We start from the raw sequence: 72,089 nt of genomic DNA, 5'->3' as shown, positions 1-72,089 counted from the left end.
TTCCACCTGCAGCACCATTTTTGCACATGAGGAAAATTGTACCTGAAGGTCTGGGTAGCCTCCTCGATTACTACCCAGACCTAGTCGTTTCCCGCCATCTTGGAGGATGACGGACAGGAGGGGCAGTCCTTCTTCCAATGTCCAGATTTCCCACAATAGAAACACAACTGCTTTTCCCGGCGGCGTCTTCTTTCCTTTCCCTCACAGGTGACAGCGCTCACCTCCATAGCCATAGGAAGAGTCTGGGTCTCATCTCCACTGAAGAATAAGCGCATTTCCGTTTCATAATGCCTCTAGCCCGCAGCCTGCGATCCATGCGAACCGCTTGGATCATGGCATCCTCCAGGGAGTCAGGCGGAGGATGAAGTGCCAAAGCATCCTTCAGACGTTCACACAGGCCTCTGTGGAACAGCCCCCGCAGGGCAGCGTCACTCCAGGAAATTTCCGCTGCCCAACGTCTGAATTCAGTACAGAACCATTCGGCCGAGTGCTCCCCCTGACAGACACTCATCACTTTGTCCTCAGCCAACCGCACTCTATCAGGCTCATCATAAATAAGCCCTAAGGCTTCAAAAAATGCATCCACAGACATTCTCTCAGGGGCAGAAGAGGAAAGCGAGAATGCCCAGGCTTGTGGGGACCCCCTAAGCAGGGACATCACCACCCCCACCCTCTGTTTCTCATCCCCAGAGGAGCAGGGTCTCAAAGAAAAAAAAAGCTTACAGCCCTCCTTAAATGCCCTGAAATCATCCTTGTTACCAGAAAATATATCTGGCAATTTAACCGGGGATTCAGGTGGGACTAAAATGACATCTCTATTCCCCACCTGCTGGAAGCCAGCGGAAAGTACCCCCTGAACTGAGTCCTCCACCCGCCGTTGGGACTGGGCCAGAGCTTGGTGTTCCAAACTAAGCTTCTGCAGTGACTGAGTCAAGCTTTTCACCTGCTCAGATATGGCACACATTGGGTCCATGCTGCAGAAGTGAGGAGAGAAAAAAAAATTGTAGGCCAGTTATAATGTCAGAGACACCGCACTGAACTTGCTCACTGAGCCAGTGCGCGTGCCCCGAGTAAGCGAAAGCGTGCTCAAGGCTACCTGGAGCGGGCAGCAACCGAATAGATGTGTACTTCAGAGCTGCAGGGCCTGAAGCACGTGACTGCTAGAGGCGTGGCCTAAACTCCACAGAGCTAGGAGCTGCAAGACAATTCCTAGCAGAGTAACTGTGAGACAAAGTTACCAAGGGGCATAGACAGTGAGAATAGTCAGGACGTAGCCAATGAGTCACACACAGAGATAGCTGCAAGGTACCAGAGGGGCGAGCAGAGAGTAGTCAGATCACAGGCAATGAGTCATACACAGATAGTTGCAAGGTACAAGAGGGGCGAGCAGAGAGTAGTCAGGTCACAGGCAATGGGTCATACACAGATAATAACGCAGTACAAAATCAACAGGCAAACTCACAACGGGAAACAGAGGCGGGTCAGAACCATATAAACAAGCTATAGCAATAAACAGGCACACGGGGGTCAGCACACTAGGCCAAAGGCAAAAGTATAACTGGCAGGGATTGAAGCTACCCAGAGGTTTATGAAGCTCTCCCAGAACCAGAAAGAGGCCACAATCATTAACCCCAAGTGTGCAGGTCAAAACCTGCACAGAGCTCCAGACATTAACCCCCGGTGTGCAGCTCAAAAACCTGCATTGGGATCGTGACATGCACTATGGTGAAGGATCCAGTTATGGTGATGAATCCGGGTGGAGGAGAAGATGCACACAGGTGATGGGCTCTGTTGCTAGGAGCGTACGCAACGGAGCAAAGCTAAGTGGTGTTTCCCCTGTTTTGTCATCTTTCCTCATGTGTGTTTTAGTGCAGTGGTGAGATTAGTTTCCGCACCGACCAATTCCCTAGTGAGGGTTTAGGTCAGGACGAGCTAGGGTTTTTAGGTTCCTGTTGCGCGCCTGATGTGGAACCAGCATAGGGAACGTTAGGAGTGCAGGGACACTGGCTCAGGGGAGCTCAGGAGGTCTCCACTTCCCTATTCCCTATCGCAGGGCCCACCATTGTTAATGTTAACCAGGTTCCCCTTATTGTTTATATTCGCCTTACTGGAGGCGGGGTTTCCAGACTTGTATATACGTGTAATGTCTAAATTCGCCAGTTGGAGGCGGTGTATCCAGCTGCACGTGTTTATTATTTACATTCGCCCCACTGGAGGCGGTGTATCCAGGGTCACGTGCGTCACATGGGTTCGCCTTGCGGTACTCGCTACGTCCAGACACACGTGACCGTGACAAATACCACATACAAGGAACAAATACCACCACACCATGGCAGGACAACATAATACCACCACTTAGTGCCTAAATACTACAATACTGAGATCTGTACTTAGTATGCAATGTTAGTGTACAGGTAATATAGTGATCACTGGTGATATTGTACACAGGACCGCTGTATATAGTATACAGTGTATAGTGTTAGTGTACAGGTAACACACTGACTCACCAGTGACGTCTCTATGTGCACCGCTTCCAGAACACATTAATTAATTTTTTCCCAATTTCTAAACTACTATTTTCAAGAAAAATAAAAATGGTCCGATTTCCGGACCGAAAAAACGGACAAGTGTCATGTGAGTGTAATGCGATTTCCCTGCGATTTTTCCACGGAACATCCGTATGACATGCGTATGCAATTCGTTTGCAATGCGATTTTAACATGAGGTTTTACATAGAGAAGTTCTCTCCATGTAAAACTCATGCTAAAATAGCATTATAAAAAACTGTGCACATCGTTTTAAAACAAAATAATCTTCAAAACATACATATATATGTGTGTCTGTATATAGATAGATATAGAAAAAGCCTGCAGACGCGAGTACAGTAAAGAGTAGAATAGATACAGTGGGGAAAAAAAGTATTTAGTCAGTCAGCAATAGTGCAAGTTCCACCACTTAAAAAGATGAGAGGCGTCTGTAATTTACATCATAGGTAGACCTCAACTATGGGAGACAAACTGAGAAAAAAAAATCCAGAAAATCACATTGTCTGTTTTTTTTTCATTTTATTTGCATATTATGGTGGAAAATAAGTATTTGGTCAGAAACAAGCAATCAAGATTTCTGGCTCTCACAGACCTGTAACTTCTTCTTTAAGAGTCTCCTCTTTCCTCCACTCATTACCTGTAGTAATGACACCTGTTTAAACTTGTTATCAGTATAAAAAGACACCTGTGCACACCCTCAAACAGTCTGACTCCAAACTCCACTATGGTGAAGACCAAAGAGCTGTCAAAGGACACCAGAAACAAAATTGTAGCCCTGCAACAGGCTGGGAAGACTGAATCTGCAATAGCCAACCAGCTTGGAGTGAAGAAATCAACTGTGGGAGCAATAATTAGAAAATGGAACACATACAAGACCACTGATAATCTCCCTCGATCTGGTGCTCCACGCAAAATCCCACCCCGTGGGGTCAGAATGATCACAAGAGCGGTGAGCAAAAATCCCAGAACCACGCGGGGGGACCTAGTGAATGAACTGCAGAGAGCTGGGACCAATGTAACAAGGCCTACTATAAGTAACACACTACGCCACCATGGACTCAGATCCTGCAGTGCCAGACGTGTCCCACTGCTTAAGCCTGTACATGTCCAGGCCCGTCTGAAGTTTGCTAGAGAGCATTTGGATGATCCAGAGGAGTTTTGGGAGAATGTCCTATGGTCTGATGAAACCAAACTGGAACTGTTTGGTAGAAACACAACTTGTCGTGTTTGGAGGAAAAAGAATACTGAGTTGCATCCATCAAACACCATACCTACTGTAAAGCATGGTGGTGGAAACATCATGCTTTGGGGCTGTTTCTCTGCAAAGGGGCCAGGACGACTGATCCGGGTACATGAAAGAATGAATGGGGCCATGTATCGTGAGATTTTGAGCGCAAACCTCCTTCCATCAGCAAGGGCATTGAAGATGAAACGTGGCTGGGTCTTTCAACATGACAATGATCCAAAGCACACCGCCAGGGCAACGAAGGAGTGGCTTCGTAAGAAGCATTTCAAGGTCCTGGAGTGGCCTAGCCAGTCTCCAGATCTCAACCCTATAGAAAACCTTTGGAGGGAGTTGAAAGTCCGTGTTGCCAAGAGAAAAGCCAAAAACATCACTGCTCTAGAGGAGATCTGCATGGAGGAATGGGCCAACATACCAACAACAGTGTGTGGCAACCTTGTGAAGACTTACAGAAAACGTTTGACCTCTGTCATTGCCAACAAAGGATATATCACAAAGTATTGAGATGAAATTTTGTTTCTGACCAAATACTTATTTTCCACCATAATATGCAAATAAAATGAAAAAAAAAAACAGACAATGTGATTTTCTGGATTTTTTTTTCTCAGTTTGTCTCCCATAGTTGAGGTCTACCTATGATGTAAATTACAGACGCCTCTCATCTTTTTAAGTGGTGGAACTTGCACTATTGCTGACTGACTAAATACTTTTTTTCCCCACTGTATATATACGTAGAATAGGTGTTTGTATGTGTTTATATATATATATATTCCACAACACATATATAAATACTAGATGGTGGCCCGATTCTAATGCATCGGGTATTCTAGAATATGTATGTAGTTTATTTATGACGTTTTAATAAGAATGCAATAATGCACCCCCCAATCCTGATATGCATGGCCCTCTCACCCCTTTGTCTCCTGGTATGCCTGGTCCTCTCACTCCCCAATCCTGATATGCATGGCCCTCTCACCCCTTTGTCTCCTGGTATGCATGGTCCTCTCACCCCCCAATCCTGATATGCATGGTGCCCCTCCCTCCTATCCTGGTATGCATGGTCCTCTCACCCCTCTTTCCTGGTAAGCATGGTCCCCTCACCCCCCTTTCCTGGTATGCATAGTCCCCCTCACCCCCCTTTCCTGGTATGCATGGTTCCACCACCACCCTTTCGTGGTATGCATGGTCCCCTCACCCCCCTTTCCTGGTATGCATGGTCCCGTCACCCCAGTTTCCTGGTATGCATGGTCCTCCTCCCCCCCATTGCTGGTATGCATGGTCCCCCTCCCCCCCATTGTTGGTATGCATGGTCCCCCTCACCCCCCTTTGCTGGTGTGTATGGTCACCCTCACCCCCCTTTCCTGGTATGCATGGTGCCCCTCCCCCCATTGCTGATATGCATGATCCCCCTCACCCCCCCATTGCTGGTATGCATGGTCCCCCTCACCCCCCTTTGCTGGTATGTATGGTCACCCTCACCCTCCTTTCCTGGTATGCATGGTCCCCCTCCCCCCCATTGCTGATATGCATCATCCCCCTCACCCCCCCATTGCTGGTATGCATGGTCCCCCTCACCCCCCTTTGCTGGTAGGTATGGTCACCCTCACCCTCCTTTCCTGGTATGCATGGTCTCCCTCACCCCCCTTTGCTGGTATGCATGGTCCCCCTCACCCCCCTTTCCTGGTATGCGGGGTCTCTGTTAAAAAAAAAAGTTATATACTCACCTTCCGACAGCCTCCGATCTTCTTTCCACGCGCCTGGCCTCGCGGTCCCAGCAATGCATTGCGCGAAACTCCGCTGATGTCGCGCTCTCGCGTGACGTGATCTTCGGTCTAAGGCGCAAGGCATTACTGGGACCGAGAGGCCGAGCCCGTGGAAAGATCGGAGGCCGTCGGAAGGTGAGAATAACATTTTTTTAATTTTAATTCTCTTTTTTATATATCAAGGCCTGCCGCACCATTGAGCGCTGCGCCCGCCGCGACCAATCAGCAGCAGGCGCAGCTTACCGTTACAAACAGCTGCGCCTGTCGCTGATTGGTCGCGGCCGCCAGACCACGACCAATCAGCGACCCGCGATTTCGGTTACAAACAGACATGATAAGACGATTATATATAGATACTGTATATGAGAGAGAGATAGTAGAATAGGTGTTAATTCATTTGTCGGCTTTTGTAATATAATTCCAAAAGCCGACAGGTTATGACACATGGTTTACACACAGTAAACCGTTGCATATCCGTTAGATTTATATATGTCCCTCACTAATAATGTTAGTAGTGTATGTGTGTAAAATGTTGGAGCTGTAGGTCTTAAATTAAAAGATTTACAGAAAAAAATTGCGTGGGCTCCCGCGCAATTTTCTCCGCCAGAGAGGGCAAGCCAGTGACTGAGGGCAGAAATTAATAGGTAAGTTAAGGAGAAAGGTTTCCTCCTACGCCTCACTGGGGGACATAGGACCATCGGTGTTATGCTGCTGCCACTAGGAGGACACTAAGTAAAACACAGAAAACTTAACTCCTCCTCTGCAGTATAAACCCACCCACTGGCTGAGATTGAACCAGTTCTTGCTTAGTGTCTGTAGGAGGCACTTGGGTCTGGCTTCAGACCCCAACATTTTATTTTCCTTTTTAAATTTTGCTGTAAATTTTTATTTTTTAATTAACGGAGTGAAGGGGGCGACGGTTCCTTTCAACGGCCCGCTCTCCCCCGAACCAACAACAGGCGAGAACACGGAGTTTACCTCCTCGTACCCTCTCCTGCAACAAACGGGTCATGCCTGGGCTCACTTAGGGGCAACGGTTCCTGCACAGTCCCGATTTCCCCACATCAGCAAGAGGCGAACGGTGGCTCACCTTCGTGTTTCCTACCCCGGAGCCAGGTATATAGCCGAACAAGGCCCCCATGTAATGGTGTCCTGCAGATTCACCACCTCATAGATCAGAGAATACAGGCGGCAACCTCTCCATCCCCCTATCTAAAGGGAGGATCGATTGAGGACTATATCTTTAATGGCAGCGCAGCTCTGGCTCTGCTACATCACCTCCGTGAGTATGACAGGGGGAGCGTTGATCTCAGGAGGCAGGTCACCGCGAAGACATGTCCACGCACAAGAGGCAGTGGGTCCTGGTCCCTGGGGAAAGGGAGCGATGATCCGGTGCCCAGCAGCGCTTATTCTGGTGTCCGGCTGCGGCCCGCCCTCAGCCGGCGCGCATTGCTGGCTGCCGTCAGAAATTTAGCTCCCGACTTCTAGCCGGGCTAGGCCGCAGTTGCGTAGCTCCGCCCACCGTGAGTGTGCCCGCCCACGATCCTGGCCCTTCCCGCCCTGCACGAGAAGCGCTTGCCTAGTCTCGGGGGCCATGTTTTTTTACACTCAGCCTGATGGCTGAGGCGGGCATTAATTGGCAGCGCTGATGGTAGCGCTGGAAGGAGCAAGCAAGTTTGGGCAAGGATCGCGAAGTGTTCTCATCTCCCCTGGGGACAGAAGAACAGGCCCTGGGTAAGCTGTACTGTGCCTCAGCAGGTGACATTAACCCCTTCTCTGCAAGTGCTATGCACTTTCTCTGCAATCTGCAGCACGTATCCTGCCTATAGCCTCTATGTTTACACTATGACTCAAGACCAAAGACACAGTGTTTTCACTACAGCCTTGCCCCGGGCTCCCAATACTCCATTATACATGGATTGTGATACGGAATCTGCCCAAAGGCCACCCACCGCCGCCATGTTTCTGTTTCGGCGTCTGCTAGCTCCATCTCTCGTCTCCCTCTCCTGACGTTAGCAGTGAGTATCACTCTGAATACGAGTCTGACATGTCATTAGCAAATGATCCCCCAAATTGTCAAGAGACGCTGGATTCTCTTATAGGGTCGGTCAATAAGACACTGAGGGTGGACGATGATAATATTTTCGCTCCGGAACACGGAGTGTCCTTTAGAAGACTACACGTGTTCACAAGTATTTGCCAATCATACTGAGTTTAAGGACATTGTCTGGCTAGGGACCGGCAAGATTCGCAGGTCAACAGCCTGTTGAGTCTAAATAGCCTTTTTGTTCAGATCTAATGTAGGATTGGCTACAGTCCCCTTCGGTGACCCCCTGTATCGTGTCTGGCATCCAAAACGCTCCTACCCTTTTCTGACGGTTTCCTCAGTCAGAAACCGCACTGACTGTCAAATTGGCTACCTTGCTCGCTCAGTTTTGAGGCTCCCAGAGTGCTGCTCTTTCCATCTTTGGCCGCGACGTGGGTGGCTAAGGCTTTGGTCGCTTGGGCAGAGGTGTTGACCAGGCCGGACAACTATTCAGGATAGCAATCTTTCCCTGGAAGCAGCAACTTTGCTAGTCAGATAGCTCAGGCCGGGGACTTCGTTGTTAACGCTTCTTTAGAGGCGGCCAATTGCTCTGCATAGGCAGCTAAAGATGCAGCCTCCATCAGAAGGGCCCTATGGCTCCGAGATTGGCGAGCAGATTCCGCTTACAAGTGATCATTAACCTCTCTGCCCTACCAGATTGGTCACTTATTTGGAGAGAAACCGGACCAGCTCATATCTTACTCTACCAGAGGGAACAGTTAATCCCTTCCTCAACAAAGGCCGCATAGCCGTTTCGGAATCAACAATTCCCGTCGGTCCTCTACAACCTTCTCTTCTGAATCCGGACGGTCCCCGCGTAGAGACAGAGGTTCCCAGGTCTCATACAGCCCTAACCGCACCTGGAAATCTAGGCCAAGGACGTCTGGGACTAAGGGAGCCAAATCCCTTAAATCATCTACACAATGACTCGTTGCGGAGTCCCTCATGCCTACTCTCGGTCGTCCACGATGAGTGGGTCAGACAGCTGGGTTCCTCCAGATACAGACTAGAGCCTTCTTCCTCTTCCCCGACAGCAGGCCATACTGGGCCTAATGCTGTTAGACACGTTTTGTCTAGGTACGGCGCTAATGCTCTTAGTCACGCTTTGTGTAGATACGGCGCTTCAGAATGGAATCTCTCCGCCGTCTCTATAAAAAAAGGGGAGTTTTTTTCCGGCGTCCATCAGCATCAAGGATGTTTATCTTCACATCCCAATCTTTCCTCCCCATCAACAGTTTCCTATGCTTCGCAGTTCGTGGGGAACATTTCCAGTTCGTTGCTTTGCCCTTCGGCCTCGGCACCGCCACCAGAGTCTTCACCAGGGCCATGGCTGATGTCATAGCCATTCTTCACGCTGGGGGAGTGGTGGTACTTTCGCATCTGGACGCCCATTGATCAAGGGCCTGTCCCTTCCAGCCTGTGAGGGGTCCGTAAGTATCATGGTGGATACACCTTCTCGCCTGGGCTGAGAAAAATAAACATTAACAGTCTTCTCCAGTACTGGCTCCTTCTTGGAAATGGCCAAGGACACTTACCGCGGATTGGTCATTCTCCCCCCAGAAAAGGCCTTGGCCTTGCAACATGGAGCACGGATTATTTCCCGTTCATTTCCTCTCTCCATATGGTTCTTCATGGGGATTCGCGGAAAAATGGTAGCGGTGATGGAAGTGGTTCCGTTCGCACGGTCCCATCCCCGTCCTTTGCAACATACACTGTTGCTGGCTTGGGACAGGAACCCGTTCTCGACCATTGGTTCCGTCTGTCTCTGCGGGTCAGTCAGACCCTCAGGAGGTGGACGCTGAAGTCCTCTTTGAACCAAAGAAAGTCCTTTCTCCCAGTGTGTTGGTTGGTGGACCATCGACACCTGTCTTTTTGGCCAGGGTGCAGTTTTTTCGCCACCACATGGCACAGGGGCATTGGTCCATTCGGGTATCGCGTCTCTCCATCAATAGTTTGCAGTTACGGGCGACCAGGCTGGCTGGCCTACTCAGTTTTCATCATCTCCTCGCAGGTCACCCTATCAGGATCCAATCCAATAACGCCATGGCTGTGGTGTATATCAACCGTCAGGGGTGTACCCGCAGATAGTTGACCAGGCACGAAGTGAGTCACATCCTCCGTTGGGCCGAGAGCAACCATTCGGCCATCTTCGCAACTTACATCCCGGGCTTAGTGAATTGGCCGGCGGACCAGACCGCATATCAAATATAAGGGTTGGGGGTCACTTGGGTAATAGTGATCACAAAATAATGAGTTTTCATGTATCCTTTAATAAGATGTGTAGTAGAGGGGTTACAAGGACACTAAACTCCAGGAAAGCAAATTTCCAACGGATGAGAGATGATCTTGGTGCAATTAATTGGGACGATATCCTGAGACATAAAAATACACAAAGAAAATGGGAGACATTTATTAGCATCCTGAATAGGACCTGTGCACAATATATACCGTATGGGAATAAACATGCGAGAAATAGGAGGAGACCACTATGGTTAACTGGAGCTGTAAGGGGAGCAATAAGTGACAAATAAAGCATTTAGAAAATCAAAGCAAGTAGGTAGTGATGAGGCATTAAATAAATACAGAAAATTAAATAAATTCTGTAAAAAAGCAAATCAAAATAGCAAAGATTGAGACAGGGAGACTCATTGCCAGAAAAAGTAAAACTATTTCCAAAATATTCTGTAACTACATAAATAGTAAGAAGCTAAAAAATGATAGTGTTGGTCCCCTTAAAAATAGTCTGGGTGAAATGGTGGAGGAGGATGAGGAAAAAGCCAATATGCTAAATGACTTTTTTTCAACAGTATTTACACAAGAAAATCCCATGATGGATAACATGATCAGGGATAAAAATTCTCCATTAAATGTCACCTGCTTAACCCAGCAGGAAGTACGGCGGCGTCTAAAAATCACTAAAATTGACAAATCCCAGGGCCCAGATGGGATACACCCCCCGAGCACTGCAGGAATTAAGCACAGTCATAGATAGACCTTTATTTTTAATCTTTAAAGATTCCATAATAATAGGGTCTGTACCACAGGACTGGCGTATAGCAAATGTGGTGCCAATATTCAAAAAGGGACAAAAACTGAACTTGGAAATTATAGGCCAGTAAGTTTAACCTCAACTGTGGGTAAAATCCTGGAGGGTTTTCTAAGACAATATCAACATGGGTTTACAAGGGACCGTTCCTCTCAGACTTATCTGATAAACTTTTATGAAGAGGTAAGTTCCGGACTGGACCAAGAGAATGCAGTGGGCGTGTTGTACATGGACTTTTCAAAAGCTTTTAAAACGGTGCCACACAAAAGGTTGATACATAAAATGAGAACAATGGGGATAGAGGAAAATATGTGTAAGAGGGTTAAGAACTGGCTCAGGGATAGGAAACAAAGGGTGGTTATTAATGGAGCACACTCGGACTGGGTCATGGTTAGCAGTGGGGTACCACAGGGGTCAGTATTGGGCCCGCTTCTTTTTAACATTTATTAATGACCTTGTAGGGGGCATAGAGAGTAGAATTTCAATATTTGCAGATGACACTAAACTCTGCAGGGTAATCAATACAGAGGAGGACAATTTTATATTACAGGAGGATTTATGTAAACTAGAAGCTTGGGCTGATAAATGGCAAATGAGCTTTAATGGGGAAAAATGTAAGGTCATGCACTTGGGTAGAACGAACAAGATGTATAATTATGTGCTTAATAGTAAAACACTGGGCAAAACTGTAATGTAAAATGTCTGTAAGGTATGACTTCTAGAATCTTCCTGTTATGATCTGACAGTTTTAAATTGCACTGGGTGAACTTTTTTTACTTTGGAAAGTTCCAAGGTGTCTTGACTGTCCCCGGTGGTGGGTAGGTGTATTGCACTTTAGGTTTTTGTGCACTTAATTAGGGATCAGGTGTGACACCCTATAAAGGTGTGCTAGGGGTGTGCAATCACGGCCTGTGATATTGTGAGTTTGTTTTCACTCTGAGTTGTTGGAGAGCCTGGTGGAAGGATGGAGCGGGATAGGAGTCCTGCGCAGTCAGCCAGAGAGGATGAGTGCCAGCTAATGGTGTCTGCAGGAAGGACTGGCATGGCTTGGTGGAGTCGCAGTTTGTTGTGTCGGCGGGAAGTGCGGGCATGGCTTGGAGGAGTGGCGACTTGGAAGAGAGTTGCACTCAGCATGCTCTACTTGGTTGCTGAGAACTGGACTCGAACATGCTTGGATTCTTGGCAGAGGCTGGACTCATCTTGGGACTCTGTGTACTGGACTGCTGCAAGTGGTGATGGACTCCCAGGCTGCACGATGGTGATGGATCCAGTTATGTGATGGATCAGGGTGGAGGAGAAGATGCACACAGGTGGTGGCTCTGTTGCTAGGAGCGCACGCAACAGAGCAAAGATAAGTTGTGTTTCCCCTGTATTGTCTCTTTCCTCATGTGTGTTGTTAGTGCAGTGGTGGGATTAGTCTCCGCACCGACCTATTCCCTAGTGAGGGTTTAGGCTCAGGGCGAGCAAGGGCGTTAAGGTACGCGTGCGGCGACAGGTGCGGAGCCTGTTTAGGGAATGTGAGGAGTGCAGGGACACTTGCTCAGGGGAGTTTAGGAGGTCTCCACGTCCCCCATTCCCTATCGCAGAGCCCACCATTGTTATAGTTTCCCAGGTTCCCCCTTTATTATTTAAATGCGCCTTACTGGAGGCGGTGTTTCCAGAGATGTATTTATAACGTGTAATACCTAAATTCGCCAGGTGGAGGCAGCGTATCCACCTGCACGTTCTATTATTTAAATTCGCCCCACTGGAGGCGGTGTATCCAGGGTCACGTGTGTTATGGGTTCGCCTTGCGGCATCATCTGCGACCTGACACACGTGAACATGACACTTCCCTTCCTCCACACACAGCTATCTGCCTGCAGCTGTGAAACCTGAAACTTCAGTGTAGAATTCTTCTCTCCCCCTTTTTCCTCCCCCTCCCTGCACAGCTAAGTGAAAGGATGTCTTTTGTTCTCAAACATGCGGCTTGAATTCAGCTATGGGAAGTATTAAAACAAGTCATATCGCGAAAACCATACACCGCAGAGATATAATGATTCACTATATAAACCGGACTGAGACCGGGATTAAGACACGCCCCCTGAGGAAGCAACATCCTGAGTACGCGAAACGCATGTCGGGGTTTTTGACCGGGGTCAGAACGGGACTATTGAACACATATGGGTAACTATCTTTTTCCCTTACCATGTTTAATATGATATAAATGACGCGGTATGGTGTTTACTATGTGGTAATCATGGCATTTGATGTTTATTCACTGAATTTCACCTTATTGTCGTGCACATGTTTTGGAAAGACATGAGATTTGCAATGAGCGATATTATTGTTTGTGCATGTGTCATAATTTTATCCAGTCCTGTATCTTGTGGTCAATTTTTTGACCCATGGATTTAGTCACATTAAAAATAAACCCAAGTAACTTATATGACATATAAATTATGTAATTTTTGTACAACATTTGGCAATGAATAAAATTTAACCCCTTAAGCCCCAAGGGTGGTTTGCACGTTCATGACCAGGCCAATTTTTACAATTCTGACCACTGTCCCTTTATGAGGTTATAACTCTGAAACGCTTCCATGGATCCCAGTGATTCTGACATGTTTTCTCAGGACATATTGTACTTCATGTTAGTGGTAAAATTTAATTCATATAACTTGCATTTATTTGTGAAAAAAACGGAAATTTGGCGAAAATGTTGAAAATTTTGCAATTTTCCAAATTTGAATTTTTGTGCCCTTAAATTACAGAAATACGGCACACAAAAAAACTTAATAAATAACATTTCCCACATGTTTACTTTACATCAGCACAAAATTGGAACCAAAATTTTTTTTGTTAGGAAGTTATAAGGGTTAAAAATTGACCAGCGATTTCTCATTTTTGCAACACCATTTTATTTTTATGGGCCACATCACATTTGAAGCCACTTTGAGGGGTCTATATGATAGAAAATACCCAAAAGTGACACCATTCTAAAAACTGCACCCCTTAAGGTGCTCAAAACCACATTCAAGAAGTTTATTAACCCTTCAGGTGCGTCACAGGAATTTTTTGAATATTTAAAAAAAATTAACATTTAACTTTTTTTTCACAAAAAAAATACTTCAGTTTCAATTTTTTTTATTTTACCAAGGGTAACAGGAAAAATTGGACTGCAAAAGTTATTGTGCAATTTGTCCTGAGTACGCTGATATCTGATATGTGGGGGGTAACCACTGTTTCGGCACATGGCAGACCTCAGAAGGGAAGGAGCGCCGTTTGACTTTTTCAATGCAAAATTGGCTGGAATTCAGATCGGACGCCATGTCACGTTTGGAGAGTCCCTGATGTACCTAAACAGTGGAAACGCCCCACAAGTGACCCCATTTTAGAAACTAGGACCCCCAAGGAACTTATCTAGATGTGTGGTGAGAACTTTGAACCCCCAAGGGCTTCACAGAAGTTTATAACATACAGCCGTACAATTAAAAAATCATATTTTTTCCACAAAAATGATCTTTTCACCCTCAATTCTTATTTTTCCAAGGGTAACAGGACCCTAAAAGATATTGTGCAATTTGTCCTGAGTATGCTGATACCCCACATGTGGGGGTAAACCACTATTTGGGCGCATGGCAGAGCTTGGAAGGGAAGCAGCGCCATTTGACGTTTTTGGCTGGAATTGAGATCGGACACCATGTCGCGTTTGGAAAGCCCCTGATGTACCAAAACAGTGGAAACCCCCACAAATGACACCATTTTGGAAACTAGACCCCCCAAGGAACTTATCTAGATGTGTGGTGAGCACTTTGAACCCCCCAGTGCGTCACAGAAGTTTATAACGCCCGGGCGTGAAAATAAAAAAATCGTATTTTTTCCACAAACATGATCTTTTAGTCACCAATTTTTTTTATTTTCCCAAAGGTTATTGTCCAATTTGTCCTGAGTACGCTGATACCTCATATGTGGGAGAAAACTACTGTATGGGCACACGTCGGGGCTCGGAAGGGAAGTAGTGACGTTTTGGAATGCAGACTTTGATGGAATGGTCTGCGGGTGTCATGTTGCTTTTGGAGAGCAAAATATAGCGGGGGTATATTTAAACCAATTTATAGTTAATAGTATTATTTAAGTTAATAGTAGAGTATCTTTTAAAACATAGCTTTTATTCAGCCCTTTAAAATGACAAATTGTCACAACAATGACATAACAAAAACCACAGTGATAGTGCAAGTGCTCCAAAAAAAACCCAAAAAAAGACCAAAACAACCGTATAGTACCGCCTTAATGTCCTATAACCAAGGCCCATATAGAATATGGTGTAGGCCTATGTATCCCGCTGTAAATCAGGATATTATAGCCAGAATCAACACCATTAGTCAATAAATTAGACCCATATACAGTGGGGCAAAAAAGTATTTAGTCAGTCAGCAATAGTGCAAGTTCCACCACGTAAAAAGATGAGAGGCGTCTGTAATTTACATCATAGGTAGACCTCAACTATGGGAGACAAACTGAGAAAAAAAAATCCAGAAAATCACATTGTCTGTTTTTTTTTCATTTTATTTGCATATTATGGTGGAAAATAAGTATTTGGTCAGAAACAAAATTTCATCTCAATACTTTGTGATATATCCTTTGTTGGCAATGACAGAGGTCAAACGTTTTCTGTAAGTCTTCACAAGGTTGCCACACACTGTTGTTGGTATGTTGGCCCATTCCTCCATGCAGATCTCCTCTCTAAGGCTGTGTGCACACGCTGCGGATTTTGCTGCGGACCCGCAGCAGTTTCTGCTGCGGTGTACAGTACCATGATTCCCTATGGGAATCAAAAACCGCAGTGCAGACGGTGCAGAATTTTCCGCGCGGATTATCTGCGGTTTTCAATCCGCAGAAAGAATTGACATGTCAATTCTTTCTGCGGATTCCGCTGCGGTTTGCCATCTCCTCCATTGAGGAGATGAAAAACTGCAGGGCAAAACCGCAGAGCAATCCGCAGGTAAAACCGCAGGTCTTTTGACCTGCGGTTTCACCTGCGGATTGTACAAAATCCGCGCGGATGAATCCGCACCTAATCCGCAGCGTGTGCACGTACCCTAAAATGTCACCCAACGCGTTTCTTCTGGGTCGGAATCATCAGGGGTGTTCTGACATAGTGTTATAAGGCGTAGCACGCCTGTTCTGAAATAGCTGATTTTTATATTTTGCGGTATATCGCGGCTTATTGCCGCAATAGCGTCACAAGTTATAGCGATATTGCTAGCGATATCTCTTAGTGTGACATGCCCTTTAGTCCCCATTTTTTTTATTTTCCCAAGGGTAACATGAGAAATTGGACCCCAAAAGTTGTTGACCAATTTGTCCTGAGTACGCTGACACCCCATATGTGGGAGAAAACTACTATATGGGCACACGTCAGGGCTCGGAAGGGAAGTAGTGACGTTTTGGAATGCAGACTTTGATGGAATGGTCTGCAGGTGTCATGTTGCCTTTGGAGAGCCCCTAATGTACCTAAACAGTGGAAACCCTCCACAAATGACCCCATTTTGGAAACTAGACCCCCTAAGAAACTTATCTAGATGTGTGGTGAGCACTTTGAACCCCCAAGGGCATCACAGAAGTTTATAATGCCCGGGCATGAAAATAAAAAAAATCGTATTTTTTCCACAAACATGATCAATTAGTCTCCAATTTTTTTATTTTCCTAAGGGTAACAGGAGAAATTGGACCCCAAAAGTTGTTGTCCAATTTGTCCTGAGTACCCTGATACCTCATATGTGGGAGAAAACTACTGTATGGGCACACGTCGGGGCTCGGAAGGGAAGTAGTGACGTTTTGGAATGCAGACTTTGATGGATTGGTCTGCGGGTGTCATGTGCGTTTGGAGAGCCCCTGAGGTACCTAAACTATTGAAACTCCCCACAAGTGACCCCATTTTGGAAACTAGACCCCCCACGGAACTTATCTAGATGTGTGGTGAGCACTTTGAACCCCTGAGTGCTTCACAGAAGTTTATAACGCCTGGGCGTGAAAATAAAAATTTTGAACCCCCAAGTGCTTCACAGATGTTTATAACGCCTGGACGTGAAAATAAAATTTTTTTTCCACAAAAATGATATTTTTGCCCCCAATTTTTTATTTTCCTAAGGGTAACAGGAGAAATTGGACCCCAAAAGTTGTTTTGAAATTTGTCCTGAGTATGCTGATACCCTATATGTGGGAGTAAAACACTGTTTGGGCGCATGGCAGAGCTTGGAAGGGAAGGACCACCATTTGACTTTTTCAATGCAGAATTGGCTGGAATTGAGATCAGACGCCATGTTGCATTTGGAGAGCCCCTGATGTGCCCAAACAGTGGAAACCCCCCAATTATAACTCCAACCCTAACCCCAACACACCCCTAACCCTAATCTCAGCCCTAACCTTAGCCCTAACCCTAACCCTAGCCCTAACCCTAACGGGAAAATGGAAATAAATACATTTTATTTATTTTATTATTTTTCCCTAACTAAGGGGGTGATTACGGGGGGTTTGATTTACTATTTATGGCGGTTTTTATGTTTGGCAGCTGTCACACGCTAAAAGACGCTTTTTATTGTAAAAATAGTTTTTGCATCACCACATATTGAGAGCTATAATTTTTCCGCATTTTGACCCACCGAGTCATGTGGGTCTTATTCTTTGCGGGATGAGTTGATGTTTTTATTGGTACCATTTTCGGGCACGTGACATTTTTTGATCGCTTTTTATTCTGATTTTTGGGACGCAGAATGAACAAAAACCAGCGTTTCATGAATTTGTTTTGGGGGGGTGCGTTTACACCGTTCCGCGTGCGGTAAAATTGATAGAACAATTTTATTCCTCGGGTCAGTATGGTTACAGCGATACCCCATTTAGGTCTTTTTTTATGTTTTGGCGCTTTTATATAATGAAAACTATTTTATATAAAAAATAATTATTTTTGCATCGCTTTATTCTGCGAGCTATAACTTTTTTATTTTTTTGCGGATGACGCTGTGTGGTGGCTCGTTTTTGCGGGACAAGCTGACATTTTCAGCGGTACCATGGATATTTATATGCGTCTTTTTGATCGCGCGTTATTGCACTTTTTGTTCGGTGGTATGATAATAAATCATTATTTTTTGCTTTGTTTTTTATTTTTATTTTTTAAGGGGTTCTCTAAAGGGGTTAACTAATGGGACAGTTTTATAGGGCGGGTTGTTACGGATGCGGCGATACCAATTATGTGTACTTTTATTGTTTGTTTGTTTGTTTTTTCAAAAAATGAATTTATTGGGGAATATATATTTTTTTTTTAACTAATTTATTTGGCGATTTTTTTTTTTTAATTATTTTTACCCTTTTTATTTTTTTAACTTTATTACATTGTCCCAGGTGGGACATCACTGTCCTGTGACAGATCGCAGATCTGTCACATCACAGATCTCTGTGACAGATCAGCGATCTGTCACAGGCACTGCTGCAGACTTCCTCATGCCTGCGCTTTGCAGGCAGTGAGGAAGTCAGCTCCCTACAGGCCCCCGAAGGTCCCTGTCGCCATCTTGGATCCGGGGGCCTGTAGGGAAAGAGCCCCCTGCAGCAGCGCTGCACATTGCGCTGCCGTGGGGGGCTCAGGGAAGCACGGAGGGAGCCCCCTCCCTGCCGATGCTTCCCTTTAATCCCCGGTACACCGCGATCGTGTTTGATCGCGGTTTACAAGGGGTTATCGTGTCGGGGGCGGTCCGTGACCGCCCCTGACACATTGTGCCGAGTGTCAGCTGTGATAATCAGCTGACACCCGGCCACGATCAGCGGCGCTCACCACGTGGGCGCCACTGATCGCTATGACGTACTATCCCATCCCTGGGAATTAAGTCCCAGGGCACATGGACGGGATAGTATGTCTCATGGCAGAAAGGGGTTAAAAAATATTTTTTGGCAACAAATGCTCTTTTTTTTCTCCTTGTTTGTTTATGCTATATTAGAGTCGCCAATTTAATGGGTATATGATTGCAGTTTATTTGCTGGTATATTTATTTGCATTTGATTATTTCTGTGTTTTTCACAGCATCCAAAGCCAGTGTCAATATGGATTATAAAGCCCGTGAACAGACGTGGCTGACACAGTTGAATGATGTTTTCTGTGACGATCCAGGGGTATCACTAATGGGAAATGGTAGAGACAAACAGGAAATTTTTAATAAATCAAAGGATATTCTAAATAAACGTATGAGGACCTGGTGGACCCGGGCTTTTTTAAATAAATATTTTGAAAGAGGATTAATACCGAGAGGACTTAGGATACAAGTCTTCTCCTCTTTTGAGGTGGATGATTTGGTTTTTCGTCAAAAGTGGGAGGATCTGGCTACAGCATGTTCTAGAGGCTTCATGGAATTATTGGCATCCAATAACCAGATTACCTTGGATAATTTAGATAAGGATATTGTGGAACTGCAAAATAAATTGAAACAGGACTTGTCAAGTGAAGCTTTGGTTAAATTTAATACAGAGCTTGAAAATGATTTCGCTAAAAGGGAGAAAAGTATTTGTGAAAACAAATCTAAGAAATTTCAATGAGACATGAGTGATCAACAATCTAATACGGTTTATAGATGGAATAGAAAACCATATCGAATTCGGGGATCCTCTCGTGCCAGATCTGCCTCTACCATATCAGTGACATCTAGTGAGGGATCAAACAAAGCTCAATCAAGATTTTATGAATTGCGTATTTCTGGCTTTAACCGCGAAAGACAAGCCACGAAATGAAAAACTCCTCAATCTAATCAACAAAATAAAAAAGAGAAAAAGGGATTGGAGGTAATTAATTTGTCTAATCATATCCTTTCTAATGATCAGTTAGAGGTATTGGAGAAAGGTTTATCATTTTCTCCAACTAACAATTTTGATTTTTTTACAGCTGCAAAAGACTTGGATCTCTTCTCAAGGTAGTTAATTTTGAAAAAATTACATGAGAAGGATGCACATAATCCTATTACAGAAGATATGGAAAATGAGGCATTAATGGCACTTGAGGATCTTCTGGATGAACAAACGTCAGGTACCAAAGATGTATTTCCAAGTAATTGTTATCCGAGGTCAACTAAGTTTCCCCCCTTGTCTCTGTGACCTGCAGTAGAAATTTTGTACAAAAATGGTGTTACAGGACTTTCAAAAATATATCTAGCAGGTGTAGAAATGATAATTTAACATCAAGACAAAGATTAGCTCTAGGACAACTGAGGAGCTATGATGATATTGTTATAAAACCAGCAGACAAGGGGGGAAACATAGTTTTATGGCCCAAAATCCTCTTTGAGAAAGAGGCTTCAAGACATTTGAAAGATAGGGAAACCTATTGTAAACTTGATTACAATCCCATTGATAAGTTCAGACAGGAATTGGAGTGCATTCTGTTGAATGCTTATGAAAAGGGGATTATCCCTAAACAGATTTTGGATGGACTTTTAACTAAGAAACATAAGGTTCCTACTTTGTACTTTGTCCCTAAAGTGCATAAAAATTCCATTGATCCTCCTGGCCGCCCGATTGTCTCGGGTATGGGAGGGTTAAGCGATCCCATTTGCAAGTTTGTGGATTTTTATTTGAAACCATTAGTAGAGTCGCTTCTGTCCTATGCCCGTGACACATCGGATGTCCTGTGTAGGATCAATGGGATTCAATTGGAGGAAGATATGTGTCTGGTTGTTGCAGACATAGAATCTCTTTATACATGCATTCGGCATGATGACGGTTTACGAGCAGTACGCTTCTTCCTGGATGCGAGTAATTGGGATGATGCTATTTGTGATCTTGTTGTTGAATTATTGACTTTTGTTCTGACAAAAAAATTTTTTGTCTTTTATCTGCAACAGCGAGGCACTGCCATGGGTGCGGCCTGTGCGCCTTCTTTTGCCAACCTCTTTCTGGGTTTTTGGGAGAGAGAGGTGTTTGGCGGGGAGGACGTGCGGGTCGCAGACCATGTGCAGTGTTGGCTACGCTATATAGATGACTTGTTCATCATATGGCAGTGACCTGATGATGCATTACATCAATTCATGCATCATTTGAATAGCAATAGGTTTAACATTAAGCTAACCTATCAGGTGAGTAAGAAGGTGGTGGACTTCCTGGACATTAAGATTGAGGTTGATGAGAACCGTTACTTACAGAGAGATGTGTTCAGGAAGCCCACCTCTGTAAATTCCCTTTTACATGCGGATTCAAGCCATCCTTATTCCTCAATAAATGCCATCCCGGTGGGCCAGCATCTAAGGATGAAGCGTATTTGTTCATCAGCTACCAGATTTAAAACACAGGCTAGAGATCTGCAATCCCGATTTAAAGAAAGGGGATATAGTAACAGATGCATCAAGAGAGGCTATATAAGGGCAAAGTATCAGCCAAGGGAGGATTTATTATGTCCACAGTTTAAAGTGAATAAAGATAGTGAAATAATTCGCTTTATATCCACATATAATGGAGAATGGACTTCAATGAGGAATTGTCTTCAAAAACATTGGGACATCCTCTTAATGGATCAAACACTATCAAAATATTTGACGAAATATCCAGCTATGACATCGAGACGAAGTAAAAATCTCAAAGATTTGTTAGTATCTAGCCATTATGTCCCAACACCCAAGCAGGATTTTTTTGGCTCACGGGGTCCACCAAAGGGATGTTTTCCATGTGGCAACTGTATTTCTTGCAACAATATTTGCCATACTACGGAATTTACATCCACAGATGGCAAAAAAATTTTTCCTATAAAATGCCACATTACCTGTGGAACCACTCAGATTATATATTACGCAAAATGCAGTTGTCCCAAGATATATATTGGAATGACATCCAGACGCTTGGGCACACGTACACGTCAGCATGTTCGGGACATAATGGCACCGGAGAATGTTACTGATGTAACTCAATTGAAAACTTTACCTCGTCATTTTTTGCAGTTTCACAAATGTAATCCTCAATTTCTCTCGGTTAGGGGGATTGATCGTGTCCAGTGTGGTGTAAGGGGGGGGTGATATTCAACGTCTCCTTGCAAGAGAATGTAAGTGGATCACAACACTTGACACGATGACCCCAATGGGGCTTAATGAAACCCAGGGATTTTCCTCTTTTTTATAAATTTTCATTTATTGTAGGATATTGTCTCTATCTGGTACCATTAGTATTTTATTCTAGTCTTAGTCATTGTTTTTACTTATTATTAATTATTAACATTTTTTCGTTAGTGTGCAATGGACATGTCCATCATCAGCGTTAGCTATTCTTGAGAAGATTCCACATCGCTGTGAAACAGTGGGTATTGGACCAAGGAAATGAAAATATTTAATAAGAAGAGAAAGAGAAAGAGAAAAAAATAGAAAATAAGAAAAGGGCAAAATATAGAATGCACTAATCACTTGATCTCGATTTTGAGAAGGAATTGTTCTTTTAGTGCATTATGTGAGGTCTGTCTCATTATGAGATTTTTTCCTCAAGCTATACTATCTTCTTTATTTTTTTTATTGGATTTTGCTATTGCTGTTTGATTTTCTTTGCCCTATGCATATATTTTTAAATATTTTTAAATATTGATATGGTATTATATATGCATTCTCTATCCTTATTCAAACAGATTGAAAATCACTTGTATTATTTGAACCTAATCACGTTATTATATGATGTATTAATTATAGCAACACATTTATTCATTTATTATTAAGCACTTTGGCACAATAATCGGTCACTCATAATATAATGACGCGGTATGTGCGCCCCATTGCTTCCATTTCCGTCATGACGCCGCATCTGTGTGACGTGATTGTGGCCTGGTGCCGGCCCTATTGTGTGACCGGAAATTGCGTGCCGAGACTGAGGCTTGGAGGCGGTGGTAGCGCACTTCCGCATCTCACGCATGCGCACTTTCACATGTAGCAGCAGTCACATGACTGCAATGATTCACTATATAAACCAGACTGAGACCGGGATTAAGCCACGCCCCCTGGGGAAGCGACATCCTGTGTACCCGAAACGCGCATCGGGGTTTTTGACCAGGGTCAGAACGGGACTATTGAACACATATGGGTAACTATCTTTCTCCCTTACCATGTTTAATATGATATACATGAGGCGGTATGGTGTTTACTGACTATGTGGTAATCATGGCATTTGATATGTTTATTCAATGAATTTCACCTTATTGTCGGGCACATGTTTTGGAAAGACATGAGATTTGCAATGAGCGATATTATTGTTTGTGCATGTGTCATAATTTTATCCTGTCCTGTATCTTGTGGTCAATTATTTGACCCATGGATTTAGTCACATTAAAAATAAACCCATGTAACTTATATGACATATAAATTATATAATTTTTGTACAACATTTGGTAATGAATAAAATTAAAAAAATATTTTTTGGCAACAAATGCTCTTTTTTTTCTCCTTGTTTGTTTAAGAGATATAATAATCACATCTCTGCGTAGGCAACGAAACCAGCTTTCTAATCCCTAATTTTCACGGTTCTAACCCTTCCAGAAACTGAGATATGGATTTCTCCCAAATGGAGTGTCTTAATTATGGCATGTTTGATGTTGTTTTATTGTATTCGATAAACTACAACCAATGAGACTCTCGGCGTGTCTATACGAGCTTCCCTCGTTAAGATATGGTTATTATAAGTTTCTTAGTTAAATGGCAACTTGGAGAAAGGGGGGCTGAACTTATCCAGACTGCCCCTTTCGTGATGTAACCGACCCTAGGCTATAAGGTACCCCTCCCTTACAATGCCTCAGTTGAAGCTGCAGATGCCATGCTAGGAAGACCTGCAGATGTCCGGGGATGTCTGGCTAAGCGGCCCATCCCCCTTGCCACATGGCTTGCCTAAAGAACCATAAGCAACTGTAAGTGTAATTTCGGTTTTCATCCCTGTTATTTTTATATATTTGCATTGTACATATTTCCTGTCTCAACTTTGTAACAACTTTTATCTGTGTAATCACTGCCCACCTTTTTGGGAATAAATGATAAAATTATCAGTTTGTCTCCATGCTCTAAGAAACAAACTATGCGCCTTTTTTACATAATCGCTGCTAATTTGGGGGTTTGCCATGGACCCTCTTAATTAACTCGTTGATTAAGTGAATCGTGGCTGGTGGCAGCGTGGTGTGTTTGGTTGGTTGGGTAGTTGGCAGTACAGAAGGGTCTTATATGCTGAATGAGTGTCAGGATGGCCAAAGCATTGATAATTCCCTTACTGCAGTAGTCTACTTGCCCATGCACAACGAGCAGCCCATCCAGCGACTAATTATCCTAGGTGCAGTTCCCTGACTGACCTGAGGGTAAGGGGGGGCGCCGGAGAACTGAGAGTTCCAAAGTGGAACTGAGAAAGTGGGATATCCATAAATCCCCGCAGTTCTGGGAAGGTTGTTAGCAGTGGTGGGGCATCCAAAATACCCCCCTGCGATAAATTGTTAGAGCAAGATTAGCTTGCTGTATATGTTTGTCATTTGGTACCAGTGGCGGGATACCTAAGATAAGCCCCCAATGTGCCTGTGATAGCCGTGTGCCGGCAGTACGTCGCATCCCTCCGTCCGCTGACATACCCGTGTCAGTGGTGGGATCGTGATGTATTGGTGGCACAGGGTGCGCTTTCGTTGTCACAATTTGGTGGCAGCAGTGGGATTATCATAGAGCATTAGTGATTTGGTTTGAGCAATCATTCCTCTCACTAAAGACCTGCACGGTTCCTGCGGGAATCCTGCATCATAGGTTTTGGAGAACAGACTCAGTGGTTATTAGTCCTGAGACATTTTTGTGTACGTGCGAGTATTCCCTCCCCTCTCTTTGTTTTTCTTTTCTATCTTCTATTTGGCAACCATGGCTACAATGGAAGCAGAGTAGTATAAGCAGCAAAGGAAAGACGTTCTTATTGCCCTCTGCGGGGTGTGGCGGATCGACACCACAAACAAAAACAAAGCCCAACTGATCGCGGCTCTGGTGCAACGGGAAAACGACCAGAGCCCAGCGAATGCAGAAGTGGGCTCAAGTAACAATGGGGCTGCAGCAGAGGCTCCACTCCTGAGCGCTGGCTGCACATACAATCCGGACAGATTGGACCCCTACCTGCAAGCGGCCTTGGACGAACTCCCCGCCGAAGACAGTGACGGGTGAGGCTGATCCAGCAATATGGCAGGAGGCCGAGCCGAAAGAGAGGCTGAACGAGAGGCTGAGAGAGCCAAGCGCCAAGCACAGAGGGCCCATGAACTGGAGGTGCTCCAGCAGGGGGGAATGCCCCCACAGCTCGAAGCAGTGAGCCCAGCAGCGTCCAGACTCCTAAACCCTGGCCAGAGCATTTTCCCATGATGGAAAAGGACGGGGACTTGGACACGTTTCTGCGAGCCTTTGAGAAAGCCTGCAGACAGTACCAGCTGGATAAGGTCCAATGGGCCCGGTACTTGACCCCAGGGCTAAAAGGCAAAACTCTGGAGGCGTTGGCTTCTCTTCCGCCAGAAGACGATGATGACTATGACGCCATAAAGCAGGCTCTGATCGCCAAATACCGGCTGACACCTGAGGTGTACCGAAAGAAGTTCCGGAACCTCCAACATGGCCCACACGATAGCTATAGCGATGTGGTGCAAGGACTCAGGACCCACTATGACCAGTGGATCCATGGAATGACCGTTGATTCCTTTGAGCTGCTATGGAACCTGATGATCAAAGACTAGTTCCTGCATCTCTGCCCAGCTGAGGTCCGACAGTTCATCCTGGACTGCGAACCAATGAATGCGGACAAAGCAGCGCAGATCGCCGACAACTATGAGGCCAACCGGAAGCCAGCCACCACCAGCTGGAGAGGGGGTAAGCCTGCAACCAACCCCAGTGCACCAGCTAGCTGTCACTCCGGAAGCCCTGTTCCTGTTGCCAACGCCAGGCCTACTACTGACAGTCACAAGTGTTACAACTGCGATCTGACTGGTCACTTCCGTTTCACCTGTCCGGAAAAGCTGAAGAATCCCCCAGCCAAGACTTCTGGGCCCAATGCCTCTGTTCTTTTGGTGGGAGGTGTGGTTGGGAGGATTGACGACAATGTTCAACCCATCCAGGTGGGGGCCCGTCTTGCTACAGGCCTCAAGGACACCGGGGCTGAACGAACCCTCATTCGTCCTGGACTGGCAGCCCCTGAAGTGTTTGTTGCGGGGGGAAACCCTGACTGTCACCGGGATCAGGGGGTACCCTGACTGTGGCCCGGGTATTCCTTTATTGGGGTGCTGGGAGCGGGGTGTCCCTGACACCCCTCCCCAATCTGATAATAAGGGTAACGTTGACCCTGATGATGATGATGATGATGGTGATGATGATGATGATGACGGGAAACTGAATGTGTTACCTGCTAATGACTTGATGAGTAATGATGCAACTAACAACCATTCTTTCCCCAGGAATGATGCTGATGGTGATGTAAATGTACCAAAGAAACCTGATAACCATTCTTTTCCTAGGAATGATGATTTTGATGATGAGGTATCTGTGCCGACTGAACCTGTTAACCATTTCTTTGAAACGGTAGATGTGTCCACAGGTCCCGAAGTGCTCAGCCCCGTCACTCTGCGGAGTGAGACGGCTGAGGAACCCCTGGCAGGAGCAAGCAACGGTGCTCAAGGACATGGGGAGGTGCATAGGGACCATGAGGAAGGTAATGTCATGCAACTGACCTTTGCCACCGAGGAAGGTAACTGGCCCATAAGTAGCACTGCTCCTGAAGTGTTGGGGGTGGATGGGGAGGTAGAGCCCATAGCAGCACCGACTGGTGGGTCTGTAGAAATCCCCATGGAGACAGCATACGTAGCAGCTATCACATGCAGTCAGAGTGCCCAGATTGCAGGTAGCGCCCTGTCTTCTGGACCCTCTTCTGCTACAGGAGAGACTGAACCAGAGGTGAACCCAGAGCAGGTTCCAGAGGGTCCCAGTAAGGAAGGAACCCTGACGTCACTTCTGGCAGCCTCCAGCCAGGAGTTCCAGGCTGCTCTGCACTCAGTTGCGAGCCTGGAGAAACTGAGAGATCTCACCGAGACGCCCACCTCCAAGTCTGATAAGGAGAGGGTGTTCTGGGAACAAGGAAGGTTGTACCGGGAGACAGTACCCAGAGATTCCCAAAAGGAGTGGTTGAGGGAAAGACAGCTGGTCATCCCCTTTCAGTTCAGAACTGAGTTGTTGCGGAATGCCCATGAGATTCCACTCGCTGGACACTTGGGGATCAGCAAAACAAAGGCACGGCTGTCTCAACACTTCTATTGGCCAAGATGGGGACAGATGTAACATGATACTGCCGCTCCTGTGCCACCTGTCAAAAAGTGGGTAAGGTGGGGCCTGCTCTTAAGACTCCCCTTATTCCTTTGCCGGTGATAGAGGAGCCTTTCCAGAGAATCGCGGTGGACATTGGAGAAGCAGGATTGGAGAAGCGGGATTGGAGAAGCAGGAAGCTCATCTGCATAATTCCGGTGCATTCTGAGAAGAGGAGAAGAGTCGCCTTAAGCTGATTGATCGCTGGGACTTGCCGGGTCTCGCTGTTTGAGGACATCGCAAAACCAGGGATTGGAGAAGAAGGAAGCTCATCTGCATATTTCCGGTTCCAGTTTCCACCCATCATAGCCTGCATCAGCAATATGGAAGAGAAGAAAATCCACATGGTCACCTGCAACACATGCTACATGTTTACGGATCTTCCGGCCCAAAAACTCAACTTTACCTGTCAGAAGTGCAAACTTGTTGCCCTCTTAGAGGAAAAGGTGCAGGGACTGGAAGAAAGAATAGCAACATTGAAGGTAATTAAAGAACATGAGGACTTCTTGGATGAAGCAGAAGCAACCATTCAGGATTTGGAAAGTGAGAAAAGCTTCAGAGCACATACAGAGGCTGAAAAGTGGAGCCATGTGACGAAAAGAAGCAAACGGATCAAGTGGTCATCACCACCCACACAGCTTAGCAACCAATATGAAGCCCTCATGCTGGAGAACGAAAATGGCACAGCTCAGGATGATACCATATCTACAAGAGAAGACACACTATCAACAAAAGTTACTCTGTCAACAAAAGCGGAAACAAATGACACTCAAAAACACTCACGAGCAACAAGCTGTTAGGAGTGGCGGAAGGTACTAAAAAAATAAATAGATAAAGTGCCTTCGCCACTCGGGGTCCACCGTGCGGTGGATGGTAAAACCGCTGCTGAGAGAAGCAGAGCACAAATATGCACAGGGTTCTAACACACCCAGAAGCAATAAGGCAAGCTCTGTTAAGGGACACAGAGCTGCAGGGAAAATAACACCAAAATAGTATCGCTGAGCCTGTTAACAGCACAGGATCTCAGCGGCACACGTGCGGTAGCTAGAAACCGGAATAGTTAAATAAGATCACTACAACCGAGCGGACTTACCGTGTACACGTGTGCTCGGCGTCGCAACTGCGCACGCCTGGACAAGCTGCAACCGCAAATATCGCAAGCACGATGCAGGACGCTAAGCTGCTGGAAAGAAGGAGCTTGTGGGCGCTGGCGCTAGCGCAGGTACAGACTGAAAACTACTCACACAGACATATTATCAGAGGGAAGGGGTTTCTTAATGAGTCAGTCACCAGTCCAAGCATCCGTCACCATACACACAGCAGCAGTATAAAAATACTAGCGCATGGCATAACGGCCATGCGCACTTTTTATAGCGTACGGGACCTGCCGGAAATCTCCAGAGTCCTGAGCTAAACCAATGGAATCAGGAGCAGGACCTGAGCACCTGACTCCTGAACACCAATGGGAGCTCGTCCCGTGGGCATGCTCAGAAGCTGGAAAAAAGGACTTAGCCTCTGGAGACAAAGGTGAGAATCTGGATTCCCGCATAGGCATCAGAGAACCCAGATTCCTAACATTACCCCCCCCTCCTAGGGCCCCCTCCTCCCTGAACCTTCCAATCCACCAGCCTGTGCCCGACAGCGGCACAGGTCTCAGACTCATCAAATGGCGAGCCTGATGTCCCGGTAGGTGAAACCGAAAACCGGGACACACGGACGGTATCATGGGAGGCCAGGTCGCCAGGTCTCAGGAGGAACACCCGGGAGACAATGGGAGTGAGAGTTTTAGGAGAAGGCCGCCGTGTATCGGCGGGTGTAGCCACACTCCGTTCGGGAAGACTATCCCGTGCACATAAGGTGCATGCCCGAATGAACTTTTTTACGTCCCGAGCCCTGTGCGGCCACCAATACGTTCCGGCCAGAGACTTCGTGGTCTGCATATAGCCACGATGGCCGTCCGCATTGGGCGCATGTGCCCACGCGAGGACTTTTGGCCGCTGGCAAGGAGGGACAAAAGTCTCGCCTACCGGCTCACAGTCAGAGCATTGCGGGAAACTGTCTTCCTGGGAAGCAGCAAATAGATGGTGACAACTGCTTATGGATTCTTGAGCCGGACATGTCTCAAAAATGGAGCGAGACACCTCCATGGGTTCAGGAGGTAGAACCTCTGGCTCGGGCAGGTCCAGGGGCTCAAAAAATTTGGGAGCTGGAGTACCTCTCCGTTTGGAGTGAGCTCCAAACCACGCTCAGAAAAACGGAGGTCAATCCGTGAGGAGATAGATATTAACTCCTCTAGGGTGGTAGGAATCTCTCTCGTGGAGAGAGCGTCCTTGACGTGCTCCGCTAATCCATTCCAAAATACAGGAATCAGAGCCTTGTCAGACCACTCCAACTCGGACGCCAGTGTCCGAAAACGGACGGCGCATTGGCTGACCGAGAGTGATCCTTGAGACAAGGTGAGCAGTTGGAGAGAAGTGTCGTGTGTAACCCGTGGACCGAGAAACACCTGCCTGATAGCAGTTAGCAGATTAGCTGCGGTCCGGATCTCCGGGTCACCACGCTCCCATAGTGGCGTAGCCCATTCCAGCGCCTTGCCCGACAGTAGGGATATAATAAAGGCCAACTTGGCCCGCTCTGTAGGGAATTGCACAGCCAGCAGCTCCAGGTTAATCGAGCACTGGCTGATAAAACCTCTACAGGAGGCGCCATCCCCAGAATATTTTTCGGGTAACGGGAGGCGGGTAACTGTCGATGCAAGGGCGGACATGGACATACGCCCAACCGCGTCCGTGAGTGCTTGGACAGCAGCATCTGTGGCCTGCGAAGCTGCGAGAACTCTTTCAAGGGTAGCCAAGCGAGTCTCGAGCTGTCGCACGCACTGCAACAGTTGCTGCTGATCTGCCATCTCCAGCCAGACCCTGGCGCTAGTATTATGTTAGGAGTGGTGGAAGGCAATAAAAAAATAAATAATTAAAGTGCCTTCGCCACTCGGGGTCCACCGTATGGTGGATGGTAAAACCGCTGCTGAGAGAGGCAGAGCACAAATATGCACAGGGTTCTAACACACCCAGAAGCAATAAGGCAAGCTCTGTTAAGGGACACAGAGCTGCAGGGAAAATAACACCAAAATAGTATCACTGAGCCTGTTAACAGCACAGGATCTCAGCGGCACACGTGCGGTAGCCGGAAACCGGAGTAGTTAAATAAGATCACTACAACCGAGCGGACTTACCGTGTACACGTGTGCTCGGCGTCGCAACTGCGCACGCCTGGACAAGCTGCAACCGCAAATATCGCAAGCGCGATGCAGGACGCTAAGCTGCTGGAAAGATGGAGCTTGTGCACGCTGGCACTAGCGCAGGTACTGACTGAAAACCAATCACACACACAGACGTATTATCAGAGGGAAGGGGTTTCTTAATGAGTCAGTCACCAGTCCAAGCATCCGGCACCATACACACAGCAGCAGCATAAAAATACTAGCGCATGGCATAACGGCCATGCGCACTTTTTATAGCGTACAGGACCTGCCGGAAATCTCTAGAGTCCTGAGCTAAACCAATGGAATCAGGAGCAGGACCTGAGCACCTGACTCCTGAACTCCAATGGGAGCTCGTCCCGTGGGCATGCTCAGAAGCTGGAAAAAAGGACTTAGCCTCTGGAGACAAATGTGAGAATCTGGATTCCCGCATAGGCATCATAGAACCCAGAAAAGAAGAGTGGTAGTTGTGGGCGACTCACTACTAAGAGGCACGGAGGCAACTATCTGCAGGCCGGACATAACTGCACGAGAAGTATGCTGCCTCCCAGGAGAAAAAAATCAAGGATGTGGCCAACAGGATACCAACTATCCTCAAATCCAAGGACAACTACCCTTTCCTACTGATACATTTAGGCACAAACGACACGGCAAGAAATGACCTACCAACTATCTGCGAAGACTTTGAAATTCTGGGGAAGAAAATAAAGGAACGGAACCTGCAGGTTGTTTTCTCATCAATCCTCCCAGTCGATGGCCATGGCATCAGAAGATGGAATAGAATACTAGAGGTGAACAACTGGCTACGACGGTGGTGCAGGCAGCAAGGATTTGGATTCTTGGACCATGGCGTGAATTACCTCTACGATGGACTTCTCGCAAGAGATGGGATACACCTCACAAAACCTGGGAAACACACATTCGCCTGAAGACTTGCCACACTCATCAGGAGGGCTTTAAACTAGAAGAAGTGGGGATGGGAGGAAAAACAGCAGACAAGAACATGCAGTAGAAGGACAAACTGATCAAGGATACTAGATGTGGTAAAGAGGACCCAAGACAGGGTACTCAGAAGGAAGCTAAGAAAAAGGAAGCAAAACTTCTTTCCTGCATGCTGACCAACGCAAGAAGCCTGACCAATAGGATTGAAGATCTGGAGTTGGTAATGTATGAGGAAAAATACGACATAGTAGGAATAACTGAAACATGTTTAGATGACAGCTATGACTGGGTGGCTAACCTGCAAGGATCTGATTTGTTTAGGAGGGATTGTAAAAAAAAGGAAAGGGGGTGGAGTTTGTCTATATATAAAGTCCACTTTAAAGCCCACACTAAGAGAAGATATACAAGAGGGAAATGAAGAGGTGGAGTCTCTATGGGTGGAGATACAAGGAGAGAAAAGTTATAAAATCCTCATAGGGGTTTGCTATAAGCCACCAAATATAACAGAAACCACTGAAAATGTATTATTGAAACTAGAGTTGAGCGACTTTTGGTTTTTTAGGGTTGCGTTTCGTTTCGTGAAACCCGACTTTTCCAAAAGTCGGGTCGAGCAAGATCGTCCGATTATAGGGAAAAGTCGGGGTCGTACCGAAACACGAAACCCAATGTAAGTCAATGGGGAATAAAAGTCGGCAGTGAGAGGAGGACAGGAAACACACCTACAGTGCCCATTTGAATGCCAAAAGCATCAATTCTTCTTACTTAAGCTTGTCAACCTTAATTAACTTCATAATACAAGTTACGCACTGAAAAATGGGGGTTATTTGGCTAAAGTTGTGGGGGGGGGAGGGCTGGCTGCAGGTTTTCATGTGCCCTGGGCGAAAGAGCGCCCCTTTAACACATACCACAACTCATCATGCTCCGATACGGCAGATAAATAGCGGTATAGTACAATGAAAAATACCTCACTTTTTACATCTCATGACGAGGCCCATCTATTTCTCCATACAGAATCATTGGTCCCATATAATGTTTGAAACAGCATATGATGAGCTCCACATAATGCTACAGTATATGTTGGTCCCCATGGATGAAGCTCCACTGTCTTATGGGCCCAAATAATGCTCCAAACATAATGGGCCCCATTTCTAATGCTCTAGTGTATAATGGGCCCTGTAAATGCTGCTCCAGTGTCTGATGTCCACCTTTGGAATGTTCCAGTGTATGGTGGGCCCCATCTATCATTCTCCAGAGTATAGTGCTCCCCAAAAATTGCTGTCCCAACATTGAAAACAATCAAATAAGTCTCCTCGCTAGGGAATCCCTGTACTTGTCTGGACAGGTGCTGTAGCTTGCTTAACAGCTCGCCAGCCGTTCTCACGCCCAGTATGGATTGCACGTGATTGCACAAAGGTTAGAAAGGGTACCGTATCCCTGGATAACATGTATGGATAGCGTACACATTCAAAATATATGTCTCAGGAGGCAGGCTCAGACGGTGTCAGGCCCAGTATGGATTGCACGTGATTGCACAAAGGTTAGAAAGGGTACCGTATCCCCGGATAACATGTATGGATAGCGTACACATTCAAAATATATGTCTCAGGAGGCAGGCTCAGACGGTGTCAGGCCCAGTATGGATTGCACGTGATTGCACAAAGGTTAGAAAGGGTACCGTATCCCTGGATAACATGTATGGATAGCGTACACATTCAAAATATATGTCTCAGGAGGCAGGCTCAGACGGTGTCAGGCCTGCACTTGTACTTGTCTGGACAGGTGCTGTAGCTTGCTTAACAGCTCGCCAGCCGTTCTCACGCCCAGTATGGATTGCACGTGATTGCACAAAGGTTAGAAAGGGTACCGTATCCCTGGATAACATGTATGGATAGCGTACACATTCAAAATATATGTCTCAGGAGGCAGGCTCAGACGGTGTCAGGCCCAGTATGGATTGCACGTGATTGCACAAAGGTTAGAAAGGGTACCGTATCCCTGGATAACATGTATGGATAGCGTACACATTCAAAATATATGTCTCAGGAGGCAGGCTCAGACGGTGTCAGGCCCAGTATGGATTGCACGTGATTGCACAAAGGTTAGAAAGGGTACCGTATCCCTGGATAACATGTATGGATAGCGTACACATTCAAAATATATGTCTCAGGAGGCAGGCTCAGACGGTGTCAGGCACAGTATGGATTGCACGTGATTGCACAAAGGTTAGAAAGGGTACCGTATCCCCGGATAACATGTATGGATAGCGTACACATTCAAAATATATGTCTCAGGAGGCAGGCTCAGACGGTGTTAGGCCCAGTATGGATTGCACGTGATTGCACAAAGGTTAGAAAGGGTACCGTATCCCCGGATAACATGTATGGATAGCGTACACATTCAAAATATATGTCTCAGGAAGCAGGCTCAGACGGTGTCAGGCACAGTATGGATTTGACGGCCCAGATTACACAGCGGAGGAGCAGGGAGAGGTAAAGATTGCAAATGTTGGCGCCCTGCCCAAGCAAGGGGGGCCCACTCGTGGGCGTCGGTACTGGCACTGGGCCCCTCATAGTACAGCGGTGTGTCTGACAGCGGGTGTGCACCACCACCGTCAGAGACACTTGATTGCACTATGAGGGACCCTGTGCCAGTGCCCGCGCCCAAGAGTCGGCCTACCCACCTGTCCAGGGCAACGGCACTTGCACGGTGTCGTGCGGTAGGTGGTGACCCCGGCCATGGGGGGGAGGCAGCACAGTTAGGGAGTTTTAGAAAGTGGCATATGTTGATGTTGGACATTCAGCTGATGCAAAAGGCGAAATAGGTGAAGTACCAGGAAGAGGTGGACCAAAGCAAGCCATTTTTCTGTCACCCTGTGTGTCATCAGGGGAAGGTGGGACAAAATCCTTGGAAACCCATGCGTGGTTCATTTTAATGAAGGTTAGATCATCCACATTTTGGGTTGACAGACGGGTCCTTTTTTCTGTCAGGATTGATCCAGCTGCACTGAAGACTCTTTCCGATAGCACACTTGCAGCTGGGCAAGCGAGCTCCTGTAAGGCATATTGGGCCAATTCAGGCCAGGTGTCCAGTTTAGCGGCCCAATAGTCAAAGGGGAATGACCTGTGTGGGAGAACATCGATATGGGAGGAAAAGTAGTTTGTAACCATAGTTGACAACTGCTGTCTCCTGTCACTTTCCATCGATGCAGTATTACCAGTTGTGTGAGCGGTATTTGAAAAATCAGTCCACAACATTGTCATGAAACCCCTGTCTCCAACGCCACTTCTGCTGTGTGCACCACGAACATCTCTGCCAAGCTGCCCCCGGCCCGTACGGCTCGTGTGAGAACCATCACCGCTGCTGTGTGCTGGGAATGCCTCAAGCAACCGATTTACCAGAGTTGCTTGTTTATTAGCCAATATTAGGTCAAGGTTCTCCTGTGGCATGATGTTTTGTAATTTGCCTTTATAGCGTGGATCCAGGATGCTGGCCAACCAGTAGTCGTCATCGTTCATCATTTTGGCAATGCGGGGGTCCCTTTTTAGGATCCGCAAGGCATAATCTGACATGTGGGCCAATGTTCCCGGTGTCAATGATGCACTGCGAGTGCTGGGTGGAGGAGCACTTTCTGGCAAATCCACATCCCTCCAGTCACGCACAAACCCTGTACCAGACCTTGCCACGCCAACATTTTCACTTGCCCCACGAGATGCATCCTCCTCCCCTAAGTAATCATCCCCATCATCCTCCTCCTCCTCCTCTTCTTCCTCCACCTCGTCCAGGAGAGGTCCCTGAGCAGACAATGGCTGAATGTCATCAAGGATTCCCTCCTCCTCTTCCTCCTCATCAACATTGGCTGCAGACGCCTGCTCCTTAAGGTGCGTCAAAGTTTGCATGAGCAGACGCATAAGTGGGATGCTCATGCTTAGGATGGCGTCGTCTGCGCTTACCAGCCGTGTGCATTCCTCAAAACACTGAAGGACTTTACAAAGGTCTTTCAGCTTCGACCACTGCACGCCTGTCAACTCCATGTCTGCTCTCAAAGTGCCTGGCCGTGTATCCTCCCACAAATGCATTATGGCCTGCCTCTGCTCGCACAGCCGCTCCACCATGTGCAGGGTGGAGTTCCACCTTGTTGCAATGTCGATAATGAGGCGGTGGTTGGGAAGGTGGAGCAATCGCTGCAGCTTCTGCATACGAACGGAGTGTACAGGCGACCGGCGGATGTGCGCGCACAGTCTTCGCACCTTCTGGAGCAGGGCTGTTAACTCCGGATAATTTTTGAGGAAGCACTGCACTACCAGGTTCAAGGTGTGAGCCAAGCAAGGTATGTGGCTGAGTTTTGAAAGGGCTATGGCTGCCACAAAATTCCGGCCGTTATCACTAACTACCTTGCCTGCCTCAAGATGTACACTGCCCAGCCATGACTCAGTTTGTCGCTTCAAGTACTCGGCCAGCACCTCGGCGGTGTGTCTGTCGCCCAAACACATCATCTGCAACACAGCCTGCTGACGCTTTCCACTAGCTGCTCGATAGGGGGACACATCGTGTGCAACAGTGGCAGCTGCAGATGGAGTGCTCGTACGACTGCGCTCTGTGGACGAGCTTTCACTTCTGGAGGAGGAGGAGGAGGAGGAGGAGGGTCGAACGCCTACAGCCAACTGTTTCCTATACCGTGGGCTAGGCAGCACTGTCCCACCACCGCTGTCCCCTGTGGACCCTGCATCCACCACATTAACCCAGTGTGCAGTGATGGACACGTAACGGCCCTGGCCATGCCGACTGGACCATGCATCAGTTGTGAGGTGCACCTTTCCGCTCACTGACTGCTTGAGTGCATGGACAATGAGGTCTTTCACATGATGGTGGAGGGCTGGGATGGCTTTGCGAGAGAAGAAGTGGCGACTGGGTAGGTCATAGCGTGGTACTGCATAGGCCATGAGTTCGCGGAAAGCTGTGCTTTCCACCAACCGAAAGGGCATCATCTCAAACGAGATTAGTTTGGCAATGTGGGCGTTCAAACCCAGTGTACGCGGATGAGAGACTGAGTACTTTCTTGACCTACTCATAGTGTCTGGGAGGGTGAGCTGGACTTGAGAGCTGCATATGGTGGAAGTAGCGGTGGACAGGGCGGACTGAGAGAGGGTTGATGATGGTGATGGAGTTGGTGTTCTTTTTGATGGCCTAGAATCAGTCTTTCGTTGATATAACAGTGGGATTCCCTGACTGCTGTGGTCTTGCAACGACACCTCAACATTTGCTGCTGTGCTAACCGGTGGGCTTACAGTGGGGGAAACAATGTAGCGTTGCTGACTACCTTCGTTGTGATCAGTTGCACATGTGGCACTTGAGGTTTGGTGTTGTGTCCACGCTTGCAAGTGCATGCTGGTTAAATGTCTAAGCATGCAACTGGTATTCAAATTTTTCAGATTTTTCCCTCGGCTAAAGGTCTTTGCGCACTTCTTACAGATAACCTTGGCCTGATCATGAGGATTTTGTTCAAAAAAGTGCCACACTGCACTCTTCCTACTTTGGCAGACATTTTGCGGCCTAGCACGCTGTGATCTTTTGACCCTCTGGACAAGCTGTCCAGCAACTCTTTTGATGTTTGGAACCTGTCTTTGGAGTGCTCCGGGCCTGCCAGATAACAGCTGTTGCGATGTCGATGTCTGCTGTGGATGCTCCTCATCTGAGCTATTGGAAGCAGCACCCTCTTCCCCCAATGGATGCCAATCTGGGTCAACAACTGGGTCATCCATCACCTCCTCTTCTATGTCATGTGCACCTTTCTCTGTGTCACCGTGTATGGTGGTATAGTGTGCGGGAAGGGGCACCTGAGTCTCATCAGGGTCAAAATCTGGCTCTGTACACTGCGAGGACAATGTAGTGCTCTGAGTGAATGTACCAGCAGAATCATCCATCAGCGGCTGTGCATCAGTGCACTCCATGTCAGATTCATCTTGACCTGGGTAATTCACCATTTCACTTGATAATCCAGGCATGGTATGTGAAAACAGCTCCATGGAGTAGTCAGTAGTATGGCCTGCGTCATCCTTCAATCTTGGTTGGGGTGAAGGACACAAGGAAAGGTGTGGTTCATGAACATGAGCCTCCAATGACGACTCAGTGCTTTTACTTTTTACAACTGAAGAAGAGGAGGCGATAGAGCTGGAGGCTGAGTCAGCAATGTAAGACAAAACTTTTTCCTGATGCTCTGCCTTTAAAAGCAGTTTGCCAACTCCTAGAAAACTAAGCGTTCGAGGCCTTATGTAGCCAGACGATGACGCATGGTCAGCACCTCCTGCATTCGGTCCTATTTTGCTCTTGCCACTACCATCAGATCCACCACCAACACCATCATTACCAGCTGCCAACCCCCGCCCAATTCCACGGCCTCTTCCACCAGCCTTCCTCATTTTTGGTAGAAATGTAGACAAAATCCAACAAACTATATAGTAATGTAAAACAAGGTACAAGGTGTCTATAGGACAGGGGAGATTTAGAATTTCTGCACACACTTGTGGACAGTGGACACTTTTGGATTGTGTGAGGCCCACTGATATCTGAGCGCTATGTGACAGGCTCGATGGCACAGCTGCCTGTGACCAAAGTGACGAGAGGATAATGGAGATTTTGAATCTCTGCGCACACTTTTGGACACTGGACACTTGTGGATTGTGTGAGGCCCACTGATATCTGAGCGCTATGTGACAGGCTCGATGGCACAGCTGCCTGTGACCAAAGTGACGAGAGGATAATGGAGATTTTGAATCTCTGCGCACACTTTTGGACACTGGACACTTGTGGATTGTGTGAGGCCCACTGATATCTGAGCGCTATGTGACACGCTCGATGGCACAGCTGCCTGTGACCAAAGTGACGAGAGGATAATGGAGATTTTGAATCTCTGCGCACACTTTTGGACACTGGACACTTGTGGATTGTGTGAGGCCCACTGATATCTGAGCGCTATGTGACACGCTCGATGGCACAGCTGCCTGTGACCAAAGTGACGAGAGGATAATGGAGATTTTGAATCTCTGCGCACACTTTTGGACACTGGACACTTGTGGATTGTGTGAGGCCCACTGATATCTGAGCGCTATGTGACACGCTCGATGGCACAGCTGCCTGTGACCAAAGTGACGAGAGGATAATGGAGATTTTGAATCTCTGCGCACACTTTTGGACACTGGACACTTGTGGATTGTGTGAGGCCCACTGATATCTGAGCGCTATGTGACACGCTCGATGGCACAGCTGCCTGTGACCAAAGTGACGAGAGGATAATGGAGATTTTGAATCTCTGCGCACACTTTTGGACACTGGACACTTGTGGATTGTGTGAGGCCCACTGATATCTGAGCGCTATGTGACAGGCTCGATGGCACAGCTGCCTGTGACAAAAGTGACGAGAGGATAATGGAGATTTTGAATCTCTGCGCACACTTTTGGACACTGGACACTTGTGGATTGTGTGAGGCCCACTGATATCTGAGCGCTATGTGACAGGCTCGATGGCACAGCTGCCTGTGACCAAAGTGACGAGAGGATAATGGAGATTTTGAATCTCTGCGCACACTTTTGGACACCGGACACTTGTGGATTGTGTGAGGCCCACTGATATCTGAGCGCTATGTGACACGCTCGATGGCACAGCTGCCTGTGACCAAAGTGACGAGAGGATAATGGAGATTTTGAATCTCTGCGCACACTTTTGGACACTGGACACTTGTGGATTGTGTGAGGCCCACTGATATCTGAGCGCTATGTGACACGCTCGATGGCACAGCTGCCTGTGACCAAAGTGACGAGAGGATAATGGAGATTTTGAATCTCTGCGCACACTTTTGGACACTGGACACTTGTGGATTGTGTGAGGCCCACTGATATCTGAGCGCTATGTGACACGCTCGATGGCACAGCTGCCTGTGACCAAAGTGACGAGAGGATAATGGAGATTTTGAATCTCTGCGCACACTTTTGGACACTGGACACTTGTGGATTGTGTGAGGCCCACTGATATCTGAGCGCTATGTGACTCGCTCGATGGCACAGCTGCCTGTGACCAAAGTGACGAGAGGATAATGGAGATTTTGAATCTCTGCGCACACTTTTGGACACTGGACACTTGTGGATTGTGTGAGGCCCACTGATATCTGAGCGCTATGTGACAGGCTCGATGGCACAGCTGCCTGTGACCAAAGTGACGAGAGGATAATGGAGATTTTGAATCTCTGCACACACTTTTGGACACTGGACACTTGTGGATTGTGTGAGGCCCACTGATATCTGAGCGCTATGTGACACGCTCGATGGCACAGCTGCCTGTGACCAAAGTGACGAGAGGATAATGGAGATTTTGAATCTCTGCGCACACTTTTGGACACTGGACACTTGTGGATTGTGTGAGGCCCACTGATATCTGAGCGCTATGTGACACGCTCGATGGCACAGCTGCCTGTGACCAAAGTGACGAGAGGATAATGGAGATTTTGAATCTCTGCGCACACTTTTGGACACTGGACACTTGTGGATTGTGTGAGGCCCACTGATATCTGAGCGCTATGTGACAGGCTCGATGGCACAGCTGTGACCAAAGTGACGAGAGGATAATGGAGATTTTGAATCTCTGCGCACACTTTTGGACACTGGACACTTGTGGATTGTGTGAGGCCCACTGATATCTAAGCGCTATGTGACAGGCTCGATGGCACAGCTGCCTGTGACAAAAGTGACGAGAGGATAATGGAGATTTTGAATCTCTGCGCACACTTTTGGACACTGGACACTTGTGGATTGTGTGAGGCCCACTGATATCTGAGCGCTATGTGACAGGCTCGATGGCACAGCTGTGACCAAAGTGACGAGAGGATAATGGAGATTTTGAATCTCTGCGCACACTTTTGGACACTGGACACTTGTGGATTGTGTGAGGCCCACTGATATCTGAGCGCTATGTGACACGCTCGATGGCACAGCTGCCTGTGACCAAAGTGACGAGAGGATAATGGAGATTTTGAATCTCTGCGCACACTTTTGGACACTGGACACTTGTGGATTGTGTGAGGCCCACTGATATCTGAGCGCTATGTGACACGCTCGATGGCACAGCTGCCTGTGACCAAAGTGACGAGAGGATAATGGAGATTTTGAATCTCTGCGCACACTTTTGGACACTGGACACTTGTGGATTGTGTGAGGCCCACTGATATCTGAGCGCTATGTGACTCGCTCGATGGCACAGCTGCCTGTGACCAAAGTGACGAGAGGATAATGGAGATTTTGAATCTCTGCGCACACTTTTGGACACTGGACACTTGTGGATTGTGTGAGGCCCACTGATATCTGAGCGCTATGTGACAGGCTCGATGGCACAGCTGCCTGTGACCAAAGTGACGAGAGGATAATGGAGATTTTGAATCTCTGCACACACTTTTGGACACTGGACACTTGTGGATTGTGTGAGGCCCACTGATATCTGAGCGCTATGTGACACGCTCGATGGCACAGCTGCCTGTGACCAAAGTGACGAGAGGATAATGGAGATTTTGAATCTCTGCGCACACTTTTGGACACTGGACACTTGTGGATTGTGTGAGGCCCACTGATATCTGAGCGCTATGTGACACGCTCGATGGCACAGCTGCCTGTGACCAAAGTGACGAGAGGATAATGGAGATTTTGAATCTCTGCGCACACTTTTGGACACTGGACACTTGTGGATTGTGTGAGGCCCACTGATATCTGAGCGCTATGTGACAGGCTCGATGGCACAGCTGTGACCAAAGTGACGAGAGGATAATGGAGATTTTGAATCTCTGCGCACACTTTTGGACACTGGACACTTGTGGATTGTGTGAGGCCCACTGATATCTAAGCGCTATGTGACAGGCTCGATGGCACAGCTGCCTGTGACAAAAGTGACGAGAGGATAATGGAGATTTTGAATCTCTGCGCACACTTTTGGACACTGGACACTTGTGGATTGTGTGAGGCCCACTGATATCTGAGCGCTATGTGACAGGCTCGATGGCACAGCTGTGACCAAAGTGACGAGAGGATAATGGAGATTTTGAATCTCTGCGCACACTTTTGGACACTGGACACTTGTGGATTGTGTGAGGCCCACTGATATCTGAGCGCTATGTGACACGCTCGATGGCACAGCTGCCTGTGACCAAAGTGACGAGAGGATAATGGAGATTTTGAATCTCTGCGCACACTTTTGGACACTGGACACTTGTGGATTGTGTGAGGCCCACTGATATCTGAGTGCTATGTGACACGCTCGATGGCACAGCTGCCTGTGACCAAAGTGACGAGAGGATAATGGAGATTTTGAATCTCTGCGCACACTTTTGGACACTGGACACTTGTGGATTGTGTGAGGCCCACTGATATCTGAGCGCTATGTGACAGGCTCGATGGCACAGCTGTGACAAAAGTGACTAGAGGATAAGGGAGATTGGATTGCTTTTAAAAAAGCAGTTTGCGGAGCAGTGGGTAAACAGCAATGCCAGCGTGTCAGGAAGCCTTAAAAGGCAGCCCAACAACCAACACCACTGATACACCACAATATAGCCTCCCCTTGCACTGCACACACAGTGACTTGTGTGTTGTGCAGGCCAAATCGCTAGCAGCAGAAGCAGTTTTTTTGTCTTCTTCCCTGCCTAACGCTTTCCCTACAGAATCAGCAGCAACCTCTCCCTATACTAAGATCGGCAGAAGTAAGATGGCGGTCGGCGTGCACGCCCTTTTATACCCCCTGTGACGCCCACCAAAGCAAGCCAATCACTTGCATGCCCTTCTGAAAGATGGTGGTGACCCGTGCCTAGGTCATCACGTTGCCCACAGTGTCCGTGGATCCTGATTGGCTGAAAAAGAGCGCAAAACAAACTTTTGAAACGCGACTTTGGCGCGTAAGTCGCCGACCTCGTGGCCGACCTCATCCTAGGGTCGGGTTTCGTTTCATGAAACCCGACTTTGCCAAAAGTCGGCGACTTTTGAATTTTTTCGACCCGTTTCGCTCAACTCTAATTGAAGCAATTAGACAAAGCAGCAAATCACAATGAGGTGATTATTATGGGGGACTTCAACTACCCCGACATAGACTGGGAAACTGAAACCTGCGTATCTCAGAAAGTAAACCAATTTCTGTCAGTAACCAAGGATAATTATCTGTCACAACTTGTGCAGGGCCCAACTAGAGGGACAGCCCTTCTGGACTTAATTTTAAGCAACAGGCCAGATAGAATAACAGAAGTACGAGTCGATGGGCACCTAGGGAACAGTGACCACAATATAATACAATTCCACTTGTCCTTCAGTAAGGTGCCCTGGAAGGAGGTTACAAAAACGGTGAATTTCAGGAAAGCAAAGTTTGATCAGCTTAGAGCGGACCTTCGCCGAATTGATTGGGACAATGTGCTCAATAATAGGAGCACAGAAAATAAATGGGAAATATTTAAATCAGTTTTACACACCCACTGCGAGCTAGCCATACCGTACAGAAATAAAAGGGCTAGGAACAGGAGAACACCAATGTGGCTAAATAAGGATGTAAAAAGGGCAATAAAAAACAAGAACAAGGCATTTAGAAAGCTAAAACAAGAAGGCAATGAAGAAGCATTAAAAAGTTATAGAGAAAAAAATATTATGTGTAAAAAACAAATACATTTAGCAAAAGTGGAAACTGAGAGACTCATTGCTAAGGAAAGTAAAACAAACCCCAAACTATTCTTTAATTATATAAACAGTAAAATGATTAAAATTGAGGGTGAAATTATAGAGAGCGATGTGGGAAAAGCAAATGTTTTAAATACTTTTTTCTCAACAGTGTTCACACAGGAAAAGGATTTGCCAGGGGAAATGCAGAGTGATAATGTAAACTCCGCATTAAGTATTACCTGCCTAACCCAGGAAGAAGTGCAGAACCGCCTTAGTAAGATTAAAATTGACAAATCACCAGGCCCTGATGGCATTCACCCTCGGGTATTAAAGGAGTTAAGTAATGTGATAGACAGGCCTCTATTCCTTATATTTAAAGAATAGAAACAGGGTCTGTTCCTTTTGATTGGCGGCAAGCAAATGTGGTACCAATATTCAAAAAGGGGTGTAAAGGGGAACCTGGAAACTATAGGCCGGTAAGCTTAACATCTGTTGTGGGTAAAATTTTTGAAGGGTTTCTAAGGGATACCATTATGGAATATCTCAATATTAATAAATGTTTAACTCCATATCAACATGGATTTATGAAGGATCGCTCCTGTCAAACTAACCTGATCAGCTTCTATGAGGATGTAAGCTCTCAAATGGACCAAGGAGAATCATTGGATGTCATTTATCTCGACTTCTCTAAAGCATTTGACACTGTCCCACATAAAAGATTGGTAAGTAAGATGAGAAAGCTTGGGCTAGGGGAAATGTGTGTAGATGGGTAGGTAGCTGGCTTAGTGATAGAAAACAAAGAGTGGTTATTAATGGTGCATACTCAGATTGGGACAGGGTTACTAGTGGGGTACCACAGGGTTCTGTATTGGGCCCCCTACTATTTAATATATTTATTAATGATCTAGTGGATGGCTTACACAGTATAATATCAGTATTTGCAGATGATACAAAACTATGTAAGGTAGTTAACACAAAGGAGGACAGTTTGCAACTACAGACAGATTTGAGTAAATTGGAGAATTGGGCTGAAAAATGGCAAATGAGGTTTAACACAGATAAGTGTAAGGTTATGCACATGGGAAGGAGAAACAGATGCTACAATTACTTACTAAATGGGAAACTGCTGGGGAAATCAAACATGGAAAAAGACTTAGGCATCTTAGTCAATAAGAAGCTAAATTGGAGTGCCCAGTGTCAGGCAGCTGCCACCAAAGCAAATAGGGTCATGGGATGCATTAGAAGAGGTCTGGGCACACGAGATGAAAACATAATTCTCCCTCTGTACAAATCACTCGTCAGACCACACTTGGAGTATTGTGTGCAATTTTGGATGCCGGTGCTCAAGAAAGACATTACTGAACTTGAAAGGGTTCAAAGGCGGGATACTAAAATGATAAATGGAGTTGGTTCACTACAATACCCAGAAAAGATATCAAAATTAGGTTTATTTTCTGTAGAAAAGAGAAGACTTAGGGGAGACTTAATATATATGTACAAGTCTATCAGAGGGCAATACAGAGATCTCTCCAATGAACTGTTTGTACCAAGGACTGTGACAAGAACAAGGAGGCATTCTCTTTGTTTGGAGGAAAGACAATTTCTGCACCAGCATAGAAGAGGGTTCTTCACGGTAAGAGCAGTGAGGCTCTTGAATTCTCTTCCTGAGGAAGTGGTGATGGCCAACTCACTGAATGAATTTAAGAAAGGAATGGATGCTTTTCTTGTGAGTAACAGTATAGAAGGTTACGAATAACAGAATATTATAGGTAGATGGTTGACTCAGCTTAGGGGAAGGAAATTTTTTCCCTATGGAGAAAATTGGCTTCTACTCTGTGGGTTTTTTGCCTTCCCTAATATCAACAATGCAGAGCAGCTGCACTAAAAATAGGCTGAACTAGATGGACATAAGGTCTTCCTTCAGCCTTCAAAACTATGTTACTATGTTACTATATTGTAGGCCCGCTGGCCATCCCCAGCAGCTCTGGAAAGCAATACATTCTCACCGTGGTAGACTACGCTACCCGGTACCCAGAGGCAGTAGCTCTTTCTTCAACCAGGGCAGATAAGGTGGCTGATGCACTGGTGACCATCTTTTCAAGGGTAGGATTTCCCAGGGAGATGCTTACCGATCAAGGGACCCAATTTATGTCTCGCCTAATGGAGGCTCTCTGTGAGAAAATGCAGGTGAAGCACCTGGTATCGAGTGCGTATCACCCACAGACCAATGGTTTGCGTGAACGCTTCAACAGTACCCTCAAACAGATGCTCCGCATGCTGGTTGAGACCCAATGGCGCAACTGGGAGCGGTACCTCCCACACCTGCTGTTCGCTTACAGAGAAGTTCCGCAGGCCTCAACGGGGTTCTCCCCCTTCGAGCTCCTGTATGGCAGGCGAGTCCGGGGACCCCTTGGGTTGATAAGAGAATCCTGGGAAGATGAGCCAAACCCCACAGAAGTGTCCATCGTGGATTATGTCATGCGCTTCCGTGACAAGATGCAGACCTTGACGCAGTTGGTGCATGACAACATGACACAGGCTCAGGCTGACCAGAAGCACTGGTACAACCAGAACGCCCGGGAGCGGACATACCAGGTGGGTCAAAAGGTGTGGGTGCTGGTCCCCGTACCAACGGATAAGCTTCAGGCTGCCTGGGAAGGCCCATACGCCATCCATCAACAGCTCAACCTGGTCACCTACGTGGTCACGCTTGACCATGCTCGGGGTAGGCGCAAAGCTTTTCACGTCAACATGCTGAAGGCGCAATACGAACGTGAAGCTTTGTCCTACCGGTCTGCAACCTGCCCGAGGATGGGGAGGAAGATCCCCTCCTGGGCATGCTGGCCCAAGCCAAGGCCAACGGGTCCATTGAGGACATGGAGATAAGTGGTTTGTTATCTGTATCCCAGCGGTCGCAGTTTGTGGTCACCCTGGAACTCTTCCAGGCTGTGTTCACCAACCGAAATGGGAGGACGGAGGTGGACACCGGGAATCACGTCCCACTATGGCGAACACCTTATCAGATCTCTGAGGCGGTGCAACAAGTCATGCGCCAAGAGATCGATGAGATGTTAAGGCTGGGGGTGATTCGACGGTCAAAAAGTGCGTGGGCCTCACCTGTAGTCCTCGTGCCTAAAAAGGATCGAACCACCCTGTTCTGCATGGACTACAGGGGGCTCAATGCCATCACAATCTCTGATGCCCACCCGATGCCGCGCATCGAGGATCTGCTTGAGCGGTTGGCGAAAGCAAGGTACATATCCATCATGGATTTGAGTCGGGGATACTGGCAGATCCCCCTGAGCCCTGAGGCGCAGGAGAAATCCGAGTCCACAGTCAAGCCCTTCGGCATGAAAAATGCCCCTGCCACTTTCCAGCGGATGGTCAACCACCTGCTCCGGGGACAGGAGGAGTACGTGGTGGCGTACTTGGACGACATCGCCAACTTCAGTTCCACCTGGGAGGAACACCTTCAGCATCCCCATCTGGGGAGAAAGAGAGAAAGAAGAAAGAACAGAGACAGAGAAAGAAAGAGGGGAAAGAATGCAAGAAAGAAAGAATGAGCAGAAAGAGAGAACAGAGAGAAACAAAGAACAGAGAGAGAAATAAAGAACAGAGAGAGAAAGAAAGAACAGAGAGAGAGAAAGTAAGAGGGGAAAGTAAGAAAGAACAGAGAGAGAAAGGAAGACAGAACAGAGAGAGAAAGAAAGAACAGAGAGAGAAAGAAAGAACAGAGAGAGAGAATGAAAAAAAAACAGAGAAAGAAGGAGGGGAAAGAATGAAAGAAAGAGGGGAAAGAACAGAGAGAGAAAGAAAGAACACAGAGAAAGAAAGAACACAGAGAGAAAAGAACACAGAGAGAAAAAGAAAGAACAGAGAGAGAGAAAGAAAGAACAGAGAGAGAAAGAAAAAAGAACAGAGAGAGAAAGAAAGAACAGAGAGAGAAAGAAAGAACAGAGAGAGAAATAAAGAGGGGAAAGGAAGAAAGTACAGAGAGAGAAAGAATAAAGAAAGATTAGAGAAAGAAAAAACAGAGAGAGAAAGAAATAAAGAACAGAGAGAGAAAGAAAAAAGGATTAGAGAGGGAAAGAAAGAACAGAGAGAGAGAAAGAAACAGAGAAAGAAAGATTCTATGATGATACTATGGCAGCCCAACTCCCATTGTAGTGCCCACCTGAGCCTCCCAATGCAGGACATATCATGATCCGCTCACATGGCCGGCATCCCCGATTCCAAGGTGATCCCGCTGTCTGCGCTGTCGGAAGAGGACACAGTGATGCATCTGAAGCATTCCCTAAAGTGCCTCCATGGTTCCGTCGCAATCTGCTCCCAAAATTACATAATTTCCGATCAGCTTCAAGCACATCACTTCCGGTGGAACGTCATGTGTGAGTTTTAATGTGCTCCTCAGGGCTCCGCCGTGAACTCCTGCGTCTGCGGGAAAAGTAAGCTCCCGGCCAGGACAGCGGGACACACTCTCAAAATCGTGACTGTCCTCCACCATACACCTTGTACACTCACGGCTCCGCACACCTCATACACACATGGTTCCGCTTTGTATGCCTCGTAAACACACGGCATCCTTCTGTACACCTCGTACAAATGCGGCTCTGCTCCATACAGCTCATTCACACGCGGCCATGCTCCATAAACCTCGTACACACATGGCTCCACTTCATAAACCTAGCATACTTGCTGCTCTGCTCCATACATCTCGTTCACATGCTGCTCTGCTCATTACACCTCATACACACACATGGCTCCACTCCGTAAACCTTGTACACATGCGGCTCTGCTCCATACTCCTCCTTCACATGCGGCTCCGCTCCGTATACCTTGTACTCATGCGGCTCCACTCCGTACACCTCGTACACACAGGGCTCCGCTCCGTACACACACACAACTCTGCTCCGTACACCTCGTACACACAAGGCTCCGCTCCATACACCTCGTACACACGCGGCTCCTCTTCGTACACCTTGTACACACACGGCTATGCTCCGTACACCTCGTACACACACCAGCTCCACTCCGTACACTTTGTACACACACGGCTCCGCTCCGTAAACTTTGTACACAACATGTGGCTCCGCTCCGTACACACACGGCTCTGTACACCTCATACACACATGGCTTCGCTCCGTACACCTCGTACACACGGGGCTCCGCTCCGTGCACCTCGTACACACGGGGCTCCACTCTGTACACCTCGTACACACGGGGCTCCGCTCCGTACACACGCGGCTCCGCTCCATACACCTCGTACACACGTGGCTCCGCTCTGTACACCTCGTACACATGCGGCTCCACTCCGTACACCTCGTACACACGCGGCTCCGCTCCGTTCACATCGCACACACGCGGCTCTGCTCCGTACACATCGCACACACGCGGCTCCGCTCCGTACACCTCGCACACATGCTGCTCCGCTCTGTACACCTCGAACACACGTGGCTCCGCTCCGTACACCTCGCGCACACGCGGCTCCGCTCCGTACACCTCGCACACACGCGGCTCCGCTCCGCACACCTTGCGCACACGCGGCTCCTCTCCGTACACCTCGCACACACGCGGCTCCCCTCCGTACACCTCGCGCACACGTGGCTCCGCTCCGTACACCTCGCACACACGCGGCTCCGCACCGTACACCACACACACGCGGCTCCGCTCCGTACACCTCGCATACAGGAGGCCCCTGATCATGTGACGCTTGGCTCCTCCCCTCCTGTGACCTCATCACAGGTCCTATGCATATAGAGATCATTGCTGGGATTTATCTATGTGGGGCTGCGGTGGGTCTCTGGGATGGTGAAGTCACTGCTGTATAATATGACTGATATCTGGAGAATGGTGATGTCACTGCTGTATAATATAACTAATATCTGGAGAGCGGTGATGTCACTGTTGTATAATATAACTGATATCTGGAGAGCGGTGATGTCGCTGTAAAATCCTTTTCTCCGAGACGCTCTTTGGGGGACACAGGTACTATGGGTGTATGCTACAAAAAAAGGTTAGCTCCTCCTCCGCAGTATACACCCTCGCCTCGTTTGCAGGCGAAACCAGTTCGGTGTAAAAGCAGTAGGAGATTACAACAGACATATCAACCTTAATGCAGGTGACAACATGTCTAGAAAAAAACCCACCTAGTATTATAAATACATATTAATAAAGTAAATAAAGAGCCAACTGGCTATCAGGGTGGGTGCTGTGTCCCCTAATGAGCTTCTCGGAGAAAAGGATTTTACGGCTCATTGGGGGACACAGGTACTGTGGGATGTCCTAAAGCAGTCCCTGGGTGGTGAGATGACTCACCGATCCAAGCTACATGCACTTCCTGTCTTAGAGGTGCTTCACCGCTGCTTGGAGAATCCTTCTACCCAGACTCGCATCTGCCAAAGCCTGAGTATGGATATTGTAGTGCTTTGCGAATGTGTGCAAGCTGGACCATGTTGCAGCCTTGCAAACCTGTTCCATCAATGCCTGGTGCCGAAGAGCCCAAGAGTCGCCCACTGCCCGAGTAGAGTGCGCTCTGATCCTTGCTAGAACTGGTGTGCCTCTGATGCGGTAAGACTCCTGAATAGTCAAGCGAATCCACCTGGCTATGGTCGATTTTGAGGCAGCGAGTCCCTTCCTGCGCCCCTCGTGAAGCACGAACAGCGTGTCCGTCTGACGAAAGGGTGCCGTCCGCGACACGTACCTCCTGAGAGCTCTCACCAGGTCCAACGCATTAAGAGCCTTTTCCACACGGTGTACCGGTGCTGGACAAAGAGAGGGCAAGACAATATCCTCATTAACCCCTTCACTACCAAGGGTGGTTTGCACGTTAACTCCCGGGCCAATTTTTACAATTCTGACCACTGTACCTTTATGAGGTCATAACTCTGGAACGCTTCCATGGATCCCGGTGATTCTGACATTGTTTTCTCGTGACATATTGTACTTCATGTTAGTGGTAAAATTGCATTCAAATAACTTGCGTTTATTTGTGAAAAAAATGGAAATTTGGCGAAAATTTTGAAAATGTCGCAATTTTCCAACTTTGAATTTTTATGCCCTTAAATCACAGCGATACGGCACACAAAAAACTTAATACATAACATTTCTCACATGTTTACTTTACATCAGCACAATTTTGGAACCAAAATTTTTTTTTGTTAGGAAGTTATAAGTGTTAAAAATTGACCAGCGATTTCTCATTCTTGCAACACCATTTTATTTTTAGGGACCACATCACATTTGAAGCCACTTTGAGGGGTCTATATGATAGAAAATACCCAAAAGTGACACCATTCTAAAAACTGCACCCCTTAAGGTGCTTAAAACAACATTCAAGAAGTTTATTAACCCTTTAGGTGCATCACAGGAATTTTTTGAATATTAAAAAAAAATGAACATTTAACTTTTTTTCACAAAAAAAATACTTCAGGTTCAATTTTCTCTATTTTACCAAGGGTAACAGGAGAAATTGGACTGCAAAAGTTATTGTGCAATTTGTCCTGAGTACGCTGATACCTGATATGTGGGGGGGAACCACTGTTTTGGCGCATGGCAGACCTCAGTAGGGAAGGAGCGCCGTTTGACTTTTTCAATGCAAAATTGGCTGGAATTCAGATCGGACGCCATGTCGCGTTTGGAGAGCCCCTGATGTACCTAAACAGTGGAAACCCCCCCAAGTGACCCCATTTTGGAAACTAGACCCCCCAAGGAACTTATCTAGATATGTGGTGAGAACTTTGAACCCACAAGGCCTTCACAGAAGTTTATAACGTACAGCAGTACAATTAAAAAATCATATTTTTTCCACAAAAATGATCTTTTCACCCTCAATTCTTATTTTTCCAAAAGTAACAGGACCCTAAAAGATATTGTGCAATTTATCCTGAGTACGCTGATACCCCACATGTGGGTGTAAACCACTATTTGGGCGCATGGCAGAGCTCGGAAGGGAAGCAGCGCCATTTGACGTTTTTGGCTGGAATTGAGATCGGACACCATGTCGCGTTAGGAAAGCCCCTGATGTACCAAAACAGTAGAAACCCCCCACAAATGGCACCATTTTGGAAACTAGACCCCCCAAGGAACTTATCTAGATGTGTGGTGAGCACTTTGAACCCCCCAGTGCTTCACTGAAGTTTATAACGTCCGGGCGTGAAAATAAAAAAATCGTATTTTTTCCACAAACATCATCTTTAAGTCCCCATTTTTTTATTTTCCCAAGGGTAACAGGAGAAATTGGACCCCAAAAGTTGTTGTCCAATTTGTCCTGAGTACGCTGACACCCCATATGTGGGAGAAAACTACTGTATGGGGACACGTCGGGGCTCGGAAGGGAAGTAGTGACGTTTTGGAATGCAGACTTTGATGGAATGGTCTGTGGATGTCATGTTGCCTTTGGAGAGCCCCTAATGTACCTAAACAGTGGAAACCCCCCACAAATGATCCCATTTTGGAAACTAGACCCCCTGAGGAACTTATCTAGATGTGTGGTGAGCACTTTGAACCCCCAAGGGCTTCACAGAAGTTTATAATGCCCAGGCATGAAAATAAAAAAATCGTATTTTTTCCACAAACATGATCAATTAGTCTCCAATTTTTTTATTTTCCCAAGGGTAACAGGAGAAATTGGACCCCAAAAGTTGTTGTCCAATTTGTCCTGAGTACGCTGATACCTCATATGTGGGAGAAAACTACTGTGTGGGCACACGTCGGGGCTCGGAAGGGAAGTAGTGACGTTTTGGAATGCAGACTTTGATGGCATGGTCTGCGGGTGTCATGTTGCTTTTGGAGAGCCCCTGATGTACCTAAACAGTGGAAACCCCCCACAAGTGACCCCATTTTGGAAACTAGACCCCCTAATGAACTTATCTAGATGTGTGGTGAGCACTTTGAACCCCCCAGTGCTTCACAGAAGTTTATAACGACCGGGCGTGAAAATAAAAAGATCGTATTTTTTCAACAAACATCATCTTTTAGTCCCCATTTTTTTTATTTTCCCAAGGGTAACAGGAGAAATTGGACCCCAAAAGTTGTTGTCCAATTTGTCCTGAGTACGCTGATACCTCATATGTGGGAGAAAACTACTGTATGGGCACACGTCGGGGCTCGGAAGGGAAGTAGTGACGTTTTGGAATGCAGACTTTGATGGATTGGTCTGCGGGTGTCATGTGCGTTTGGAGAGCCCCTGATGTACCTAAACTATTGAAACTCCCCACAAGTGACCCCATTTTGGAAACTAGACCCCCCACGGAGCTTACCTAGATGTGTGGAGAGCACTTTGAACCCCCAAGTGCTTCACAGAAGTTTATAACGCCTGGGCGTGAAAATAAAAAAAACATTTTTTTCCGCAAAATGATATTTTTGCCCTCAATTTTTTATTTTCCTAAGGGTAACAGGAGAAATTGGACCCCAAAAGTTGTTTTGTAATTTGCCCTGAGTAGGCTGATACCCTACATGTGGGGGTAAAACATTGTTTGGGCGCATGGCAGAGCTTGGAAGGGAAGCAGCACCATTTGACTTTTTCAACGCAGAATTGGCTGGAATTGAGATCAGACGCCATGTTGCCTTTGGAGAGCACCTGATGTGCCCAAACAGTGGAAACCCCCCAATTATAACTCCAACCCTAACTTCAACACACCCCTAACCCTAATCTGAGCCCTAGCCCTAGCCCTAACCCTAATCCTAGCCCTAACCCTAGCCCTAACCCTAACCCTAGCCCTAACCCTAGCCCTAACCCTAACCCTAACCCTACCCTAACCCTAGCGGGAAAATGGAAATAAATACATTTTCTTTTAGTTTTATTATTTTTCCCTAACTAAGGGGGTGATAACGGGGGGTTTGATTTACTATTTATGGCGGTTTTTATGTTTGGCAGCTGTCGCACGCTAAAAGACGCTTTTTATTGTAAAAATAGTTTTTGCATCACCACATATTGAGAGCTATAATTTTTCCGTATTTTGACCCACCGAGTTATGTGAGGTCTTATTTTTTGCGGGACGAGTTGACGTTTTTAATGGTACCATTTTCGGGCACGTGACATTTTTTGATCGCTTTTTATTCCGATTTTTGGGACACAGAATGAACAAAAACCAGCGTTTCATGACTTTCTTTTGGGGGGTGCGTTTACACCGTTCCGCGTGCGGTAAGATTGATAAAGCGTTTTTATTCTTCGGGTCAGTACGGTTACAGCGATACCTCATTTAGGTCGTTTTTTTATGTTTTGTCGGTTTTTTGCAATGAAAACAATTTTATATAAAAAATAATTATTTTTGTATCGCTTTATTCTGCGAGCTATAACTTTTTTATTTTTTTGCGGATGATGCTGTATGGCGGCTCGTTTTTTGCGGGACAAGATGACGTTTTCAGCGGTACCATGGATATTTATATGCGTCTTTTTGATCGCGCGTTATTGCACTTTTTGTTCGGTGGTATGATAATAAATCATTATTTTTTGCTTCGTTTTTTATTTTTATTTTTTAAGGGGTTCGCTAAAGGGGTTAACTAATGGGACAGTTTTATAGGGCAGGTCATTACGGACACGGCGATACCAAATATGTGTACTTTTATTGTTTTTGTTTTTTTTTATTTTGAAAAAATGGATTTATTGGGGAATATTTTTTTTTTTTTTACTAATTTATTTAGTGATTTTTTTAAAATTATTTTTAACACTTTTTTTTTTTTTTTTTTACTTTATTACCTTGTCCCAGGTGGGACATCACTGTCCTGTGACAGATCGCTGATCTGTCACATCACAGATCACTGTGACAGATCAGCGATCTGTCACAGGCACTGCTGCAGACTTCCTCATGCCTGCGCTTTGGATCCGGGGGCCTGTAGGGAAAGAGCCCCCCGCAGCAGCGCTGCACATTGCGCTGCCGTGGGGGGCTCAGGGAAGCACGGAGGGAGCCCCCTCCCTGCCGATGCTTCCCTTTAACCCCCGGTACACCGCGATCGCGTTTGATCGCGGTGTACAAGGGGTTAACGTGTCGGGGCGGTCCGTGACCGCCCCTGACACATTGTGCCGGGTGTCAGCTATGATAATTAGCTGACACCCGGCCGCGATCAGCGGCGCTCACCACGTGGGCACCGCTGATCGCTGGGACGTAATATTCCGTCCATGGTAGTTAGGTCCAGGGTCACATGGACGGAATATTACGTCCTTTGTAGGTAAGGGGTTAATGTGAAACGAGGAAACGACCTTAGGCAGAAAAGGAGGGGCTGATCTGAGAACCACCTTATCTTTGTGGAAGACCAGAAACGGAGCTCGGCAGGATAGAGCTGCCAGCTCTGAGACCCGCCTGATTGACGTTATCGCCACAAGAAATACTACCTTCCAGGAAAGGTGGGCTAAAGAGACCTCCTGTAATGGTTCAAATGGAGCTTCCTGTAGAACACTTAGGACCAGGTTAAGGTCCCAAGCATCCAGGGGCGCCTTATATCGAGGTACCAAGTGGGAGACTCCCTGAATGAAAGTCTTTACCTGCAGATTGGTAGCAATCCTGCCCTGGAACAGAACAGATAAGGCCGATATTTGTCTCCTGAGGGAACGTGGGGCCAAGCCTGAGTCTAGACCAGACTGGAGAAAAGCCAAGATGTTGGGAATAGAAAATCTCAGTGGAGAACAACCATGGTTTCGACACCATGTGAAGAAGACCTTCCAGGTGTGGTGATAAATATGTGCTGAGGCCGGCTTCCGGGCACTAACCATTGTAGCAACCACATTGTGGCTGAACCCAGCCTGGGTTAGAATCTAAGATTCAACGGCCAAGCCGTCACAGGGCTCCTGAGTCCGGGTGGTAGATCGAGCCCTGGGACAGTAGGTCTGGGCGTTCTGGCAGGCGCCAAGGAATGTCGGCGAGTAGCTGTACCAGGTCTGCGTACCATGCTCGACAAGGCCATTCTGGGGCCAGCAGAATCACTGGAACCCCTTCTGCCTTGATCTTCTTGATGACTCTTGGGAGTAGTGGCAGCGGGGGAAATAGATATGGGAGGCGAAACTGGTTCCATGGCAATTGCCTGCGGGTCTCGGGATCGAGCGACAAATGCTGGCACCTTGGCATTCACTCTCTGAAACACACGACACATGGGTAAGAGAGCTGGTGTCCTCGGAGTACAAGATAGAATTCATCAAATACCCCCCAAGACGGTTTTTTCTTTTCCGTCCTCCCAAAGTAATTGCCCGAGCAAGGGCTTTACTCAATGCCATAAAATTACTCTAGCACAACGGAGTCATTATCCCCGTACCGGAGAACGAAAAATATCAGGGGATCTACTCCAACCTGTTCACGGTGCCGAAAAAAAATGGGCCGTCAGACCCATGCTGGACCTAAAGCTCCTGAACAAGTTTATCAGGATCAGGCATTTCCGGATGGAGTCTCTCCGTTCAGTCATATCTGCCATGGGGCGGGGAGAATACTTGGCCTCTATCGACATCCAAGACGCCTACTTACACATCCCCATTTTTTTCCCCGCACCAAAGGTTTCTGCGCTTCCCCATTAACGGCCAACATTTTCAGTTTGCAGCACTGCCCTTTGGGTTAGCCACCGCTCCCAGGGTATTCACAAAGGTCATGGCGGTCGTCATGGCCACCCTGCACTCCCGGGGCATAGTTGTCTTTCCTTATTTAGCCGACCTCTTGGTCAAGGGCCCTTCATTTCGGGCATAAGAGGAGAGTGTCAGCATCTAGCTAGATACTCTTTCCGGCTTAGGATGGTTGGTCAATCTGAAAGTCAACCCCTGTTCCAGCTCAGAGGATTTCCTTCTTAGGAATGATCTTTGACATTTCCCTAGGGTTGGTAATTTTCCCTCAGGAAAAGGCCCTAGCTCTCCGGCAGGGAGTCCGGAAACTTCGCCAACCAGTCCCTCATACCATCCGTTTCTGTATGAGGATCCTAGGAAAGATGGTGGCAGCAATGGAGGCAATTCTGTTTGCCCAGCTCTATCTTCGCCCCCTGCAGCACGCCCTCTTGTCAGTCTGGGACAAAAACCCATTCTCTTGATCGCCGATGCAGGTTGTCCACGCGGATCAGACAGGCACTCGGGTGGAGGACAGCCAGTGCTTCACTTCTCCAGGGCAAGCCCTTTCCCCCAGACCAGTGGCTGGTTGTCACACCCGACACCAGCCTCCTCGGCTGGGGAGCGATTTTTCGCCACCACACAATCCAGGGACGGTGGTCGCCACAGGAGGCACGCCTCCCAATCAACTTTTTGGAAATACGGGCAATCCGGCTAGCTCTGCGACAGTTTCATCACCTTTCATCACAGCCACGGCTGTGGCTTACATAAATCATCAAAGGGGACACCCGCAGCAGGGCAGCCATGCGCGAGGTAGGGCATGTGCTTCATTGGGCCAAGAGAAACCACTCGGTGATATCGGCAGTCCACATCCCGGACATGGAGAACTGGGCGGCAGACTTCCTCAGCCGTCAGGGTCTCGCATCCGGGGAATGGTCACTACACCCCGAGATTTTCCAGGAGATTTGCCAACGATGGAGGACGCCGTATGTACAGTCGGGGTTTCGGATGAAACTCTGACTTTTTTTGCCCTAGTCGGACCAGTTTCATCCAACTCAAATTTTGTTTCATTCGGGTTTCACGAAACCCGATCTGACCAAAGTCGCTCAACTCTACTTATGACCTGAGGCCAAGGTGGAATCATTTTCAATCCCAAGGGTCTGGTTGACGGCCTCAATGAGACTGTCAACTGTTTCCCGGTACTCTGGAGTACCCGAATCAAGCGGCTCATCCGAGTCGTAATCCGAGCTCCCGTTGACAACCCTTGGTGAAGGTGAGCGAGAGGCCGAGCTTATGGATGCCGAAGCAACAGATGGACCGGGAGATGCTGTGTGGGTTCGTTTACCCCGCGTCTGCCTAGAGTGAGAGCAGCCCCTGCAGGCTGGAGGCTCCTGTGAGGTGGAGGACCCTTCTAACACAGGCGAGCCGCTATCCCTGCCCCTATCTTCGGCTCAAAGGGACTCAATTGCTCTCGTAAGTGATGCCATGGACCGCGACAGAGATAGAGCCCATTCCGGGGGGCTCGGTACACTGGGCTCAGTGGCAGGGGAGGGCTCCTGGGCACGTTCGGAATCGCAAGCTTTACAAATCTGTTTGGTTTGTGCATGTGGGAAGGCGGACTGACAGGAGGTGCACGCAACATACAGGAACGTGTGTGCCTTAGCCTTTCTGGACATGATGGCCCTGCTAAGTGATATGCCAAGGGCAAAAAAAAACTGCTTAGCCTCTGGAAACACAGAGGGTAGACTTCCTCCAGGGGTAGCTCTTACCCCAGTCCTGTGTCCCCCATCCTGGATCCTGTTAGGTGTCCAGCCTGCCGACCAGCTGCTCATTTTTAAAACAAAGTGCGCCTCGGCGTGTGGGTGGGCCTTCGGACGAAGAGGCGGCCGCTGGGACATCATGGGGCGGAACTTCTGTCCGCGGCCTAGCTCCGGCAGAAGCCGTGGACTCAATTTTGACGTCCGCCCAAGGCCCCGGGCATGGGTCTGCCGGAAGTGGCTGCGTCACGGGGGGCGGGACTTTCCGCTCACGGCCTAGCTCCAGCAAAAGCCGGGGACTAAATTTTCAGTGTGCGCCCGGACCCGGGGCGGGACCGCCAGAAGCAGGACCTGGGCAGAAAAACATGTACCGCCGCCTGCCACGCTACGTGGCGCACCCCACGGAAGCTCGGGGATGTCCGAAAACGGTGCCAATAGAAGTGCCGACCCCGGGGGCCTACAGGAGCCGTCCCAGTCCACCTCCTTCCACGCCTCACCCCTAGACGTCCATCTTGATACTCAGGTTGGGGGGAAGGGGGACTGCAAAAAACTTAAGGAAGGTGCAGGCACCCTAACTCCATCTTCCCTATAGGGGATGAGGAGCAGGACCATCCGCCACCTTCCATCACCGCTGTCTGGCATTGGTGATGCAGTGGGGGCCGCACGGACTCTTCGTAGGCCTCTGTACAGCCTAGGGTTTCACTACCTTAGGGTCGTCAAGGCTCAGTCTGGCATCATGTCCCACCTAGCGGGAGAGGATACGTGGAGGCGACACTCGCACGTGCTCGCCCGTTGTTGGTTTTGGGAGATCGGCCCCTTTCAATAGGTTCTGTCGCCCCTGTCTTATCTTCATGGAAAAAATGACAGTCTGGAAAAAAAGACCAGACGTGTGCCTCCAATGGACACTAAGCAAGAACTGGTTTCGCCTGCAACCGAGGTGAGGGTGTATACTGTGGAGGAGGAGCTAACCTTTTTTGTCATTCACTTAGTATTCTGACTCTTCCTGATGACTGCGAGTCCCAAGTGTTCTAACTATCAGCTTCTTAGATAATTGTATAACTCGTACTCACAAAACCAGACGTCCTCAGATAGTTTTAACTCCACTGGCAATGCAACTGTAGAAAGACCAGGAGAAACGATGCTGATGTCTTCCAAAATCTTGTATTAGTTTACAATGGACAGTAGGTAAAAAGGGGTAATTTGTACAGGGGAGTACACATGCGTCTTGAGTAATGGCTGCTGTAGGCTAAACTGAAGAAGAAGGGAGGAGGAACCTAATACAGAGCTCAACTACAGGAGGGACATAGGGACAATTTTCACACAGTCTAATTCTACCTAGCAACAACAGGGAATTTTGCTGATTGGAGGAAGAACAAAACAAAGAGAAATATGCATTACAGGTTGTTCCCATTCGTGGGACACAACACTCCCCGTCTGAAATCGTCAGATTTCATAAGTCCATGTGCGAGATAAGGAGAATCTGTCCCTCGACATCGTGAAACCTGCAATGAGAGGAGAAAAGAAAAAACAACACAATGCAGAAATCAAGTCCATACTTGTAGTAAAAACATAGAGCTTGAATAAAAAATGAAAAATGAGTCCAATAGAAACCCATCTTCGGATTAGGGAAGCCGCAACATGCCAACTCTTCCACCAACCCAACAGTAGAAGTTCCAGTCCATAAGGGGAAGTTAAAGTTCAGTTGGGTTCTAATCCTGTGTCCTAGCACAGCAGTAGCGTGCGAAGGTATGCTCCCCGCCATGGCAAAGTCCATTGACTAAGATACATTCATGTGACTCCTGTTCGAAGGAGCCAGCAAACTGAAGCGCTTGGAGAGGTTCCTGCAGCTGTAGTCTTCATAGATGCATCGTAAGAAACGTAGACTTGTCTCTTGATGGTTGAAAGAATCTTTAAAGAACTACGGTGCAGGACTTGGGGTTGCTGTAAGGCCTTTAGGGACTTCTTCCCCGTCTCCCACCTTTGCTGTCTGTGAGATGGTAACATAGTGTTCCTGTTGATGCCCCGAGTAGCGAGCTGTCGCAGTGATGCCCTGCCTTGAACTGCAATGGGTGTTTTGAACCCCAGAGGACCATGGATGCTGTTTGGAACAGGCGAGGCTCCTCGTTCGATAGGAAGTTCAACACAGGGTGATGCTTGAGAAGTGAACGTGCCTTGTTCGACATCCGGCAGTATGCTGAAGCTGCATTGCGTGGGGCAAACGCTAGCACCATCGGTAAGAGGAAGGCTGTTGAGAGAGGGGCTCTCACTCTGAGCACTGAAGTCTAGCATGGATTCGGCTTGACCAGGTTTGTGATGGAGATAGGCGTCAAAGGTTGAGAACTCAGCAGATACTTGCTGTGAATCCTTTGGCAACTCAGTCTTTGTGGGAAGGAAAGGTGAGGGAGCTACCCAGCTGTTATAGTTGACATTGGTGGGTTTGATGCTCGTGACCCTGATGATCACCTTGTCTTCCTCTGTTGGTGGTGAGTTGTCCTTTGTTGTAGGACCGAGTGTTGTTCTCTCAAGGTTGTAGGCTCAAAGGAAGATAACGCAGACTTGAATTGTCAGATGGTTGTTGCTGACATTTAGTGTAATGATTTCTCCTTCGTCCAGTAATGGCCTGGGTCTGGCAGGGGGGACAAGCCATGGTGATCTGATGTGATAAGCATTTTGTAAGAGGAGATATTGCTAGGATCCTGTGTCTGGTCGCTACAGACATTGTCGATGATAACCCAGCCTAGCTCGAGGCGCTGAGCATACGGTTCATTGAGTAGTCCGTGGATTTGTTGACGCATCTTGTGCAGTCGTATAATGTCTCTGCTGAGAAGAATTAGGATGTCTGCCTTGTCGTCCAGGGGTCGCATCTCTTTGGCTATCATTCTGAGGTGAGGATGCTGAAGAGCGACTTCTGGCGTTGGGATTTCCTCCCTGTTGAATGGAATTTGGTTACACTCAACAAGCGTGGGTAGTGGTATCTCCATGGCGTCCTTCTCAAGAGAAGTTATTATGAGGCCACCGGCCCTTCTTCCAGAGGTTTTTATAACGCCGCTGCAGGTGCCCAAAGTGTAAGGATAGACATCTCCTTTTAAGTCGAACAAGTCTAAGAGTTCTGACCTGGCCAGTGATTTGTTGCTCTGGTCGTCCAGACTAACGTACACCTTGACTGCCTTCTCTGGATGACCCTTGGGATACACCCTTGCTAGGCAAATCTTCGCACAGGACTTGTCTCGAAGACCTTCTCCGCAGACTTCGGTGCATGAGGAAGATACCGCAACTTGGCTTGTCGCTTGGTCTGAACTCTCCCCGCCATGGCTTGTGGTGGGAGAAGGTGTAGACGCAGAGTCGTACTGTGATGGATGGAGCGCTTGTACATGGTCTTCGCTGTCGCACTCTAGACACTTGATGGCGATGACACAGTCCTTCTCAAGATGTTCAGTAGAAGCGCAGCACCTGAGGCATACTCCAAACTTTTTCAAGAGCTTCTTTCGTTCTTGAAGGGGTTTCTTCCTGAAGCCGATGCACTTCTTTAGGGGATGTGGCAGTTTGTGAATTGGACACTGACGGTTCGGATTTTCAACCTTCTCACCTTCACTGCTTTTGTCTGGCGCTGATGTCGGTGTAGGCAGAACTTCTGTCTTTTTTGAAGACACCGGACCACTGCGGTTGCTGTCATGACAGCACGAACTCTTGTAAATAGGGAATGGTGCAAAGCCGCTAGGTTCTTCATAGCAGAAGCTGGGGTCAGTTTTGCACTCTGCAATTTCCTTGATGAAGTCACAGAAGAAGGAAAATGGAGGAAAAGAGACTTGAATGGCTTTTTTGTACTTTGACCCAATAGTGGCCCACTTCTCTTGTATATTGTATGGCAGCTTAGAAACTATCGCGTTAACGCCCCGAGTGGGATCCAGATAGCTGAGACCAGGTAGGTGCGTGTCTGCCTTGGCTAACTGGAGCTCTAGGAGTAGGTCACTGAGCTCTAGGAATTTTGAACTCTCCTTGCCACATATTTTGGGGAAATCTTGCAGACGCTTAAACAGTGCATTCTCTATTGCTTCAGGACTGCCGAAGCTATGTTCCAGTCTTTCCCATGCAGCCATGAGTTGAGCTGCTGAATTACTGATGTGGACGGATCTGAGCCTCTTGACCTGCTCCGTAGATTGAGGTCCGAGCCACCTGATTAGCAGATCCAGCTCTTCAGCAGCAGTGATGCCAAGGTCACTAGGTCACTAATTGCGGCTTTAAAGGTATATTTCCAACTTCTGTAATTCTCAGGCTGGTCGTCGAATCTTGTGAGACAGGTGTTGGTGAGTTCTCGGCGTATCATGAGCCTCGCAAAATCGGCCATGTCTGTTCTTTCTGACTTTGGAGAAACATTTGCTGGCTGAGTGATGCTGTTAGCGTGGGTATTAGCTTCTTGGTTCAAGAACATGGGAAGATATGGAGTGGCGTAGGCGTGTAGACCAGCAACCTGTTTGTGACATATGGTCTCTGTTGTATGCGGGATTGGAACCACATAGTTATCAGGGGCATAGTGCCTTGACGGCATGTTAGGTTGCATGTAGACGTTGGCGTATGGCATTTGGTGAGGTGTAGGGTCAGGCAGCGTATTGACACATGAAGGAGGTTCAGGTTTGAATGTCTGTGGTCCATTGGACTGACCTTGAAAGCTGGAAGCTGCAGGCGGATCAATGTCCTGATGCTCTAGAGAGAGGTCGGTGCTGACGGGAAGGTTGTTGATGTTCAGGGCTTCATTGGTTTGGCTCAGCACGTAATTTCTCGTGCGCTTAAGTGGGTCTTCTGTGTCGAGTTTGTATGAATTGAGGCTGCCTCCTTGGCTCCCAACTAGAGCCTGCTCAAAGACCTTTAGCTTTGCCACGACTGCTGCATGTTCGTATTCCTTCTGCAGGACTTCTATTTCCGCCTTCTCGCGTGCAGATTCGGCTTCCATCTCTGCTTTCTTGCATGCGGATTCAGCTTCCATCTCTGCTTTCTTGCGTGCGGATTCAGCTTCCTTCTCTGCTTTCTTTTGGGCGAAAATGGCTTGCACTTTCGTAGATTCTGCTTCGGCACGTGCTCTTATGAGTTGTTCACTGAGGGTTGAGTACCATGATGAGCTTGACTTGATTGAGTGTTTTGAGCTCCTAGCAGACCTGGATCTGTGCGATGTCACTTCTGACATTTGTGGGATTTTTGCTTCTGTTTTGTTCACAATGTCACGCACGGTGCTATCTCATTCGGCATTGAGCTGTTGGAAGACCTCGCATTCTTTTAGCGATTCTGGCGTATTTAATTTCCGTAGCGTTGAGATGTATTTTTTACAAGTGTCTTTATAAGCCTGGTATGCAGAGTACAATTGTTCAAGGGCTCTCTCTGCTGGTAACTCATGAGAGGCATACTGGGAGATGCTGTTAATTTGAAAATTAGGAAGGGGAAAGGGAAATTTGTGCTCACCAAAATTGTCCTGTAAGCCGGTCGTGCCTAGGGATCAAATGGCTGACCACCATGTGTTGCAAACATGAAGAGAGAAGGAAGATCCGGCACTGGAGACTTAATAAAATCCACGATAAGTTTTATTCACATAATTTCATGATAAAACCATAAAGGGGAAAACAGACCCCCCACGCATGACGCGTTTCGAACCTTACACCAGGTTCTTCCTCAGAGACATGAAACTTATCGTGGATTTTATTAAGTCTCCAGTGCCGGATCTTCCTTCTCTCTTCATGTTTGCTGTTAATTTGACTCTGCAGTCTTTGCCATAAGATGGATATATTACAAGAAAGTTCATGTTTAATGACTTCAAGGTTTTCTATAGCTTTCAGTGACAGCTTAGCAGAGCGCCTGGGTCTGTTAGTGGCTGAGTCCTCATATAAAGATATTGCAGACTTTCCTTCAGCCATTGTAACTCACAGGCAGATGAGATCTGGGTAATATGAGCTGCAAAAAGCTACAGTCTCTGCAGTGAAGGGTGGGGGCTGTTCTGCTCCTGGTTGTCAAGGAGACCAATACAAAGTTGCAACAAGCCTGAGCTGGAGAGCACAGAATGATACAAGTCTATGTAAACTGCAGCTTCTCAATAGCTTATAGATGGATCCTTTCTCTGGATTACAGGCTGTAAACTGTTCTTAGTAACAGGATAAATCCTTCACTGTGCAGTTTTCTGAAGTGAAGAGCACAGAATGTCTGCAGTCCCATGTAAGCTGCTGCTGTTGTGGCTTTACATTAGCCTTATGTTAACCAATCCTCTTCTCGGATTTCAGCTGTGTACTGTTCCTGGTCACAGCTACCCCCTTTTTACTATTCTGACTCGTCCTGATGACTGCGAGTCCCAAGTGTTCTAACTATCAGCTTCTTAGATAATTGTATAACTCGTACTCACAAAACCAGACGTCCTCAGATAGTTTTAACTCCACTGGCAATGCAACTGTAGAAAGACCAGGAGAAACGATGCTGATTTCTTCCAAAAACTTGCATTAGTTTACAATGGACAGTAGGTAAAAAGGGGTAATTTTTTGCACAGGGGAGTACACATGCGTCTTGAGTAATTGCTGCTGTAGGCTAAACTGAAGAAAAAAGGGAGGAGGAACCTAATACAGAGCTCAACTACAGGAGGGACATAGGGACAATTTTCACACAGTCTAATTCTACCTAGCAGCAAAAGGGAATTTTGCTGATTGGAGGAAGAACTAAACACAGAGAAATATGCATTACAGGCTGTTCCCATTCGTGGGACACAACACTTAGTGTCAGCCTCCAGGCGGCAGTAGCATACACACAAGAGTACCTGTGTCCCCCAATGAGGCAAAGGAGATATCTGGAGAGCACTGATGTCACTGCTGTATAATATAACTGACATCTGGGGATCGGTGATGTCACTGCTGTATAATATAACTGATATCTGGGGATCGGTGATGTCACTGCTGTATAATATAACTGATATCTGGGGATCGGTGATGTCAATGCTGTATAATATAATTGAAATCTGGAGAGCAGTGTGTCCCTGCTGTATAATATTACTGATATCTGGGGAGCGGTGATGTCACTGCTGTATAATATAACTGATATCTGGGGATCGGTGATGTCACTGCTGTATAATATTACTGATATCTGGGGAGCGGTGATGTCACTGCTGTATAACATAACTGATAACTGGGGATCGGTGATGTCAATGCTGTATAATATTACTGATATCTGGGGAGCGGTGATGTCACTGCTGTATAATATTATTGATATCTGGGGAGTGGTGATGTCACTGCTGTATAATATTACTGATATCTGGGAAGCGGTGATGTCACTGCTGTATAATATAACTGATATCTGGGGAGCGGTGATGTCACTGCTGTATAATATAACTGATATCTGGAGAGCGGTGATGTCACTGCTGTGTAATATAACTGATATCTGGAGAGTGGTGATGTCACTGCTGTTTAATATAACTGATATCTGGAGAGCGGTGATGTCACCGCTGTATAAATGATATCTGGCGAGCGGTGATGTCACTGCTGTATAATATAACTGATATCTCCAGAGCAGTGATGTCACTGTTGTATAATATAACTGATATATAGAGCGGTGATGTCACTGCTGTATAATATAACTGATATCTGGAGAGCGGCGATGTCACTGCTCTATAATATAACTGATATCTGGGGAGCGGTGATGTTACTGCCGTATAATATAACTAATATCTGGAGAGCGGTGATGTCACCGCTGTATAATATAACTGATATCTGGAGAGAGTTGAGGTCACTGCTGTATAATATAACTGATATCTGGGGAGCAGTGATGTCACTGCTGTATAATATAACTGATATATGGAGAGCGGTGTGTCACCGCTGTATAATATAACTGATATATAGAGCGGTGATGTCACTGCTGTATAATATAACTGATATCTGGGGAGCGGTGAGGTCACTGCTGTATAATATAACTGATATCTGGGGAGCGGTGATGTTACTGCTGTATAATAAAACTGATATATGGAGAGCGGTGTGTCACCGCTATATAATATAACTGATATATAGAGCGGTGATGTCACCGCTGTATAATATAACTGATATATAGAGAGCGGTGATGTCATTCCTGTATAATATAACTGATATCTGGAGAGAGGTGATGTCACTACTGTATAATATAACTGATATCTGTAGAGTGGTGATGTCACTGCTGTATAATATAACTGATATCTGGAGAGCGGTGAAGTCACTGCTGTATAATATAACTGATATATAGAGTGGTGATGGGACTGATGTGTAATATAACTGATATCTGGAGAGCGGTGATGTCACTACTGTATAATATAACTGATATCTGGAGAGTGGTGATGTAACTGCTGTATAACTGATACGTGGAGAGCGGTGTGTCACCGCTGTATAATATAACTGATATATAGTGTGGTGATGTCACTGCTGTGTAATATTACTGATATCTGGGGAGCGGTGATGTCACTGCTGTATAACTGATATCTGGAGAGCGGTGATGTCACTGCTGCATAATATAACTGATACATGGAGAGCGGTGTGTCACCGCTGTATAATATAACTGATATCTGGGGAGCAGTGATGTCACTGCTGTGTAATATAACTGATATCTGGAGAGCGGTGATGTCACTGCTGTATAATATAACTGATATCTGGAGAGCGGTGATGTCACTGATGTGTAATATAACTGATATCTGGAGAGCGGTGATGTCACTGCTGTATAATATAACTGATATATAGTGTGTTGATGTGACTGCTGTGTAATATAACTGATATCTGGGGAGCTGTGATGTCACTGCTGTATAACTGATATCTGGAGAGCAGTGATGTCTCTGCTGTGTAATATTACTGATATCTGGAGAGCGGTGATGTCACTGCTCTATAATATAACTGATATATAGTGTGCTGATGTGACTGCTGTGTAATATAACTGATATCTGGGGAGCGGTGATGACACTGCTGTATAATATAACTGATAAATAGAGCGGTGATGTCACCGATGTATAATATAACTGATATATAGAGAGCGGTGATGTCACTGCTGTATAATATAACTGATATCTGGAGAGCGGTGATGTCACTGCTGTATAATATAACTGATATCTGGAGAGCGGTGATGTCACTGCTGTATAACATAACTGATATCTGGAGAGCGATGATGTCACTGCCGTATAATATAACTGATATCTGGAGAGCGGTGATGTCACTGCTGTATAATATAACTGATAAATAGAGCGGTGATGTCACCGATGTATAATATAACTGATATATAGAGAGCGGTGATGTCACTGCTGTATAATATAACTGATATCTGGAGAGCGGTGATGTCACTGCTGTATAATATAACTGATATCTGGAGAGCGGTGATGTCACTGCTGTATAACATAACTGATATCTGGAGAGCGATGATGTCACTGCCGTATAATATAACTGATATCTGGAGAGCGGTGATGTCACTGCTGTATAATATAACTGATATCTGGGGAGCGGTGATGTCACTGCTGAGTAATATAACTGATATCTGGGGAGCGGTGATGTCACTGCTGTATAATATAACTGATATCTGGAGAGTGGTGATGTCACTGGTGTGTAATATAACTGATATCTGGAGAGCGGTGATGTCACTGCTGTATAATATAACTGACATCTGGAGAGCAGTGATGTCACTGCAGTATAATATAACTGATATCTGGAGAGCGGTGATGTCACTGCTGTATAATATGACTGATATTTGGGGAGCGGTGATGTCACTGCTGTGTAATATAACTGATATCTGGGGAGCGGTGATGTCTCTGCTGTATAATATAACTGATATATAGAGCAGTGATGTCACTGCTGTGTAATATAACTGATATCTGGAGAGCGGTGTGTCACCGCTGTATAACATAACTGATATATAGAGCGGTGATGTCACCGATGTATAATATAACTGATATATAGAGAGTGGTGATGTCACTGTTGTGTAATATAACTGATATCTGGAGAGCGGTGATGTCACTGCTGTATAAAATAACTGATATATAGAGTGGTGATGTGACTGCTGTGTAATATAACTGATATCTGGAGAGTGGTGATGTCACTGCTGTATAATATAACTGATATCTGTAGAGCAGTGTGTCACCGCTGTATAACTTATATCTGGGGAGCGGTGATGTCACTGCTATATAATATAACTGATATCGGGGGAGCGGTGATGTCACTGCTGTGTAATATAACTGATATCTGGAGAGCGGTGTGTCACCGCTGTATAATATAACTGTTATATATAGCGGTGATGTCACCGATGTATAATATAACTGATATATAGAGAGTGGTGATGTCACTGTTGTGTAATATAACTGATATCTGGAGAGCGGTGATGTCACTGCTGTATAAAATAACTGATATATAGAGTGGTGATGTGACTGCTGTGTAATATAACTGATATCTGGAGAGCGGTGATGTCACTGCTGTATAATATAACTGATATCTGGAGAGCGGTGATGTCACTGCTGTATAACTGATATCTGGAGAGCGGCGATGTCTCTGCTGTATAATATAACTGATACATGGAGAGCGGTGTGTCACCGCTGTATAATATAACTGATAGCTGGAGAGCGGTGTGTCACCGCTGTATAATATAACTGATATATAGAGCGGTGATGTCACCATTGTATAATATAACTGATATATAGAGAGCGGTGATATCACTGCTGTGTAATATAACTGATATCTGGAGAGCGGTGATGTCACTGCTGTATAATATAACTGATATCTGGAGAGCGGTGATGTCACTGATGTATAATATAACTGATATATAGAGCGGTGATGTCACTGCTGTATAATATTACTGATATCTGGAGAGCGGTGATGTCACTGCTGTGTAATATAACTGATATATAGAGCGGTGATGTCACTGATGTATAATATAACTGATATATAGAGCGGTGATGTCACTGCTGTATAATATAACTGGTATCTGGGGAGTGGTGATGTCACTGCTGTATAATATTACTGATATATAGAGAGTGGTGATGTCACTGTTGTGTAATATAACTGATATCTGGAGAGCGGTGATGTCACTGCTGTATAATATCACTGATATCTGGAGAGCGGTGATGTTACTGCTGTATAATATAACTGATATCTGGAGAGCGGTGTGTCACCGCTGTATAATATAACTGATAAATAGAGCGGTGATGTCACCGATGTATAATATAACTGATATATAGAGAGTGGTGATGTCACTGTTGTGTACTATAACTGATATCTGGAGAGCGGTGATGTCACTGCTGTATAAAATAACTGATATATAAAGTGGTGATGTGACTGCTGTGTAATATAACTGATATCTAGGGAGCGGTGATGTCTCTGCTGTATAATATAACTGATACATGGAGAGCGGTGTGTCACTGCTGTATAATATAACTGATATCTGGAGAGCGGTGTGTCACCGCTGTATAATATAACTGATATCTGGGGAGCGGTGATGTCACTGCTGTATAATATAACTGATAGCTGGAGAGTGGTGATGTCACCGTTGTATAATTTAACTGATATATAGAGCGGTGATGTCACTGATGTATAATATAACTGATATATAGAGCGGTGATGTCACTGCTGTATAATATAACTGGTATCTGGGGAGTGGTGATGTCACTGCTGTATAATATTACTGATATCTGGAGAGCGGTGATGTCACTGCTGTATAATATTACTGATATCTGGAGAGCGGTGTTGTCACTGCTGTATAATATTACTGATATCTGGAGAGCGGTGATGTCACTGCTGTGTAATATAACTGATATATAGAGCGGTGATGTCACTGATGTATAATATAACTGATATATAGAGCGGTGATGTCACTGCTGTATAATATAACTGGTATCTGGGGAGTGGTGATGTCACTGCTGTATAATATTACTGATATTTGGAGAGCGGTGATGTCACTGCTGTGTAATATAACTGATATATAGAGCGGTGATGTCACTGATGTATAATATAACTGATATATAGAGCGGTGATGTCACTGCTGTATAATATAACTGGTATCTGGAGAGTGGTGATGTCACTGCTATATAATATTACTGATATCTGGAGAGTGGTGATGTCACTGCTGTATAATATTACTGATATCTGGAGAGTGGTGATGTCACTGCTGTATAATATAACTGATATCTGGTGAGCGGTGAGGTCACTGCTGTATAATATAAATGATAGAGAGCGGTGATGCCACCGATGTATAATATAACTGATATATAGAAAGCGGTGATGTCACCGCTGTGTAATATAACTGATATCTTTAGAGCGGTGATGTTACTGCTGTATAATATAACTGATATCTGGAGAGCAGTGATGTCACTGCTGTATAATATAACTGATATCTGGAGAGCGGTGATGTCACTGCTGTATAATATAACTGACATCTGGAGAGCGGTGATGTCACTGCCGTATAATTTAACTGATATCTGGAGAGCGGCGATGTCACTGCTGTGTAATATAACTGATATCTAGGGAGCGGTGATGTCACTGCTGTATAATATAACTGATAACTGGAGAGCGGTGATGTTACTGCTGTATAATATAACTGAAATCTGGAGAGCGGTGATGTCACTGCTGTATAATATAACTGATGTCTGGAGAGCGGTGATGTCACTGCTGTATAATATTACTGATATCTGGAGAGCGGTGATGTCACTGCTGTATAATATAACTGATACTTGGAGATTGGTGTGTCACCGCTGTATATTATAACTGATATCTGGAGAGCGGTGATGTCACTGCTGTATAATATAACTGATATCTGTAGAGCGGTGATGTTACTGCTGTATAATATAACTGATGTGACGAACGGCCCACACCGCCGTTCGTCCACTTACGGGCGACTAACGGGGGTCCCGCTGCCACCAAGACGCGACGGACAGCGGACCCTGTGTCACCACTGTGTCACAGTCCCACCACTGAAGCCGGTGTATCAGCGGACGGAGGGACGTGACACAATGCCGGCACACGGCTATCACAGGCACAGTTGGGGCTTATCTTAGTTATCCCACCACTGGCACCATGTGACCAAAAATATCCAGCAAGCTAATCTCCCTCTACAATTTGCCGCAGGGGGAGTTTAATTTGGATGCCCCACCACTGCTATCAATCTTCCAAGTACTGCGGGGATTTATGTATATCCCACTTTCTCAGTTCCCCTTTGGAACTCGCAGCTCTCCGGCGCCCCCCTTACCCTCAGGTCAGTCAGGGAACTGCACCTAGGATAATTAGTCGCCGGACGGGCTGCCTGTTGTGAACCAGCAATTAGGCTTCTGCAGTAAGGGAATTATCAGCTGTGGCCGCAGCCCCTCATTCAGCAATATAAGACGCTTCTAGACTGCCAGCAAGCCGCAATAGCCGTACACAACGCGCTGCCACCAGTCAGGTTACTTAATTCACAGTGTTAAATTAAGAGGGTCCGTGGCAAACCCCTTGAATTAGAAGTGATTATCTATCAAAGGCGTATAGTTCGATTCCTAGAGCATAGAGACAGAACTAAATAATTTTATCATTTATTCCCCGAAAAAGTAGGGCAGTGGTTACAGATTAAAGTTGCTATAAAATTGAGACATAAAATATGTACATTAGACAAGTATAAAACAAAGTGGATGAAAGGAGAAGGTAAACTCACATTTAGTCAGTTGTTGTTAGGCATCCCATGTGGCTTTAAGGGGGGTGGAGGCGGAGCTGCACATCTCCACTCATCTGGGTTCTGCTCAGCACAAGGATTGGAGCTCTTCTGCGCTGGTTTTCCCAGGGAATGCCTTATAGACTTTCCTATGTGACATCACGGAGAGGTGCTTTCTGGGTTGATCCCACCTCTCTCATCCAAGTTATGTTTTGGCTACAAAACTTAGATTAGCTATAACTTTATGGGAGAAGCTGGTATGGACTCATCAGTGGTATCATGTTTCCCAGCGTAATGAGCCCATCAAGAAAACATCAAACATCTATGCGATATGACCGTCCATTTGGGGACAAATCATATCTCATGTTCTGGACAGGGTAGAACTTCGAAAGATACGCGGTATCGAAGCTGGGACCGCTCAGGTTGCAAAAATATGATTTTCATATCTCTACTTGGTATGGTTTTCGCAGGGCAGGCTCTTAAAGGTTTACTTCTAACTCCTGATTTCAAACAAAGAGTTTATTTCCTGCACTTTTTTCTCTTTCAGCTGAGAGAAGCCAAATGGTGTGACAGGAAGTTGGTTTATGGCACTTGGGGGGGGAAGGGAAGCTGCTGCAGTGTGCAATGTAACTGAGACACTGGCAGGCAGCTTCTCACAAAATGGAGGATTTGTAGCACATTCCAACAGAAAACATATCTTGCAGACATTGTACCTCACACCTCCCCCCTTAAGAGGGCGCTAAGGAGGCATTACCTCTCTGTAATCGGCCATGCGCATCTCAGCGGGTTCGCCCCGGCGGGACAACCCATTGGCATTGCCGTTTTCACTGCCCTTCCTGTGTTTTACAGTGAAGTCATACTGCTGAAGGGCAAGGCTCCAGCGGAGCAATCTTCCATTGGTTCCCGACACTGTGTGCAACCAGCTCAGAGGGTTGTGGTCGGTTACCACCGTGAAGGCGCGCCCGTACAGGTAGGGCTGCAAACGTTGCAGTGCCCACACCATGGCCAGACACTCCTTCTCGATGGTCGAGTATGCCACTTCCCTCGGCAAAAGTTTCCGGCTCAGGTACAACACGGGGTGCTCTTGGTCCCCCGAGTCGACCTGGCTAAGCACAGCACCGAGGCCAAACTCGCTGGCGTCGGTCTGTACCAGAAACAGGCGACTGCTGTCGACTGCTCTCAACACTGGAGAGTTGCACAGGGCTGCTTTCAAAGCTTGGAAAGCCGCCTCACAGTCATCTGTCCAGTTGACTGTTTGGGGTAGCCTCTGCTTGGTGAGGTCAGTCAAGGGTTTGGCAAGGGAGCTATA

General features: G+C 46.7%; 1 long non-coding RNA gene across 1 annotated transcript; it reads left to right on the top strand.

Annotated features, from left to right (window-relative positions):
* The first annotated feature begins 16,500 nt into the window (after positions 1-16,500).
* LOC141055697 (uncharacterized) lies at positions 16,501-23,078 on the top strand. The gene is made up of 3 exons (XR_012221515.1): positions 16,501-19,489; positions 19,590-19,730; positions 21,916-23,078. It is a non-coding gene; the product is annotated as an uncharacterized lncRNA (long non-coding RNA).
* The last annotated feature ends 49,011 nt before the right edge of the window (positions 23,079-72,089 follow it).

This window comes from Dendrobates tinctorius, unplaced genomic scaffold (genome assembly GCF_039654945.1).
Source record: "Dendrobates tinctorius isolate UK_male_01 unplaced genomic scaffold, ASM3965494v1 ptg000189l, whole genome shotgun sequence".
Lineage (NCBI taxonomy): Eukaryota > Metazoa > Chordata > Amphibia > Anura > Dendrobatidae > Dendrobates > Dendrobates tinctorius.
Note: the sequence above shows the minus strand (reverse complement) of the source record. Positions and strands in the feature narration are given on the sequence as shown.